The sequence below is a fragment of the Heptranchias perlo genome, chromosome 4, assembly GCF_035084215.1.
Source record: "Heptranchias perlo isolate sHepPer1 chromosome 4, sHepPer1.hap1, whole genome shotgun sequence".
NCBI lineage: Eukaryota > Metazoa > Chordata > Chondrichthyes > Hexanchiformes > Hexanchidae > Heptranchias > Heptranchias perlo.
The window spans coordinates 6,630,800-6,702,888 of NC_090328.1; the positions used below are offsets into that span (position 1 = coordinate 6,630,800).

A 72,089-nucleotide genomic window follows, 5' to 3' on the forward strand; every position below is an offset into this window, starting at 1 on the left:
TCCTGTCACTTAGCCAATTTCGTATCCATGCTGCCACTGCCCCTTTTATTCTACAGGCTTCAATTTTGCTGACAAGCCTATTATGTGGCACTTTATCAAATGCCTTTTGAAAGTCCATATACACAACATCAACCGTGTTGCCCTCATCAACCCTCTCTGTTACCTCATCAAAAAACTCAATCAAGTTAGTTAAACACGATTTGCCTTTAACAAATCTGTGCTTGCTTTCCTTAATTAATCCACACTTGTCCAAGTGACTATTCATTTTGTCCCGGATTATCGTATTTAAAAGCTTCTCCACCACCAAGATTAAACTGACTGGCCTGTAGTTGCTGGGTTTATCCTTACACCCTTTTTTGAACAAGGATGTAACATTTGCAATTCTCCAGTCCTCTGGCACCATCCCTGTATCTAACCAGGATTGGAAGATTATGCCCAGCACCTCTGCAATTTTCAGCCTTACTTCCCTCAGCAACCGAGGATGAGAGACTTCAGTCATGCGGAGACACTAGAGAAACTTAGAGCAGTGAAGGTTAAGGGGAGATGCTCAAAATTATGAAGGGTTTTGGAAGAGTAAATAAGGAGAAACTGTTTCCACTGGCAGGTCGGTCAGTAACTAGAGGAAACAGATTTAAGATAATTGGCAAAAGAATCAAGGGGGAGATGAGGAGAATTTTTTTTTACGCAGCGAGTTGTTAGGATCTGAAATGCACTGTCTGAGAGGGTGGTGGAAGCAGATTCAATGGTAACTTTCAAAAGGGAATTGGATATATACCTGAAAAGAAAACAATTTGCAGGGCTATAGGGAAGAGCAGGGGAGTGGGACTAATTGGATAGCTCTTTCAAAGAAAATAAAAACAGGTGCAGTGGAGATTGAGAACGGGCCAAAAAATAGATTTAAGATTTCCCTGGCTTGCTTACCTTTACCAAGATGGCTGACATACTGGAGTTTCAGAAATCAAACAATATGCTCTTTAGAGTCACTCAGTGACCACAGCGTGGAACTGCATGCGGGCTCAAAGCAAGCTTTTTAATAGGGAAATGTTACCAAGTTACAGGCTTTTGTGACTGATAAATATGGCAATGGGCTGAGTACTCCAAATGGGAATACCTTTTTACAGTGCCTCCTACAGGCATCATAGCCAATTACAAAAACAACAGGGGCGTGAACACAATTAACATGTAAATCTCCATAAGGAATGTTTCAGGCTGGCAGCACATACCAATTTCAATATATATGGATGCTGCAGTCACATTGGGCTCGATTTCCAAATCGAAGTGCTTTGGGGGCGGGGGGGGGGCGCTGGGAAAAGCGGAAAATCCCAAGCGGGTAAGGAAGCCGGAGGGCTGATATTTGAAGAACTTATTAAGGCCCTTGAACTTGTTGAAGTTGTTCATTTCATGGTGATTGAGGCAGGGGAGCGATTTTCATTCAGCTTCAGCGTGTTTCCCATGCTGTGGGAAACACGCCATGTTGTAGGAGATGTGTTTCAGGCAGCAGTCATTTGGTCAATTAAATGCCTGTTTGGCAGATGGGGATAAAAGGTAAGTTATTGCAGCAGGGCACTCAGTTCCCTCAGACAAACTTTTGGCTAGGAGATCTTTGCGTTTAGACTGAAAATTCTTGGTTTCCACTCAGAATTCTTCTGTTTAAGCATATTTACCAACTTTTCGGACCCCCACAAACTGACACTATCAGGTTGGGGGGTGTGATGGCTGCATTCACTACTACATCCTAGGATGAGCAACATCACCATCCTCGCCAGGCACGGTGTGCACTTACGCCACTTGGAGCTCCACAACACAGTGCTGCACCACCGGCACCTGCACTAGAGCAGAGAGGGCAACAACAGAGTGAGTGACATCGCAGGAGGCACTACCCTCGTCAGAGGGTCTACAGACCGAGGGTCAGCTTCCTGGTCCTCTCTGAGGAGCAGTGCATACGGAGGCTGAGAGTGAGTCGCCAGGTGATCACAGACATCTGTAGCCTCCTTCATGCCGCGCTGCTCTCAGCTGGGCCTGGCAGAATCTTATTACCCAACGCTGTTAAAGTCACCGCTGCCCTCAACTTCTTTGCCTTCGAATCGTTCCAGGGTGCCACCGGTGACATCGCCAGGGTCGCTCAGTGGTCTGCACACAAATGCATAAGGCTTGTTTCGCAGGGCCTCGCAATACGTCAACTTCTCTATGGACAACCTCAGCCACATGGAGAGGGCAGTGGGATTCCACTCTATGGCTGGCTTCACATGGATACAGGGTGTAATCGATTGCATCCATATAGCAATCCGAGCACCACCACACGAGCCAGGGCTGTTCATTAACAGAAAGGGGTATCACTCCATCAACACTCAATTCGTTTGTGACCACTGCAAAAGATTCCTTCACGTGCGCCAGATTCCCTGTCAGCTGCCATGATTCCTTCATTCTGAGGGAATCCAATATCTCGGGTCTCTTCCATGCACCAAACACCCTTAAGGGCTGGCTCCTTGGGGACAAGGGATACCTCCTGCACACATGGCTCATGATACCTCTGAGGAACCCCATTAGCGAGCAACAGTGTCAATACAATGACAACCACATCGCCACTAGACCTATAACTGAACATATGATAGTTGAAGATGCAATTTTGATGCCTCGATCATTCTGGGGGAGCTCTTCAATACTCACCAGCGAGAGTGGGTAGGATTATAGTAGTGTGTTGTGTCCTGCACAACATGGTGCTACAGAGAGGGGTACTCATTGAGGAGGCCCCATCCCCTCACCCACCATCCACATCTGCCATCCACACTGAGGAACAGCAGGAGCAGGAGGAGGAGAAGCAGGAGAAGGAGGAGGAGGAGGAGGACGAAACCATGGGCAGAGCAGCGGCTCACCTGGCTTCTCGTGAGGCCAGGGAGTCACTCATATGTGAATGGTTCTCATAAGATCAGAAAGTGTGAAGAGTCCAGTCCTCATACAACCTGGAAAGACCAGCGCCAACACCAGCTCCCCACTGCACAAAACAGTCCTGCAACTACACATACACTCACTGTAAAGTGACCCACTGGGTGGCATCAAGTATCGCCGTTCATGGTGAAGCTCATGAAAGGGCGCAATCACAAAAGCAGGTCAAGAATGGGCAAGACATGGCAGTAGTGGTGAGAATGATAACATTTAATGTGACTAACAAAAAGCAAATATGAATTAAAAACATGACAGTCTGTCAGACACCCTTGTGCATACCCTTCGTGATCACAAAACCTTAGCCTTTCTCTTCCAACACTTCTACGGGGTGCATCCCCTGTGGCTGCAGCAGAGGTAGTGGCAGGTTGCTCATGTTCATGCCCTGACTGCTTAAATACTTTGGGCCTATGCCCTCTAGGTTTTGGAGCCCATGAGGGCCCCTCCAAAGACTGCTCCACCTGCACCTGTGCAGGGGCAGACTTGGCCACCTGGAGAGGAGGAGCATTGCGGGTACTGGTTAGAGGGGAGCAGCAGGTGAGACGTGGGAGCGCTTTGAGTGGCGGCCCCACTTCCATGTCCCCTTTCGCCATCATCCCTCCCCTGGGCCAGGGCCACATCACTCCTACCACCCTCCTGGACAACAATTTGGAGGACACGTGTGATGCCTTGTAAGGCCAGTGCTAGTGTATCTATCTGCCTGTCTAAGGCGGCAGAATATTGTTCACCCTGAGTCCGAACGGCCGTTGTCAGGGCCTGAATGGGCTCATTTGTGAGCCATGCTTGAAGCTCAACTCTCCATCACAGACAATCCCGCACTCACCTACGACACTATCTCAGAGCTTCCCTCACGTCCCTGCGACACTATCTCAGAGCTTCCCTCACGTCCCTGCGACACTATCTCAGAGCTTCCCTCACGTACCTGTGACACTATCTCAGAGATTCCCTCACGTACTTGTGCCACCGTTCCATTAATGCAGGAGTTGGACTCCTCCATCCTCTGTGCTATTGTGGAGAGTGTGCCTGGCACCTGTTCCAGTACCTTGCAAATGTGCTGCTGTCCCTCGATCATTCTCCTTTTAAAGGCCCCCAGGGTTCAGCATCTGCATCCAGCTGAGCAGAACCTGGAGAGGAGTGCGCCCACTGACACGGACTCTCCACAGCTGCCCCTACCACCTCTACTTGTGGTCACTTGTATGTGGTGATTCACCAGGTGCCAACCCAACTAACTGACTGCTAGGACCCACCGAGGTGTGAGTATCTGCGCTGGTGGATGGCTCGCTAAGATGTGACGGTGCACCCTCAGAGGCCGACAGGTCCTCTGAGGAATCGCCCTCTGCTGTCACAGCGGTTGCTGAAGGCCCTGTAAGAGAACAGAAGGCGATATTTAGCATCATCACAGATGTGTCATGTTGCGATGAGCATACTGAGGTGTTCAACATGCCAATCATTGTTAACATCAATTCATGTTATGTGTGATGAATGTTAAAGTTGTGTCACCAGATGCTTGTGGGTTGCCAGTCTCGGCGTCCCCAACAGACAGTCACTCGAGGGTGTGACTGATTTGCAGGGCCTCCTCCTCCACGCCTGTGAGGACCACTGTTTGTGGAGGCCCCCTCCAATCCTCGCCCTCTTGCGTGCATTTTGCACTCTCTTCTCCTAGAAGGGGAGAAAGTACAGACCTGTGAATGAGTGATGGTGAAGTGGCCAACCGATGAATGCATTGCTTTGGGAGAGGCTGACCGTGCTAGAGATGCATCAGAGGATGAGTATGAGACAGAGCCATCACATTGGATGAGGATTGGGGTTGAGTGGTAGTGGTGGGGTCACAAATGGGAGGTGAAGAAGTGCTCAGGAAGTGCAGGTAAGTTGAGGAGGAGCCTTAAATGGGTGTGAGGAGTGATGTGATGGAGTAGTTTTGGCAGTGCAGAATGAGTTGTGGAGGGGGGGGGGGGGTGGGCGTGGTGTTGATGTGGAACACGGAATGCAGGAGAATCAATAAGTGACTTTGCTGACCTAGTTAGGTCATTGAAATGCTTCCTGCACTGGACCCAAGTGCGGGATATGTTGCGGCTGCTGGTGAGCCCCTCTGCCACCTCGAGCTGGGCCTTCTTGGTGGCAGAGGCTGGGCACTTCCTCCTATCAGCCAGGTAAAACAGTTCCTTCCTTCTCCTCACCCTGGCCAGTAACAGCTGAAGTGAGACATCACTGAATCCTGGAGCAGCCTTGCCACACTATGCTCCATATTCTGTGTTGTTGGTCTTGACTCCAGCAAAAGCCATTGGAGTAATGGCCTTTTAAATAGAGCCGCTCCAGCTGACAGCCTGTCATGGGACTAATTGGATAGTTCTTTCAAAGAGCTGGCACAGGCACGATGGGCCGAATGGCTCCTTCAGTGCTGTAAGATTCTATGATTCGAAGCAGCAGAATAACATGCAAACTAAAGAAAAAATGGGGATCATGAAAGTAATGCTCCCATATTAATTGTTGTCATTTTTTTTAAGCCACAAAAAGCTTTAAAAGCATGCAGTGCTTGGCATAACCTGCTCCTTGCACTAACCTTTACTGCAGTAAGCTGAGAAGATCCATCTTGATACACCATAGTTAAAATGATGGCTGACGCATGTGCCACCTCTTCCAGCACCGTAGACCTTTGTTCAGTGTCCAGAGTGAAGAGATCACAAATCTGTAGCCTTGGTCCTGACTTTGCAGAATCCACCCCTTCGTTGCCACGACCCTGGTGATCCGTCGACACGCTGTCCACCGCAGGTTGCTTCGGCGTGACCACGTCTCCTAGCTGCTTCGCACTACGTTCTAACACTTCCCACTTTCTTTTGGGATGGTTATCCTTCGTCCCAACTGTCTTATCCTGGACTGAACTGAGTCTTTTCTCTGACAACGCCAATGCCTTAGCTGGCCGTGGGAATCCACGGTGCTGGTTAACTGAGGAGCTCTGTTGCACCACAGTCCGATCTCTCCGTGCAGAACCTGGATGGTCCCAACAGGCGGCCACGCCATGATCCCTCGTGTCTAACTGAAAGGAGGTGTGTACTTCTGGGTATTCCTCACCACCTACGTCAATCATACCGTCGCCAACATGTTGAGCAGAAGTGCCTTCCATCACTCGACCGGAGTCAATCTTCTGCTAAGACATAAAAATTTGCAGTTGCTTCATTTATATATACAATAAAAATAAATTCACCAAGAAGTGCATTTAAGGGGAAGCTAGATGAGTACTTAAGGGAGAAAGGAATATGTTAATCGGTTGAGATGAAGTAAGGGGGGAGGAGGCTCGTGTGGAGCATAAACACCGGTATAGACCACTTGAGCTGAATGGCCTGTTTCTGTGCTGTAAATTCTATGTAAATCTATGTAAAGTGCAATGATGTCAATTAAATTACAGGGGCAAATTTACGAATTCACCCTCCTGACGTGAGGCTCTGCCTACCAGGATCGCATATTGGAAGTTCAGGTTTGTGCTCCCAATGATTTAACAGATGGAAAATCGGAGGGAGTGCGCGACCAAATTCCTGATCCGCAATCCCGTCCCAGGAGCATGAATTTGTAAAGTTATCTCCTAAATTGGGCACTTTCTTCCACAGCCACGATTATTTTTAATAAGGCAAGTTCCTACACGGAGAGTCAAATGGGTGGGTTAGAACTGTGAATGCAACTGGCAAAATGTTTCATTTGATACAGGTTTATATGGCAACGCTGATCAAAATTACATTGTACAGAAATGTTACTGCTGGTTGTCATGCTATACCAGGTCTATAAGATATTTAGTAAAATTACAGTTACTCGCCAAGGCTTCTTCGACAGCATCTCCCAAACCCGCGACCTCCACCACCTAGGACAAGGGCAGCAAGTGCGTGGGAACACCATCGCCTCCAAGTTCCCCTCCAAGTCACACACCATCCCGACTTGGACATATATCGGCCGTTCCTTCATCGTCGCTGGGTCAAAATCCTGGAACTCCCTACCTAACAGCACTGTGGGAGAACCTTTACCACACAAACTGCAGCAGTTCAAGAAGGTGGCTCACCACCGCCTTCTCAAGGGCAACTAGGGATGGGCAATAAATGCCAGCCTTGCCAGTGACGCCCACATCCCAAGAATTAATTTTTTAAAAATTACTGCTCACCATTATAATCCTGTGAAAAAATATTTTAAATGAGTAGGTAATTATTAGGGAGGTGAGATACAGAAAATATAAAGGCCTCAGAAAACCCCCAATCCCGGCAGTTCTGTCTGGATTGCACCTGTCGATCCCCTGCAGCACTGACCCCACCTTGAGTTTGCGAGGTCCGTGGGAGGGCACCTCAATTGCATGGGGCTGATGGGCACCTATGCCAATACATGTGTATTGTGGGTGCCCACACCAGCTATCTAAAGGAGGGTGGGGGCGGGGGGGTGCCCAGGTTTCCCCTTCCCCAGAGACCCCATGTGGTACCCACCCCTCCCCAGCCCCTTTAACGACATTTGGAAAGTGAAGTGAGCTTCCTTTTCAATCCTCAATCATCCATATTTGTTCCATTCTCTGCTAACAGGGGAGACCTGAGGTGTATTCAAAGTCAGTCAGTCGTTTAAAATAAAAACCTGTACATTCAATCACCCTTCCAACTAGTCCAAGATACTAACACATTCTTACAATAGACTTATTGGTATTAAAAAGAATGATTCACATACAAATTCAAATTTAACTACAAAATTATCTTTTCCAAAGCTGCTGTGTCATCACAAAGCCTTCTAGGCAGGCTCATTTAACCCAATTTTCTTTTTATTTAGCATTTGAATGTTTCAATGTTTGATCTTTCTAATATGAATTATTAAAAACTTCAATATACTGAGAACTTTAAAGAAGCAAACATTTGGCGGTTCCCTCATACATACTGGGGGTGATTTTAAATCACCATTGAACTGACATTAGTTCTGCTTTTAGCCCTGTACATCTCTGCAGTGTTGGAGTGAGCCCTTAGCTCAGTGGTAGCATTCCCGCCTCTGAGTCAGAAGGTCATGGGTTCATGCCCCACTTCAAACAGCCCTAGCGAAGCAGAGACCAGAGTTCCAGATTACTGGGTTGGCATCCAGCAGGATACTTGTGTCCGGTGAGGGTAGAGTGTCAAACCCCCCCCCCCACGTCGTACCTCATTGGTCCTCTTGGTAGGTCAGACTAACAACCTGTCCACATTAAAAAGAAAAGGGTCTTTGTTGTGGAAACAACCCAGAGCATGATCTTCTAGATGTAAAAAAAGACAGTGGAAGAAATGAGTTGCCTCATGTGCTGCTAGGCACATAAGATGAAGAAGAAGATATCAGTCCAGCAAGATGCCATCATCAGCAGTCAGTATCTAAACACCAACAGTCAAATAATCAGCAGGAAAAGCCAGAAAAAGTGAAAGGTGTTAAAGGTAGGTGACAGTCCCAGCTGTAGCTCAGTGCTGTACTAAGGGAGTTAATGGCCAAGTGAATCTGCTTCTCATGATGTAATATAATCTGATGCTGACGATTACCTGTGTTTCAGACGCAAGGGCCTCCTTTATGCTGAAGAGAGCTTTGTGTGGAATCCTCACAATTCTATTTCCTTTAACAAACAGAGAAGGAACATCATTTAACCTCGGATCATGTATATTTGCCATATTTTTATTCAGGCATTTCATGCAGTAAAGAAACCTCCAGAAAACTACACATCACACACCATCATGTGGCCGTTTGTATTCATTACAAAAGGTCCAGAGCATGCTTGACAGAATTTTCCATTTTCTTTTATTATTTCAAGTAACGTCTACATTTTCGCAGCCACGTTAAACACTGAAATGGAAAGGGAATCGAAAATCTCTGGTGAACAGATAACTGAGAAACCAGAAGCTTTTGTCAGAAGTCAAAGGTTGAATATAAACAATCGAGTAACTGATGAAAGATACGGAAAGACTTCGAAAAAAAAATGAATGCACTATTTATTATAGATGAGAATCAAGAACTATACAATTAAAAGGCTTGCGTATTTCTTGATTTGCATTTCAAAAAGGGTCAAACCACCACACCATTCTCAGGGCAACCAGGGATGGCAACCCGAGGCTTGCTCTGAGACCAGCGGCAGAGTTCGAGGTGACGTCACCAGTCAGAAAGTGACGCGGCACAGGGGAGGCAGCTGATTGGTGAGTAGGTTCAGGTGAGTATTTCTACCATTTTACTGTAAGTAAAGTAATAAGAAAGGGAAGGTCTGCATGTTTTATAGCAGGTAGTGTTTTGTTTTTTAGTGAACCTAGGTCCCTAGTATAGTTCACATTTTCTAATTTCAACATAATTTAAAAGGGGTAACTAAGCTAAGGCAAGTCATGGCAGCAGACCTCGCACCCGTGATATGCCCCTCCTGCAAGATGTGGGAAGTCATGGACACTACCAGTGTCCCTGCCGACCATGTGTGCAGGAAGTGTGTCCACCTGCAGCTACTGACCGATCGTATCTCGGAGCTGGAGCTGCGGGTGGACTCACTGTGGAGCATCCGCGATGCAGAGAAACTCGTGGATAGCACGTTTAGCGAGTTGGTCACACCGCAGGTAAAGGGAGTACAGGCAGGAAGTGAATGGGTGTCCACCAGGCAGAGTAAGAGGTGCAGGCAGGTAGTGCAGGGGTCCCCTGTGGCCATCCCCCTCTCAAACAGGTATACCGTTTTGGATACTGTTGGGGGTGATGGCTCACCAGGGGAAGGTGGCAGCGGCCAGGTTCATGGCACCGTGGCTGGCTCTGCTGCACAGGAGGGCAGGAAAAAGAGTGGCAGAGCGATAGTGATAGGGGACTCGATTGTAAGGGGAATAGACAGGCGTTCCTGCGGACGCAACCGAGACTCCAGGATGGTATGTTGCCTCCCTGGTGCAAGGGTCAGGGATGTCTCGGAGCGGCTGCAGAATATTCTGGAGGGGGAGGGTGAACAGCCAGATGTCGTGGTGCATATAGGTACCAACGATATAGGTAAAAAACAGGATAAGGTCCTACAAGCTGAATTTAGGGAGTTAGGAGTTAAACTAAAAAGTAGGACCTCAAAGGTAGTAATCTCAGGATTGCTACCAGTGCCACGGGCTAGTCAGAGTAGGAATGACAGGATAGCTAGGATGAATAAGTGGCTTGAGAGATGGTAAAAGAGGGAGGGATTCAAATTCCTGGGACATTGGAACCGGTTCTGGGGAAGGTGGGACCAGTACAAATTGGACGGTCTGCATCTGGGCAGGACTGGAACCAATGTCCTAGGGGGAGTGTTTGCTAGTGCTGTTGGGGAGGGTTTAAACTAATGTGGCAGGGGGATGGGAACCAATGCAGGAAGTCAGTGGGAAGTCAAGTGGTGACAGAAACAAAAGGCAGTAAGGGAGAGTGTACAAAACATGACCGGACAGATGGTCTGAGAAAGCAGGGCAAAGACCAAGGGAAGTCTAGATTAAACTGCATTTATTTCAATGCAAGAAGTCTGATGGGCAAGGCAGATGAACTCAGGGCATGGATGGGCACATGGGACTGGGATGTTATAGCTATTACTGAAACATGGCTAAGGGAGGGGCAGGACTGGCAGCTCAATGTTCCAGGGTACAGATGCTATAGGAAAGATAGAGCAGGAGGTAAGAGAGGAGGAGGAGTTGCGTTCTTGATTAGGGAGAACATCACGGCAGTAGTGAGAGAGGATATATCCGAGGGTTCGCCCACGGAGTCTATATGGGTAGAACTGAAAAATAAGAAGGGAGAGATCACGTTGATAGGATTGTACTACAGACCCCCAAATAGTCAACGGGAAATTGAGGAGCAAATATGTAAGGAGATTACAGACAGCTGCAAGAAAAATAGGGTGGTAATAGTCGGGGACTTTAACTTTCCCAACATTGACTGGGACAGCCATAGCATTAGGGGCTTGGATGGAGAGAAATTTGTTGAGTGTATTCAGGAGGAATTTCTCATTCAGTATGTGGATGGCCCGACTAGAGAGGGGGCAAAACTTGACCTCCTCTTGGGAAATAAGGAAGGGCAGGTGACAGAAGTGTTAGTGAGGGATCACTTTGGGACCAGTGATCATAATTCCATTAGTTTTAAGATAGCTATGGAGAAGGATAGGTCTGGCCCAAAAGTTAAAATTCTAAATTGGGGAAAGGCCAATTTTGATGGTATTAGACAGGAACTTTCAGAAGTTGATTGGGAGAGTCTATTGGCAGGCAAAGAGATGTCTGGTAATTGGGAGGCCTTCAAAAGTGTGTTAACCAGGGTTCAGGGTAAGCACATTCCTTATAAAGTGAAGGGCAAGGCTGGTAGAAGTAGGGAACCTTGGATGACTTGGGAGATTGAGGCCCTAGTCAGAAAGAAGAAGGAGGCATATGACATGCATAGGCAGCTGGGATCAAGTGGATCCCTTGAAGAGTATAGAGATTGCCGGAGTAGAGTTAAGAGAGAAATCAGGAGGGCAAAAAGGGGATATGAGATTGCTTTGGCAGATAAGGCAAAGGTGAATCCAAAGAGCTTCTACAAATACATAAAGGGCAAAAGAGTAACTAGGGAGAGAGTAGGGCCACTTAAGGATCAACAAGGTCATCTATGTACGGAACCACTAGAGATGGGTGAGATCCTAAATGACTATTTCGCATCGGTATTTACGGTTGAGAAAGGCATGGATGTTAGGGAACTTGGGGAAATAAATAGTGATGTCTTGAGGAGTGTACATATTACAGAGAGGGAGGTGCTGGAAGTCTTAACGCGCATCAAGGTAGATAAATCTCCGGGGCCTGATGAAATGTATCCCAGGATGTTATGGGAGGTTAGGGAGGAAATTGCGGGTCCCCTAGCAGAGATATTTGAATCATCGACAGCTACAGGTGAGGTGCCTGAAGATTGGAGGGTAGCAAATGTTGCGCCTTTGTTTAAGAAGGGCGGCAGGGAAAAGCCTGGGAACTACAGACCGGTGAGCCTGACATCTGTAGTGGGTAAGTTGTTAGAGGGTATTCTGAGAGACAGGATCTACGGGCATTTGGAGAGGCAGGGACTGATTAGGAACAGTCAGCATGGTTTTGTGAGAGGAAAATCATGTCTCACAAATTTGATTGAGTTTTTTGAAGGGGTAACCAAGAAGATAGATGAGGGCTGTGCAGTAGACGTGGTCTACATGGACTTTAGCAAAGCCTTTGATAAGGTACCGCATGGTAGGTTGTTACATAAGGTTAGATCTCACGGGATCCAAGGTGAGGTAGCCAATTGGATACAAAATTGGATTGACGGCAGAAGACAGAGGGTGGTTGTAGAGGGTTGTTTTTCAAACTGGAGGCCTGTGACCAGCGGTGTGCCTCAGGGATCGGTGCTGGGTCCGCTGTTATTTGTTATTTATATTAATCATCAACACTCAATTCCCTGTAATCCTTGATGATTTCGCCCCCTTTTTGATTCTTTTCTAACACAATAGAATAGTGAAACAAATCAATGATTACACTCGCTATTGTATATAGATGTATACAAATATTAAACAAGATATGAAGGAATATTTTTTAAGACCTGAATAGATTTTAGTCATAACATTTTTCCTAAAGGTATTTATATACTGTCTATTTGTAGAATTTACAAAGAACAGTCCACAGAGTTTTGGGTGGGCCCATCATTCAAAAAATGCTTCAGAGGGTCACACTCTGGATCAGGCTGCACTATCATAACGTCAGTGTGTACCTCAGCGCTACCTACTGCATTGTTTCATTTACTTAATTGTGTACGGTATCATGCCAATGACTCCTTCCAACATGTTTTGGGTGAGGAATGATTTGCACCCGTCCACTGTGACTAAAGTGTTACTGTGTCTGTTTTAATAGGCGATTACTGTCCACATCCCTTATCTAGAGGCTGTCGTGGGTTCTTCATCAACAGTCATCTTACCATCACCATCGTCACCATCGTCACCTTCCCTTTCCTTCCTGTAAAATGACAGTGGCGTCTTAATGAGGACAATTAAGTGGAAGAATCAGCCGTGAAGAAAATGTTTTATGAATTCATTTTGAATTGTCTGTGAACTGGAGGCATTTTTACAATAGACCTCTCCAGGAGACAGATTGAAGTATAAATAACTAATTTATTTGCTTCATACATACTAAACGACTGGCAAACCAAAGAGGGCCAACAATAACCAAAGGCGCACTGAAGCGCATTGGGTGGTGATTCCCCATGTTATTGGGCACGGAGCTTAGACCTGGTTCATATCGCTGCACCTAGCATGCCACAAATCCAGTCGGCCAGCCAGCGTGTAGCATGCTTGACAGCCTGCGCACAAACTGTATGCAAGGTCACTAAGGTCTCAAAGATTAGAAAAATTAGGGCCCCCTCATAATGGGACTGGAGCGCCTGAGCAATTCTCCAGTTACCGAGCACCCATTCACAACAGGCGCCTCAGGGGAAACAGATGGGGATTTGAAACGTTTTTGATCCCACATGGCCCTTTCCCGGATTCACAGCCACTCTTACTCGATCCCCTCTAGGCCTTCACTCTCTAAATCCTGCCTGGCCTTAAATCTCCGGTGGGAGGAAATTCAGATAGACTCCATGACAGGCATGTAATTCCCCCACCTCCACCCACACCCCAGCCCCCTGCCACCCCCGCCGCCTGATCTTCCTCCCTGCATTCCGCCCAGTCAAGGCTTAATGGCTCCCTGCAATCCGCCCAGTCAAGGCTTCGGTCCCCGCACACTCGATTCCCTCCCTGAGTTAAAATCAGGCCTCAAAAGAAAGGACTACATCAGGAAGCAGCAAGAACACTTAATGAAGTTTATGGATCCGATACCAGTAAACTGGTCAACATAGGTGTATAACTTGCATTTATGTAGTGCCTTTCACAACATCAGGACATCCCAAAGCCAGTCCGGCAAGGCCTCGATTTCAAAATTCTCATCCTCATGTTCAAATCCTTCCATGGCCTCGCCCCTTCCTATCTCTGTAACCTCCTCCAATCCTACAACCCTCCGAGATCTCTGCACTCCTCCAATTCTGGCCACTTGCGCGTCCCCGATTTTAATCACTCCACCGTTGGTGGGCGTGGCTTCAGCTGCCTGGGCCCTAAGCTCTGGAATTCCCTCCCTAAACCTCTCCACCTTGTTACCTCTCTCTCCTCCTTTAAAACCTACCTCTGTTGACCAAACTTTTGCTCACCTGTCCTAATATCTCCTTATGTGGCTCAGTGTCAAATTTTGTTTGATCCTTGGAACACTTCACTATGTTAAATGCAAGTTGCTATTGTTTACAGCTAATGAATTCCTTTGAAGTCTAGTCACAGTTGTAATGTAGGGAAATGCAACAACAATTTGAGCAAAGTAAGGTACCACTCACAGCAACGGGATAATGACCAGATAATCTATTTTTAGTGATAATGGTTGAGGGATAAATATTGGCTAAGACACCAGAGACAACTGCTCTGCGCTGGAAGTCTCTGGAGTGGTTCTTGAACTCACAACCTTCTAACCTCAGAGGCGAGAGTGCTACTACTAAGCCACGGCTGACACACATAAAAGATCTGTAAATCCAATAGTGGAAGACACGATTAATATAGAAATCAGTTCGTGAATTATTTAAATTGTACACAGTGGCTCAGCTTGCCTCAGCTAGTGGATTGAAATCAGCCTCTTCTTACAAGAGAAAATAGCTGCAACAAAACATTACAAAGTAGCTGCGGCAATAATCTAGCTCCCCGTCTCTGGATATGCAAAATTATCCACTTTGGTAGGAAGAACAGAAAAGCAGAATATTTTTTATAAGGTGAGAGACTAAGAAATATTGGTGTTCAGAGGAATTTGGGTGTCCTTGTACATGAATCACAGAAAGTTAACATGCAGGTATAGCAAGCAATTAGGAAGGCAAATGGTATGTTAGCCTTTATTGCAAGGGGGTTGGAGTATAAGAGTAAGGAAATCTTGCTGCTATTATATAGGGTTCTGGTGCGACGGCACTGGAATACTGTGTACAGTTTTGGTCTCCTTACATAAGGAAGGATATACTTGCCTTAGAGGGGGTGCAACGAAGGTTCAATAGATTCCTGGGATGAGAGGGTTGTTCTATGAGGAGGCATTGAGTAGAGTGGGCCTATATTCTCTGGAGTTTAGAAGAATGAGAGGTGATCTCATTGAAACGTATAAAATTCTTCAAAGGGCTTGGCAGGGTAGATGCTGAGAGGCTGTTTCCCCTGGCTGGAGAGTCTAGAACCAGGGATCATAGTCTCAAAATAAGGAATCAGCTATTTAGGGTACAGTAGCATAGTGGTTATGTTACTGAACGAGTAATCCAGCAGCCTGGACTAATAATCCGGAGTCATAAGTTCAAATCCAACTACAGCAGCTGGGGAATTTAAATTCAAATAATTAAATAAAAATCTGGAATTAAAACACTAGTATCAATAATGGTGGCCATGAAACTACCAGATTGACGTAAAAACCCATCAGGTTCACTAATCCCCTTTAGGGGAGGAAACCTGCCGTCCTTACCCGGTCTGGCCGACATGTGACTCCAGAACCACAGCAATGTGGTTGATTCTTAATTGCCCTCTGAAATGGCCCAGCAAGCCACACCGTTGTAAAATTTTGCTAAAAAAAGTCACAAGAATAAAACCGGAAGGACCACTAGGCACCGGACACGACAACGGCAAACCAAGCCCTAGTCGATCCTGCAAAGTCCTCCTCACTAACATCTGGGGACTTGCGCCACAATTGAGAGAGCTGTCCCACAGACTAGTCAAGCAACAGTCTGACATAGCCATACAAAATCATACCTTTCAGCCAACGTCGCAGGGTCTTCCATCACCATCCCTGGGTATGTCCTGTCCCACCGGCAGGACAGACCCACCAGAGGTGGCAGTACAGTGATATACAGTCAGAAGGGAGTGGCCCTGGGAGTCCTCAACATTGACTCCGGACACCATGAAATCTCATGGCATCAGGTCAAACATGGGCAAGGAAACCTCCTGCTGATTACCACCTACCGTCCTCCCTCAGCTGATGAATCAGTCCTCCTCCATGTTGAGCACCATTTGGAGGAAGCACTGAGGGTAGCAAGGACACAAAATGTGGGGGACTGCAATGTCCATCACCAAGAGTGGCTCGGTAGCACCACTATTGACTGAGCTGGCCTGAGACCTGAAGGACATAGCTGCCAGACTGGGCCTGCAGCAGGTGGTGAGCGAACCAACACAAGGGAAAAACTTACTTGACCTCGTCCTCACCAATCTACCTGTCGCAAATGCATCTATCCATGACAGTATTGGTAGGAGTGACCACCGCACAGTCCTCATGGAGATGAAGTCCCGTCTTTGCACTGAGAACACGATCCAACGTGTTGTGTGGCACTACCACCGTGCTAAATGAGATAGATTCAGAACAGATCTAGCAGCTCAAAACTGGGCATCTATGAGGCGCTGTGGGCCATCAGCAGCAGCAGAATTGTATTCCAGCACAATCTGTAACCTCATGGCCCGGCATATTCCTCACTCTACCATTACAAACAAGCCAGGGGATCAACCCTGGTTCAATGAGGAGTGTAGAAAAGCATGCCAGGAGCAGCACCAGGCGTACCGAAAAATGAGGTGCCAACCTGGTGAAGCGACAACTCAGGACGACATGCATGCTAAACAGCGGAAGCAACATGCTATAGACCGAGCTAAGCGATTCCACAACCAACGGATCAGATCAAAGCTCTGCAGTCCTGTCACATCCAGTCGTGAATGGTGGTGGACAATTAAACAACTAACGGGAGGAGGAGGCTCTGCAAACATCCCCATCCTCAATGATGGTGGAGTCCAGCACGTGAGTGCAAAAGACAAGGCTGAAGCGTTTGCAACCCTCTTCAGCCCGAAGTGTTGAGTGGATGATCCACCTCGGCCTCCTCCCGGTATCCCCACCATCACAGAAGCCAGTCTTCAGCCAATTCGATTCACTCCACGTGATATCAAGAAACGGCTGAGTGCACTGGATACAGCAAAGGCTATGGGCCCTGACAACATCCCAGCTGTAGTGCTGAAGAATTGTGCTCTAGAACGAGCTGCGCCTCTAGCCAAGCTGTTCCGGAACAGCTACAACACTGGCATCTAAACGACAATGTGGAAAATTGCCCAAGTATGTCCTGTCCACAAAAAGCAGGACAAATCTAATCCGGCCAATTACCGCCCCATCGGTCTACTCTCAATCAACAGCAAAGTGATGGAAGGTGTCGTCGACAGTGCTATCAAGCGGCACTTACTCACCAATAACCTGCTCACCGATGCTCAGTTTGGGTTCAGCCAGGACCACTCGGCTTCAGACCTCATTACAGCCTTGGACCTAACATGGACAAAACAGCTGAATTCCAGAGGTGAGGTGAGGCAGCATTTGACCGAGTGTGGCACCAAAGAGCCCTAGTAAAATTGAAGTCAATGGGAATCAGGGGAAAAACTCTCCAGTGGCTGGAGTCATACCTAGCACAAAGGAAGATGGTAGTGGTTGTTGGAGGCCAATCATCTCAGTCCCAGGGCATTGCTGCGGGAGTTCCTCAGGGCAGTGTCCTAGGCCCAACCATCTTCAGCTGCTTCATCGATGACCTTCCCTCCATCATAAGGTCAGAAATGAGGATGTTCGCTGATGATTGCACAGTGTTCAGTTCCATTCGCAACCCCTCAAATAATGAAGCAGTCTGAGCCCGCATGCAGCAAGACCTGGACAACATCCAGGCTTGGGCTCATAAGTGGCAAGTAACATTCGCGCCAGACAAGTGCCAGGCAATGACCATCTCCAACAAGAGAGAGTCTAACCACCTCCCCTTGACGTTCAGCGGCATTACCATCGCCAAATCCCCCACCATCAACATCCTGGGGGTCACCATTGACCAGAAACTTAACTGGACCAGCCATATAAATACTTTGGCAACAAGAGCAGATCAGGGCTGGGTATTCTGCGGCGAGTGACACACCTCCTGACTCCCCAAAGCCTTTCCACCATCTACAAGGCACAAGTCAGGAGTGTGATGGAATACTCTCCACTTGTTTGGATGAATGCAGCTCCAACAATACTCAAGAAGCTTGACACCATCCAGGACAAAGCAGCCCGCTTGATTGGCACCCCATCCACCACCCTAAACATTCACTCACTTCACCACCGGCGCACTGTGGCTGCAATGTGTACCATCCACAGGATGCACTGCAGCAACTCGCCAAGACGTCTTTGACAGCACCTCCCAAACCCGCGACCTCTACCACCTAGAAGGACAGGGGCAGCAGGCACATGGGAACAATACCACCTGCACGTTCCCCTCCAAGTCACACACCATCCCGACTTGGAAATATATTGTGGTTCCTTCATCGTCGCTGGGTCAAAATCCTGAAACTCCCTTCCTAACAGCACTGTGGGAGAACCATCACCACACGGACTGCAGCGGTTCAAGAAGGCAGCTCACCACCACCTTCTCAAGGGCAATTAGGGATGGGCAATAAATGCCGGCCTCGCCAGCGACGCCCACATCCCATGAATGAATAAAAAAACAATGAGGAAAAATTTCTTCACTCTTTGGAATTCTCTATCTGTGGTTGCTGAGTCATCGAGTATGTTCAAAACTGAGATTGATAGATTTTTGGACACTAAGGGAATCAAGGGATATGGGGATAGGGTGGGAAAGTGGAGTTGAGGTAGATGATCAACCATGATCTTATTGAATGGCGGACCAGGCTCGAGGGGCCGTATGGCCTACTCCAGCTCCTAATTCTTATGTTCTTATATTCTTATGGATAGGATGGCACAGGCAAAAACTTTGAAACTATCTAAGAAACGGTTGGATATTGTGATTAGGAACTGTAGGGTTTTTTTCGATGGTTGAGGTAAGATGGACTGAATGGCCTTCTTCATCCACAGGTATATTTTTTTCTATTCTGGGGATGTGGGCGTCATTGGCAAGGCCGGCAGTTATTGCCCATCCATAGATGCCCCTTGAGAAGGTTGGTGGTGGGTCTTCTTCTTGAACCACTGTAGTTTGTGTGGTGAAGGTGCTCTCACAGTGCTGTTAGTTAGGGAGTCCCCGGATTTTGACCCAATGACAATGACTATGCTGATATATGTCTGTCAGGATGGTGTCTGACTTGGAGGGGAACTTGGAGGTGATGATGTTCCCATGCACCCGCTGCCCTTGCCCTTCTAGGTGGTAGAAGTCGCGGGTGTGGGAGGTGCTGTTGATAAAGCCTTGGCGAGTTGCTGCAGTGCATCCAGTAGATAAGTACACACTGCAGTAACGATACACCAGCGGTGGAGAGGATGGATATTTGGGCTTGTGGATGAGGTGTTCATCAGACGGACTGCTTTGTCCTGGATAATGTCGAGCTTCTTGAGTATTGTTGCAGCTGCCCCCATCCAAGCTAGTGGAGTGTATTCCATCACACTCCTAACTTGTATCTTGTAGGTGGAGGAGAGGCTTTAGGGAGTCAGGAGGTGAGCCACTTGCTGCAGGATACCCAGCCTCTAACCTGCTCTGGTAGCCACAGTATTTATGTGGCTGGTCCAGTTGAGTTTCTGGTCAATGGTTCTTCAGTTTTCATTTGCTGCTGTTGAACTTTGAACCAATCAACAAAGTGTGATGGGGAACATGTGGGAGTGAAATATGATGATACCGGAAGTGAGTGTTACACAACAGGAAGTATACACAAATGCAAGACTTTTAACATAATAACTGAAAGATGACACTTGCCAGTAGTTTTGCGTCCCCTTCAATTTACACAATTCAAATGATATCCAGACTTTTCCTCCTCAAATAAATCAACTAAAGCTTCCTCATAGTAACCAGAAAAAGCTGATTATATTTATGGTCAGCGGTGGCCCAGTCAGTAGCACTCTTACCCTGAGTCAGAAGGTTGTGGGTTTAAGACCCACTCCCGAGACATCAGCCTGTAATCTAGGCGGACACTTGCAGTACTGAAGGAGTGCTACACTGTCAGAGTTGCCGTCTTTCAGATGAGACGTTAAACCGAGACCTTGTTTGTCCTCTCAGGTGGATGTAAACGATCCCATGGCACTATTGCAAAGAAGAGCAGGAGAGTTCTCCCCTGGTGTTCTGGCCAATATTTATTCCTTAACCAACACCCAAAAAACGGATTATCGGGTCATTATCACATTGATGTTTGTGGGACCTTGCTGTGTGCAAATGGGCTGCTGCATTTCATAAATTACAACAGTGGCTACACGTCAAAAAGTAGTTAATTGGCAGTAAAGTGCTTTGGGATGTTCTGAGATCATGAAAGGCGCTATATAAATGCAAGTCTTTCTTTCTATATATGAAAATAGGTCCACCACCTGTTCTACACTTTGCCCTGGTGTCATGTGTGAGTTTTGCCTTTAAACATAATGAGTGGGGATGGAAACAGGGGGATTTAGCCCATGAAGCACATTCTCCTTCCTGCAGTACATTCTCATTGCCATCATGGAATATATAATGTAATCCACCGAATTCTACTACTTCTTACTTCTAATATCTTAATTGCTACATCCTTACTAACTCTGACCTACATTGGCCTCCGGTCCGACAACACCTCAATTTAAAAATTCTCATCCTTGTTTTCAGATCCCTCTGTGGCCTCACCCCTCCCTTTCTCTGTAACCTTCTCCAGCCCCTACAACCCTCCAAGATCTCTGCGCTCCTCCGATTCTGGCCTCTTGCACATCCCCGATTTTAATCGCCCCACCATTGGCAGCTGTGCCTTCAGCTGCCTAGGCCCTAAGCTCTGGAATTCCCTCCCTAAACCTCTCCTCCTTTAAGACGCTCCTTAAAACCTATCATTTGACCAAGCTTTCGGTCACCTGTCCTAATAGCTCATGATGTGGCTCGGTGTCAATTTTTGTCTGATTACGCTCCTGTTAAGCGCCTTGGGACATTTTACTACGTTAAAGGCACTATATAAATGCAAGTTGTTGTCGTACAGTGCTTTTTGCATATAACTTCAATAATTGCTATTTTCTTTTTATGTCCATGTGCCCCTTTGCTGCTACTTTGCGGTAACACTCGTATCTTTCTGCTCTAATTTATTTAGTTTTGTAGCTTCTTCAGGTCCAGGTCCTCCAAGCAGTTGACAGGGCATTGAGTCTTTCAGTGACTTACTACCACACTTGGCACCTCCTTTGCCTATTTTAGGACCGTCTTCCCCCGCTAAAAGGCAGCTTGGGCTTCACCACAGCCGAGGTAATCGGTATACGCAGGACCTCAGTGGCAAATTAGGCCAATAAGCTATCATCCACAAAAAATGAGCTCTGAGGAGGCAAAGATACGGGAAGGAAAACTGGCACAGATAACATTAAAAAAAACTGCAAATGCAGAAAAACAGAAATAAAAACAGAACATGCTGAAAACACACAGCAAACCAATCAGTATTCAAAGAGAGAAAGGACAAGCCAACCCACAAGATGCAGAGCCCCACCAGAACTCTGTTCAGACAAAAGCCCCGTGACACCAACCCACCTTCCCTCCCCAAGATGTTGGTAGATCTCCAGGTGTCACCAGCAGCCCCTGCCTTTAAGAAACGTGGAGATAGCTAAGGACTGAAGTTGCTAATGTTCAAACCAGAGGGCCCCAGCGTTCCCAGAAGGAAGATCAGATAAGTCCGTGAAGCTTGCGTTGAGTTTGGCTAATACAGTGTAGGAGGCCAAGGACAGAGAGATCAGAGTGGCAATGGGAGGGGATTTTCTAGCATGCTATTTTTTATTCTAAATTTCCAGCATTGCAATTTTTTTCTTTTCATGTGTTCCAGGAAAAGCATAAATGTTTTAAACTTCAGAATTCATTGAAACTTTTGTAAAATTATTCAAGTGGACAGGAATCAATGTTGACATTTGTGCCTTTGGATATACAATAAAATTGTGGTTTTCTAGACAACCTGACATGCCAAAATACACTAGCAATTGATTTAAACCTCCGCCTGCATTAATCTCTATATCTCTTTTTCCCCTTACCTCTTTAGTGTTTGTTTACACCCCAGCACTGCGCCAATCAACCCATTAGTCAATATTTCTTCTCACAAACAAACTGAGCCATGTTTACTCACAACCCTAATATTCGTTCACAACTTTATATAGAATGCCAGCTCTCATCCTAAACAACAAAATATAGTTTCACTGCCTACTGAAAGACCACTTCAAGCCATCAGCCACTATTTTTTTTATTCATTCATGGGATGTGGGCGTCGCTGGCGAGGCCAGCATTTATTGCCCATCCCTAATTGCCCTTGGGAAGGTGGTAGTGGGCCGCCTTCTTGAACTGCTACAGTCCGTGTGGTGAAGGTTCTCCCACTGTTAGGAAGGGAATTCCAGGATTTTGAACCAGCGACGATGAAGGAACGGCGATATATTTCCCAAGTCGGGATGGTGTGTGACTTGGAGGGTAACATGCAGGTGGTGTCGTTCCCATGTGCCTGCTGCCCTTGTCCTTCTAGGTGGTACAGGTCGCGGGTTTGGGAGGTGCTGTCGAAGAAGCCTTGGTGAGTTGCTGCAGTGCATCCTGTGGATGGTACACGCTGCAGCCACAGTGCGCCGGTGGTGAAGGGAGTGAATGTTTAGGGTGGTGGATGGGGTGCCAATCAAGCGGGCTGCTTTGTCCACTAACCTATTAACTCTTGCTACATCAATCCCTCCAGCAAACAGAATTCAGGAACTCTCAAAGCTTCAACTTTGGTACAATACAACTAAAAACTACTTTGCATATTTACAAATTGTCTGGAGACCTAACTTATAGAAAGAAAAAGTAAACAGAAAATATATCCATCTTATTCCAGGAACACAATAACATGCCGCCGGTTCAATTGTGGTTGTTCATTATCATGTCGGTTTAAGGCCATTAAATCCATAGCCAAATGTTTACTATTACAATCTAGTTCTTGTATAAACTGTACATCAGAGAGAAAAGAAACTAATCCTTGGAGCTAGAAGGATAAGCTGTGAGGAATCACTTGATAAGCTAGGGCTCTTGAGCCTCGAAATGAGATGTCTCAGAGGAGACATTTTAGAGGTACTTAATGGGATAGAAAAATTAAATACAAAATAATACTTTCAGACACTTCAAGGCAGCAAGACATGAGGACACAGGTTCAGGCATCTGAAGCTCAAGTTTAGGATGGACATCAGGAGGTGCTTTTTTACACAGCGGGTGGTCAGCAGTTTGGAATGGGTTGCCAGAAAGGGTAGTTGACGTCAGGACACTGAACTCATTTCAGAAGCAGCCAGAAACTGTAATGAGAAGAAGTTGGTATTCTGGAAAGATGAGTTTGAATAAGTCGAAGGGCCTTCTTCATCCAAACCAATCTCATGATCTTCTGAACAGCTGTATTTTTTTGACAATGCATCCAATTCTATTAATGTTATTGCTGACAGATATGCTCAGTTAATCATTTCTTATTCACAACTCATGCATTTTCATTTCTTCTTATAATGCTCAGTAGTCAATACTGTCAAGCTCCTTCTACACAGCAAAAGTGAAAAAAATCCTGGTCCAGTCATAAATTTTTAAAGGATAGGCTACAAAATAGCAAGAGACTAAAGGGTACACTGATAAAATACTCAGACTCTCTAGGGAACACATCGAGAATTATTTGATCCTTTGAATATTACATTTGCCTTTTGCTTTGTATTCCTAAAGCAAACTTGTGAATGATATTCTATAAAACGACACTGCTGAAAATCGTAAAGGGATGAACAATGCATAGTAAGTTCAAACCATGCACGTGTACAGGTAATGAGCAACAGCACTGGAGACCTGCTAGTAGAAATGTTAAAAACAGCTCTTGTGACTCATCTTCGCAGATGCTCTCCCATGCTGTTTAATTGGCGGCATTGCACGCTTGTCTTGGTAATTCATATTCATGCTCAGACGGAGTTCCATAAATACATGAGCAAGATGAGTGCAAGCTAAATGTATTAAGGATGACTTTAGTCCTTTGCAAACAGTACAGCTATGCCTACGAGCGGTGTCTGCTTATCACTTCAGTCTGGTGCACCCGTAACATTAATTATGTACTAAACCTAAAGGGAAGAGGATCTTTCTGACATGAACACTGTTAAACCAGATTGCTCTTTTTTGATGTTGAAATCTCATAAATGTCAGAGATTTAACATCATAGCCTGCTCATAGCCATTTTTAATCACAGTTGCTGTGATATATCCCTCTGTTGGCCTAGCACTCTGCCAGCACTCTGTCAGAGTTCTGTAAGTCACTGGAGCTCAACACCTACTCTAAAAATCTCTGTTGTCACTTCACAATGTTCAACACTATACAACGCTTGTAGTCTAAAATTAAAGATTGTTCCATCTACTTGACGACGTCAGCACGGCGACTATCTTCTAAGCGTTTCCAAGTAATTTTCACACCAACTCAGCAACAATTTGAAACAGCAGATTTGGTTTAAAGGTGTTTCTGTATTTCGGCAACAATGAGTCGTATTTTCCAACATAGGCTTAACACATGCTTTGTATTAAATGAGCCAATTTTTAACAAGTAGATCAAACCAGTGCAAGTATACACATTGTTATATTATTACTAAGCTTTTACACGTGCTCAGCTGCAAGCCACTATCGGGCCAGGCTAAAACCCTCTGAGTTTATTCATCTGGCACTAGGGTTGCCAACCCTCCAGGATTCTCCTGGAGTCTCCAGGAATTAAAGATTAATCTCCCAGACACTGCTGTAAACAAACCGGGAGAAAAATCATAGGGGCACTCCTCCAATTATGGCCTCTTGCGCATCCCCGATTCATTTTCTTTGAACAGTTTAATTTATTAGTTATAAAAATATTGGAGATGGGGAAAGGCTGTTTGACCGGGCGAGGTGGTTGGAGGTGGGAGGTCATGTGATGAAACCTCCAAGAATACATCCAACCGGAATTGATAACCCTATCTGGCACAAAATGATTGCCACATTTGCCTACATAATTTGGGTAAGTCCTGAGGAATTCTTCCATAGGATTGAGTACTAGAAGAATCCAAACTCTGTGGGGTGAACTGCAAATTCACTCCCTCTACATACAAGTGCGCCGTGAAAGACTGTGAAGGACTGTCCACTAGTCCTGCTGCTTATCAGACTCTTTAAGGACCATGCTCTGGAAATTAACCCCTTATGGGCTGATTCTAATTCTATTGTTTTATCGATTTAAAAATTCTCATCCTTGTTTTCAAATCCCTCCATGGCCTCGCCCCTCCCTATTTCTGTAACCTCCTCCAGCCCTACAACCCTCCAAGAACTCTGCACTCCTCCAATTATGGCCTCTTGCGCATCCCCGATTTTAATCGCTCCACCATTGGTGGCCGTGCCTTCACCTGCCTGGCCCTAAGCTCTGGAATTCCCTCCCTAAACTTCTCCACCTCTCTACCTCTTTCTCCTCCTTTAAGATTCTCCTTAAAACTTACCTCTCTGACCAAGCTTTTGGTCACCTGAACAAGTATCTCCTTATGTGGCTCGGTGTCAAATTTTGTTTGATGACGCTCCTCTGAAGCACCTTGGGACGTTTTACTACATTAAGGGTGCAATATAAATGCAAGTTGTTGTTGTTAGGTATTCACCAGGGTGAAGAGGCAGCTGTCATTTGCTCTGTGCCTCACCAAAAATCCTGCCTCCGATTAGAAACTCACCATTTGCAAAAGGAGAGCCTGTATGCGCAATGCATTAATAAACCTTGACGCACAGTATATCAATAAACCAAACTGCCGTGTCACTGGTTTACTGCTCACTGTTAGAATGCAAATGAAATGGGGGTGGGGGAAATTCTATGGCGCTGACAGGCACAGCAATTATCCATACCATTTTTTTTAACCTCAAAATTCAATGCTGAACAAACCCAAATAAAAACTTGACAGAATCTGTTTACTGGAACATAGGGGAGGCTACTAATTAAGGTCTTGACATTTATCCAGCTGTACAATTTCCTTTCCTGTTGAAAGAATGCAAGGCAAGAAAAAGAAGAATAAGCAAGAACGAGATGGGATACACACCGACCGGCAGCTGACGGCTGATCACTTGTGAGCTCCGTGCTGCACAGTCACGTGATTGAAATGTGCTGTCAAATCCATCTTTGTAGCTTCTCCCGGTCTGATTCTCACTGTAAACTTCTGTGTGAAATATGTTACTCTTCTTCCTTGTCAAATTACAAGGCTGGAACTGAACACAGTTTGCACCTTTCCTGAAAAACACAACACTGCCTAAGTGTGACATTTTTTTTGTCTTAAGTCAACTCATGAATTTAAATATTAAGCTCTTCTAATTTTTTTTCTAATTTGAAAAAAGATATTGGCTTTTAATCTTACTCAATTTCACATATTTAACATAGCCCAGAGTATATCATTATCAGCAAATCCTACATGTATTTATGTATTTTATAAATATATATATATATATATATATATATATATACACACACACAAAAGTCATAGATGTGTGTCTGAAAATGGTTATATATCTGAGCTGGAATTTAGATTTCACAGTTTATGTTCTCTCCTGGATCCCCAAGACATGTCACAGCTTTGTAATGCACTCCTGTGTATCAGTGAGCCAGTGGGTTGAAATTGCATGCGCAATGTTGGTAAGAAATTCATTAATACATTTATATTATAGAATCATACAGCACAGAAGGAGCCATTCGGCCCATCATGCATGTGCCAGCTCTTTGAAAGAGCTATCCAATTAGTCCCACTCCTCCCGCTCTTTCCTCGTAGCCCTGCAAATTTCTCCTTTTCAGTTATATATCCAATTCCCTTTTGAAAGTTACTATTGAAGGTGCCTCAGGCAGAGCATTCCAGATCATAACAATATGAAATCAACCACATAATGTGAGACAGGAGTCACGTGTAGGCTGGGCCTTCCCTGAAGCTCCTCTGTCCACTATTTTAACAAAGGTGTTAAACCCATTTCATTCAAACCTTGTTGTTACAATGATAAAGAGAAGAATTTGATCTGAATGAGTTGGTGTGCTCATTGTCAATATTGCAAAGCAGGGTTTCACCCAGATTCTTAGTTCTCGACAAGCACCTGGGCTTGTTGGATACACCCGAGCAACCTCAAAGATATGAAAGAGGAAATAAGTGAATTTTTTGAGATCCACCAACACAGGTGAATTTTGAGGATTTTTGTCCAAACAAAAAAGTAATTGAAACCATCAACCCAAGAAAAAAAGTTGCAGTAAGAGAAGCGCTGGGTTATATTAGGAGATGGACAGAAAATAAATTAAAAGTTGTGACGTTGTTACTCTACAGGTAACTGGTTAGACCATCTCTGGAATACTGTGTGAAGCAGTGGTCACCTGATCATAGGATATTATTGCCCCAATGAAGTGAACAGGCTCGATATAAATGCAAGTCTGTTTTTCTTTAAGGAATCTTACAACACCAGGTTATAGTCCAACAAATTTATTTTAAAATCACAAGCTTTCGGAGATTATCTCCTTCGTCAGATGAATGAATGAAAAGGTTCTCAAATTGCATATCTTATACTATGTTGGGACAGCATCACACCAATCAAAAGGTGTCGTTGTTATTCAAACAGGCCAGTCACGGAGAACAGCACGTCCCAGTACACTGGATATACATTGTGTCTATTACACAGGCAGGCAGAAAGAAACTCAAAATGGCAGAGAGAGAGAGAGAGAGAGAGAGAGAGAGAATTTTAAAAAACATGTAATTTTTTTCCCCCTTTTTGCTGGTGGGGTTACGTGTAGCGTGACATGAACCCAAGATCCCGGTTGAGGCCGTCCTCATGGGTGCGGAACTTGGCTATCAACTTCTGCTCGACGATTTTGCGTTGTCGTGTGTCTCGAAGGCCGCCTTGGAGAACGCTTACCCGAAGATCGGTGGCTGAATGTCCTTGACTGCTAAAGTGTTCCCCGACTGGGAGGGAACCCTCCTGTTTGGCGATTGTTGCGCGGTGTCCGTTCATCCGTTGTCGCAGCGTCTGCATGGTCTCGCCAATGTACCATGCTCCGGGGCATCCTTTCCTGCAACGTATGAGGTAAACAACGTTGGCCGAGTCACAGGAGTATGAACCATGTACCTGGTGGGTGGTGTCCTCTCGTGTGATGGTGGTATCCGTGTCGATGATCTGGCATGTCTTGCAGAGGTTGCCGTGGCAGGGTTGTGTGGTGTCGTGGACGCTGTTCTCCTGAAAATTGGGTAACTTGCTGCGAACGATGGTCTGTTTGAGGTTGGGTGGCTGTTTAAAGGCGAGCAGTGGAGGCGTGGGGATGGCCTTACAGGGTTCCGTTGCTTGATACGATAGGACGTCCGGGTGTGTTGGCTTTGTGTATCTTTGGGAGGCAGTAGAAGTCTCCCACGCGGGGAGTACGTGGGATGAGAGTGCGTAGGATGCTTTGAAGGTCTGGATCGAAGGTCTTGATCAGTTTGTTGAGCTGGCGGGTGTGTTCTTTGGTCGGATCTGCGGGTAACCGTCTGTAGGAACACTATCAGGCAACGGAACCCTGTGTGAGAACCTCTCTGGATACGTCGAGGGCATCCTGAAACCCATCGTACAGGGAACCCCCAGCTTCTGTCGCGACACTACAGACTTCCTACAAAAACTCAGCACCCACGGACCAGTTGAACCAGGAACACTTCTCACCACGATGGACGTCTCGGCACTCTACACCAGTATCCCCCACGATGACGGCATCGCTGCAACAGCCTCAGTACTCAACACCAACAACAGCCAATCTCCAGACGCCATCCTACAACTCATCCGCTTCATCCTGGATCACAATGTCTTCACCTTCGATAACCAGTTCTTTACCCAAACACACGGAACAGCCATGGGGACCAAATTCGCACCCCAATACGCCAACATTTTCATGCACAAGTTCGAGCACGACTTCTTCACTGCACAGGACCACCAACCAACACTATACACCAGATACATCGACGACATTTTCTTCCTATGGACCCACGGCGAAGAATCACTGAAGAGACTACACGATAACATCAACAAGTTCCATCCCACCATCAAACTCACCATGGACTACTCCTCAGAATCGGTTTCTTTCTTGGACACACAAATCTCCATCAAAGACGGGCACCTCAGCACCTCACTCTACCGCAAGCCCACGGACAACCTCACGATGCTCCACTTTTCCAGCTTCCACCCCAACCACGTCAAAGAGGCCATCCCCTATGGACAGGCCCTACGAATACACAGGATCTGCTCAGACGAGGAGGAACGCGATGGACACCTACAGACGCTGAAAGACGCCCTCGTAAGAACGGGATATGACGCTCGACTTGTCGATCGACAGTTCCGACGGGCCACAGCGAAGAATCGCATAGACCTCCTCAGAAGACAAACACGGGACGCAACCAACAGAGTACCCTTCGTCGTCCAGTACTTCCCTGGAGCGGAGAAACTACACCATGTTCTCCGCAGCCTTCAACATGTCATCGATGACGACGAACACCTCGCTAAGGCCATCCCCACGCCTCCACTGCTCGCCTTTAAACAGCCACCCAACCTCAAACAGACCATCGTTCGCAGCAAGTTACCCAGTTTTCAGGAGAACAGCGTCCACGACACCACACAACCCTGCCACGGCAACCTCTGCAAGACAGGCCAGATCATCGACACGGATACCACCATCACACGAGAGGACACCACCCACCAGGTACATGGTTCATACTCCTGTGACTCGGCCAACGTTGTTTACCTCATACGTTGCAGGAAAGGATGCCCCGGAGCATGGTACATTGGCGAGACCATGCAGACGCTGCGACAACGGATGAACGGACACCGCGCAACAATCGCCAAACAGGAGGGTTCCCTCCCAGTCGGGGAACACTTTAGCAGTCAAGGACATTCAGCCACCGATCTTCGGGTAAGCGTTCTCCAAGGCGGCCTTCGAGACACACGACAACGCAAAATCGTCGAGCAGAAGTTGATAGCCAAGTTCCGCACCCATGAGGACGGCCTCAACCGGGATCTTGGGTTCATGTCACGCTACACGTAACCCCACCAGCAAAAAGGGGGAAAAAAATTACATGTTTTTTAAAATTCTCTCTCTCTCTCTCTGCCATTTTGAGTTTCTTTCTGCCTGCCTGTGTAATAGACACAATGTATATCCAGTGTACTGGGACGTGCTGTTCTCTGTGACTGGCCTGTTTGAATAACAACGACACCTTTTGATTGGTGTGATGCTGTCCCAACATAGTATAAGATATGCAATTTGAGAACCTTTTCATTCATTCATCTGACGAAGGAGATAATCTCCGAAAGCTTGTGATTTTAAAATAAATTTGTTGGACTATAACCTGGTGTTGTAAGATTCCTTACATTTGTCCACCCCAGTCCATCACCGGCATCTCCACATCATGTTTTTCTTTAGGTAGGGGACACATCTTATAAAACTGAAATATATCAAGTTGCAAAGTCAAACTTGGTATATACTAATCAACAAAAATATTAATTTACCCACAAAAGTGGTAATAAATCCAGGAAGCAGATTTGTATTAATAAGTTTCAGGTGGTTACATCGCAGCATTCAGCACCTATGCCCCAAGTAAAATGTCCCCAGGACGCTTCACCGAGGGATAATCAGACAATAATGGACACTGAGCCAGAGAAGGATATTAGGAGGGGTGATCAAAAGCTCGGCCAAAGAGGATGTTTTAAGGAGGGTTTTAAAGGAGGAGAGGGAGGTAGAGAGGCAGATGGGTTTAGGTAGACTTTATCACTGAAATATTTTCACTCATCTCCATCTTCAGCGATGGAACTTCAGTTGCCTTCACAATCCCATAAGACTGAAGTGTCGAACAATTGCTCTCAACTGTTCAAAGCAACATAGACATCATTGCATAGAATTCTCTCCCTAAACCCATCTGCCTCTCTACCTCCCTCTCCTCCTTTAAAACCCTCCTTAAAACATCCTCTTTGGCCGAACTTTTGATCACCCCTCCTAATATCCTTCTCTGGCTCAGTGTCCATTATTGTCTGATTATCCCTCGGTGAAGCGTCCTGGGGACATTTTACTACGTTAAAGGTCCTCTCCTCCCGAGAAAAAAACTGCCCCCCCAGACCTACCTTTTTCTAGGCCCAGAGGCCGGCCAGACTGCCTGATATCACAGCAGCTCGGAGCCGGTGGGCTGTCCTTGGTGGGGGGGGTCCGTTTTCTGCCCGCAGCCCGCCAGCCATGTGTTAATGAGGCCAGATCCTCAAAATGGACTGGGCCAATCACCGGCATTATCGGTCGGCCAGCCCATTTTCAAAATCTTCCCCATTGGTTCGATCTACCCCATTACCACGTCAATCCCATTATCTATTTTGAGACCTTTCAATGATCATCTCCTCAGTGGGTACCACTCTTGCCTCTGAGTCAGAAGGTCGTGGGTTCAAGTCCCGCGCCAGAGACTTCAGCACAAAATCTAGGCTGACACTCCAGTTCAGTACCGAAGGAGTGCTGCATTGTCGGAGGTGCCATCTTTCAGATGGGATGTCAAACTGAGGCCCCATCTGCCCTCTCAGGTGGATGTAAAAGATCCCATGGCACTATTTTGAAGAAGAGCAGGGGAATTCTCCCTGGTGTCCTGGCCAATATTTATCCCTCAACCAACACCTAAAAAACAGATTATCTGGTCATTATCACACTGCTGTTTGTGGTGCAGTGCTATTACCCTTGCTGTGCACGAATTGGCTGCCACATTTCCTACCTTACAACAGTGGCTACATTTCCAATGTACAATTGGCTGTAAAACAGTTTGGGATGTCCTGAGGTCATGAATGGCACTATATAAATGCAAGTCTTTCTTTTTCTTTTCCTCATAAACTATAACTGAATACATTCTCACTAGGTAACCCTTATCTCAGAAATTACACAGTTGAACAATAGTTCAAATTTATATTTTAATTGAGAATTTTAATGCAAATTTAACAAATTCAATAATTCCTTACCACTTCTAGAATCCAACGTTCAGGATTAAGAGGTCCATGGATCTAAGAAATCAAGTTTATTGCGCATGTGATACAGGGATGCTTTATTGTGTGTGTGTAGATTCTACTCAAGGTAATGGATATTAATTCTGAAAAATTGAACATTTCCCATTTCAGGCTCACAGTATCATAGTACCGTAGTAGGTATAGCACAGGAGGCGGCCATTTGGCCCATCGTGCCTGTGCCGGCTCTTTGAAAGAGATATCCAATTCGTCACATTCCCTTGCTCTTTCCCCATAGCCCTGTAAATGTTTTTGCTTCAAGTATTTATCCAATTCCCTTTTGAAAGTTACTACTGAATCTGCTTCCTCCACCCTTATAGGCAGTGCATTCCAGATCATTACAACTCGCTGTGTAAAGAAAGGTCTCCTCATGTCGCCTCTGGCTCTTTTGCCGATCACCTTAAATCTGTGTCCTCTGGTTACCGACCCCTCTGCCACTGGAGACAGTTTCTCCTTACTTACTCTATCAAAACCGTTCATGATTTTGAACACTTCTATCAAATCCCCCCTTAACTTTCTCTGTTCTAAGAAGAACAACCCCAGCTTCTCCAATCTCGCCACATAACTGAAGTCCCTCGTCCCTGGTACCATTCTAGTAAATCTCTTCTGCGCCCTCTCTAAGACCTTCCCATCCTTCCTAAAGTGTGGTGCCAGAATTGAACACAATACTCCAGCTGAGGCCTAACCAGTGTCTTATAAAGATTTAGCATAACTTCCTTGCTTTTGTACTCTTATGCCTCTATTAATAAAGCCCAGAAGAAAATAATAGCACTAAACAGTGACAAATCCCCAGGACAAGATGGTTTCCATCCCAGGGTTTTAAAGGAAGTAGGTGAGCAGATTGTAGATGCCCGAACTATAATCTTTCAAAGTTCTCTGGATTCAGGAACTGTCCCTCTAGATTGGAAAATTGCACATGTCACTCTGCTTTTTAAGAAAGGAGAGAGAAGGAAACCGGGGAATTAGAGACCAGTTAGCCTAACATCTGTTGTGGGGAAATTGCTGGAGTCTATAATTAAGGATAGGGTGACTGAACACCTCGAGAATTTTCAGTTCATCAGGGAGAGCCAGCATGGATTTCTGAAAGGTAGGTCGTGCCTGACAAACCTGATTGAATTTTTTGAAGAGGTGACTAAAGTAGTGGACAGGGGAATGTCAATGGATGTTATTTATATGGACTTCCAGAAGGCATTTGATAAGGTCCCACATAAGAGACTGTTAGCTAAGTTAGAAGCCCATGGAATCGAGGGAAAAGTACGGACTTGGTTAGGAAATTGGCTGAGTGAAAGGCGACAGAGAGTAGGGATAATGGGTAAGTATTCACATTGGCAGGATGTGACTAGTGGAGTCCCGCAGGGATCTGTCTTGGGGCTTCAATTATTCACAATATTTATTAACGACTTAGATGAAGGCATAGAAAGTCTCATATCTAAATTTGCCGATGACACAAAGATTGGTGGATTGGTGGCATTGTAACCAGTTTAGATGAAAACATAAAATTACAAAGGGATATTGATAGATTAGGTGAATGGGCAAAACTGTGGCAAATGGAATTCAATGTAGACAAATGTGAGGTCATCCACTTTGGATCAAAAAAGGATAGAACAGGGTACTTTCTAAATAGTAAAAAGTTAAAAACTGTGGATGTCCAAAGGGACTTAGGGGTTCAGGTACATAGATCATTGAAGTGTCATGAACAGGTGCAGAAAATAATCAAGAAGGCTAATAGAATGCTGGCCTTTATATCTAGAGGACTAGAGTACAAGGGGGCAGAAGTTATGCTACAGCTATACAAAACCCTGGTTAGACCGCACCTGGAGTACTGTGAGCAGTTCTGGGCACCGCACCTTCGGAAGGATATATTGGCCTTGGAGGGAGTGCAGCATAGGTTTACTAGAATGATACCCGGACTTCAAGGGTTAAGTTACGAGGAGAGATTACACAAATTGGGGTTGTATTCTCTAGAGTTTAGAAGGTTAAGGGGTGATCTGATTGAAGTTTATAAGATATGAAGGGGAACAGATAGGGTGGATAGGGAGAAACTATTTCTGCTGGTTGGGGATTCTAGGAGTAGGGGGCACAGTCTAAAAATTAGAGCCAGACCTTTCAGGAGTGAGATTAGAAAACACTTCTACACACAAAGGGTGGTAGAAGTTTGGAACTCTCTTCCGCAAACAGCAATTGATACTAGCTCAATTGCTAAATTTAAATCTGAGATAGATAGCTTTTTGGCAACCAAAGGTATTAAGGGACATGGGCCAAAGGCAGGTATATGGAGCTAGATCACGGATCAGCCATGATCTTATCAAATGGCGGAGCAGGCACGAGGGGCTGAATGGCCTACTCCTGTTCCTATGTTCCTATGATCCCATATGCTTTTTTAACAGTCTTCTCAACTTGTCCTGCCACCTTCAAAGATTTGTGTATGTGCACCCCAGGTCTCTCTGTTCCTGCACCCCCTTTAAAATTGTACCATTTCGTTTATATTGTCTCTCCTCATTCTTCCTACCAAAATATAGGAAGCCAGAATTTTTTTTGGTTAGCCGGTGCCTGGTACACATAGAAACCTATTACCATGGTTAAGAGTCTCCAAACCAAACAACCAAGATATCCGTGCAGGTAGAGTTGCTGTTTGCAGTCTCTCCCCATAAGAACAAGCACCACTTTCCTAAGTCCAGAGTTTGGCAGCAACAAGGCTTGGGTGCCCCTCAGTGTTTAAGCAGCTAAAATTTTACATCTCAGAACCGTGATAAGCTTTCCATTGCAGCCAGGACCACCTACCCTTTAGGGAATTGGGTTGCATAGTTATTTAGCACTGAGTGGGAAGAATCCCAGACCCCATTGACAGGTGTACCCTCTTCTCCAGTCCCATTACTGAGCTAGGTTGGCTGAAGAATGCTCTGTAGTACTGTGTACTTGCTTGGCTCAGGTATCAGATCACTGAGTCTGCCACAGAAAGGTGACTTAGTTTCAAGTGAAAGGCTGGTCACCTTGGAGTCACCTCAACACCAAGCAGACCCTGCTTACCTCCCCTCAAGCTCTCCCAGGTCAGGCATTACATGGTTCGCGCAGAGTAAAGCTCCTTCCATTCTGCCCCTCAATATGCCTCACTGCACCAATGTGATACTTTTCCATTTTGCCCATCACCTATCCTGTGTCCTCTCTGGGTGAGATTGCCAATTAGTGCCCAATTAGAGAGGTTTTGAGCTGTGGGCCAGTGCTTACTAGGAACTAGAGTGAGATTTCCCAAACATATTTCAAGTAGGACCCTTACAGCCAGCAGACAGAGGAAACTTTCCTTTCATCCTATTAGTCCAGCCTCAATTCGAACCCAAGTTCCAGTGCACCACTTTGCATAAAGTTGGTTTGCTATACGGTTCATTAGCATGTTAAAAACAGGGGGAATGTTTTACTTGCAAACAAAAATTAAAGCTTACAATCCTCCCTTAAATTCTTTTCAGTTAAAAAGTGGTTAAAATCTCAATGTACCTTTCCTCATTATGCCAATATTCTACCTCCTGAAGTTCTGCGTCTGTTCCTGCCTTCCTCTTGTTACATCCATCTGTAGCTATTTCTTCCATTTCATGGTTCCACTCATCTGCAAAAAAAAATTAATGGGTCACATTCAATTAGTGTTAATTCAATATATTGTTTAAATAACACAACTTTCTCATGGGCAACTATAGCCATAAAGAAACCTGAAATTCAAAAACATATCAGCTGCATGAGCAAGCAAGACAAAAACATTTTGCCAAATAATTTTGAACATAGCAAAAGACCAAGAGAGAAACCATTATAATATTTTACAGCTCATTAGAAAGTGACCAATTGTAAATCCACACAGCAGTCATTCATACCATTAAAAGGAGCTCTACATCAGCCAAGCAACAGCATAGGAAGTAACTTGGAGGACTTGCCAGATGGTCAGCTTGGCTGTGATCTCTGAGGTAAAAGTTTGTGGGTTCGAGCCCGGCTCCTGGATGTTAGTGCATAATATAAACTGCCACTTCAGTGCAGTATTGAGGGATTGTTGAAGGTGATGTCTTTCAGATAACACCTTAAACTGAGGTCTGGGCGCAAATTTTAACTCGGAGCCTGGGTGGGGGGGGGGGGGGGTATTCCTGACGGGAAACCCGGAAGTACAAATTTCGCAGACGTCCTTACGATTTTAACATAAGGACGTCTCTTAATTTTTTTTTGTCGGTTTCCTGCCCGACAGGCCAGCCAGATTTTCAGGAGAAGAGCCAGGAAGCAGTTGGGAGCAGGTGAGTCTTAGATGGAGGGGAGGGGGGGTCGGTCATGGGGGAGTAAGGGTCGGGGGTCATCGGGTGAGTCGGTCATCAGGGAGGTTGGGGTCATCGGGGGGGGGGGGTCGGTCATCGGGGGAGTCATCGGGGGGGTCAGGGATCATTAGTGAGGTCAGTCATTGAGGGGGGGGTCGGTCATCGGGGATCACCATGTGGGGGGAGGGTGGGATATCTTGGGGGGGGTGGAGATTGTGGGGAGGGGGTTGGAGATCGTTGGGGGGGGGAGAGGAGTTGGGGGGTGGTCAGTCGATCGAGTAGGTGGAATCACTGCAGGTAGGCTTGTTGGGCTTGGGGGAAGCACTCCTGCTCCTCCTGGCCCATAAGCTGTGCAATAAAGGCACTTACCTGCTAAGCCGGGTAGTCTCGCCTCCTCTCACGCGGCGTGAAGCAGAAGGCCCGGGAATCCCGGTCTCTGGGAGTTAAGAATAAAAAAACTGTCATAATGGAGGCCTGAACCCCCCTTAAAAGCTTTCACTGACTGACCCGCCTCCTGAGAGTGGGTTGGTCACCCGCCCCTCAACCCGCCTCCATTAAAACGGGCGGGTTGGAGGCAAGTTGGGGTCGGGTTTTAGTTTTTTACAATTTTTACCTTCCCACCTGCCCCCAACCCACCTGTTCGTGAAATTAAAATTTAGGCCCTGGTTTGTCTACTCCAGTGGTTCAAGTGGATGTTAAAATCCTACAGCACTATTCAAACAGCAAGAAGCTCTCTTGAGTATTTGAGCCAACAGTCCTTCCTCAACCAGAAACAGATTAATTGGTCATTTATCTCATTGTTTATGGGATCTTGCCGAGTGTGAAATGGCTACCAAGTTTGCCTACATAACAACAGTCACTGCACTTCAAAATAAATCACTGTGCATGGAAAAACTTTGAGAATTGACAATGCAAGTCTTTCCTTTTTGTTAACTTTATTGTTAGAATTACATAAAATTTTACAGCACAGACACAGGCCATTCAGCCCAACAGGTCTAAGTTTATGCTCCACACACTCGTATCCTCCCCCCTTACTTCACCTCATCCTTTTCCCTCATGAGTTTATCCAGCTTCCCCTTAAATGCATCTACGCTATTCGCCTCAACCACTCCACGTGGTGGAGAGTTCCACATTCTCACCACTCTCTGAGTAAAGAAGGTTCTCCTGAACTCCTTATTGGATTTATTGGTGACTGTCTTGGATTTATAGCCCCTAGTTTCGGGGCCCGAGTACTCTAAGTGTGGTCTAACCAAAGTTATATATAACTTTAGCATAACTTACAGGTACAGTCCAGGCACATTCCTATGAGGCAGAAAGGTAGGACAACTAAAGCCAGAGCTCCCTGGATGACAAAAGAGGTAGTGAGTAAGATGAAACAGAAAAAATGGGCGTATGACAGATATCAGGTTGATTACACAAGTGAGAACCAGGCTGAATATAGAAAGTTCAGAGGGGAAGTGAAAAAGGAAATAAAAGGGGCAAAGAGAGAGTATGAGAATAGACTGGCGGCCAACATAAAAGGGAATCCAGAAGTCTTCTACAGGCCTGTAAACAGTAAACAGGTAGTAAGAGGAGGGGTGGGGCCGATTAGGGACCTTAAAGGAGATCTACTCATGGAAGTAGAGGGGATGGCCGAGGTACTAAATGAGTACTTTGCATCTGTCTTTACCAATGAAGAAGTTTCTGCCAGAGTCTCAGTAAAGGAAGGTATAGTTGAGATACTGGATGGGCTAAAAATTGATAAAATAAATAAGTCATCCGGTCCGGATGTGATGCATCCTAGGTTGCTGAGGGAAGTAAGGGTGGAAATTGCAGAGGTACTTCCAATTATCCTTAGATACAGGGGTGGTGCCAGAGGACTGGAGAATTGCAAATGTTACACCCTTGTTCAAAAAAGGGTGCAAGGATAAACCCAGCAACTACAGGCCAGTCAGTTTAACCTCAGTGGTGGGGAAACTTTTAGAAATGATAATCCGGGACAGAATTAACAGTCACTTGGACGAGTGTGGATTGATTAGGGAAAACCAGCACAGATTTGTTAAAGGCAAATCGTGTTTAACTAACCTGATGGAGTTTTTTGATGAGGTAACAGAGAGGGTAGATGAGGGCAATGCAGTTGATGTGGTGTATACGGACTTTTAAAAGTCGTTTGATAAAGTGCCGCAGGGTAGGCTTATCATCAAGATTGCGGCCCATGGAATAAAGAGGGCAACATGGATACAGAATTGACTGAGTGACAGGAAACAGAGTAGTGGTGAACGGTTGTTTTTCGGACTGGAGGGAGGTGTACAGTGGTGTTCCCCAGGGGTCGGTGCTGAGACCACTGCTTTTCTTGATATATATTAATGATTTGGGTGTACAGGGCACAATTTCAAAATTTGCAGATGACACAAAACTTGGAAGGGTAATAAACAGTGAGGAGGATAGTGATAGACAGGCTGGTGGAATGGGCGGACACGTGGCAGATGAAATTTAACGCAGAAAAATGTGATGTGATACATTTCGGTAGGAAGAACGAGGAGAGGCAATATAAACAAGAGGGCACAATTCTAAAAGGGGGTGCAAGTACAGAGAGACCTGGGGGTATATGTGCACAAATCGTTGAAGATGGTAGGGCAGAATGAGAAAGCAGTTAAAAAAGCATATTGGTTTCTGGGCTTTATAAATAGAGGCATAGAGTACAAAAGTATGGGGCATGATTTTAACCCCCAAGAACGGGTGGGTCGGGGGCGAGTGGGAGTTGAAAATAGTTTTTTTTTGGGTCACTTTCGGACTTTGCATTCCCAGTGGGAAGCCTGTACTTTTACGCGCCTACATTAAACCCGGAAATAAAGCCGGGTTGCGGTCGCGATCCAAAAAACAACTATTTTCAACTCACACCCGCCCCCAACCCACCCGTTCTTGGGGGTTAAAATCACTCCCATGGAAGTCGTCATGAACCTTTATAAAACACTGCTTCGGCCACAACTGGAGTATTGTGTCCAGTTCTGGCCACTGCACTTTAGGAAAGATGCGAAGGCCTTAGAGAGGGTGCAGAAGAGATTTACTAGAATGATTCCAGGGATGAGGGACTTCAGTTACGTGGATAGACTGGAGAAGCTGGGGTTGTTCTCCTTGGAACAGAGACGGGGTTGCGAGGAGATTTGATAGAGGTATTCAAAATGATGAAGGGTCTAGACAGAGTAGATAGAGAGAAACTGTTCCCATTGGCGGAAGGGTCAAGAACCAGAGGACATAGATTTAAGGTGATTGGCGAAAGAACCAAAGGTGACATGAGGAAAAGCTTTTTTACACAGCGAGTGGTTATGATCTGGAATGCACTGCCCAAGGGGATGGTGCAGACAGATTCAATCATGGCCTTCAAAAGGGAACAGGATAAGCACTTGAAAGGAAAAATTTGCAGGGCTACGGGAATAGGGTGGAGGAGTGGGACTAGCTGGATTCTCGGACTCGATGGGCCGATTGGCCTCCTTTTGTGCTGTAACCTTTCAATGATTCTATGATTCTATAACTTCTCTGCTTTTGAATTCTATTCCTCTAGAAACATAGAAACATAGAAAATAGGAGCAAGAGTAGGCCATTCGGCTCTTCGGGCCTGCTCCGCCATTCAAAATGATCTTGGCTGATCGTCTAACTCAGTACCCTGTTCCCGCTTTTTCCCCATATCCCTTGATCCCTTTAGCATTAAGAAATGGACCCCAGTACTTTGCACTTTTTATGGCTTTGTTAAGTTGCATTGTTATTTTTAATCATTTAGCTGATCTCAAACCATACTCTTAGAAGCCTCCATTAACAAAGTTTGTGCAAAATTTAGTTGTTAAATCAAATTTTCCAAATACAGTGTCAAACCAACAGCTGAGAACAGCTGAGAGGAGCCGAGCCGAGCGGAGGGAGCGTCCGATAAAAGGCGGGATTTCAGAGCGCTGAGAGGAGCCGAGCCGAGCGGAGGGAGCGTCCGATAAAAGGCGGGATTTCAGAGCGCTGAGAACAGCTGAGAGGAGCCGAGCCGAGCGGAGGGAGCGTCCGATAAAAGGCGGGATTTCAGAGCGCTGAGAACAGCTGAGAGGAGCCGAGCGGAGCGGAGGGAGCGTCCGATAAAAGGCGGGATTTCAGAGCGCTGAGAACAGCTGAGAGGAGCCGAGCCGAGCGGAGGGAGCGTCCGATAAAAGGCGGGATTTCAGAGCGCTGAGAACAGCTGAGAGGAGCCGAGCCGAGCGGAGCTGCGACCGAGTTCGAAGTGACGTCAGGAATCAGATCAGGGGAGGCACCTGATTGGTGAGTAGGTTCAGGTGAGTATTTCTACTTATCTACAGTAACTGAAGTAAAAGGAAAGGGAAGGTCTGCAGGTCTTATAGGAAGTAGCGTTTATTTTTTAGTGAATCAAGGTCTAGTGTAGTTAACATTCTCTAAATTGAGAACAATTTAAAGGAGTAAACTCCTTAAAGGGAGTGGTAAGTAGTTTTTCTTTCCTTTTTTTTTCTCTTGACATTGTAGTTGTTCTTAAGCTAATTTAAGGGTTAAGTCATGGCAGGAGATCCCAGCGCCGTGTCATGTTCCTCTTGTGGGATGTGGGAATTCAGGGCTCCTTCCTGTATCCCTGATTCCTTCACCTGCGGGAAGTGTGTCCAGCTGCAGCTATTGTTTGACCGCTTGACGGCTCTGGAGCTGCGGATGGATTCACTTTGGAGCATCCGCGATGCTGAGAAAGTCGTGGATAGCACGTTCAGTGAGTTGGTCACACCGCAGATAAAAATTACTGAGGGAGATAGTGAATGGGTGACCAACAGACAGAGGAAGAGTAGGAAGGCAGTGCAGGGGTCCCCTGCGGTCATCTCCCTCCAAAACAGGTATACCGTTTTGGATACTGTTGGGGGAGATGGCTCACCAGGGGAAGGTGGCAGTGGCCAGGTTCATGGCACCGTGGCTGGCTCTGCTGCACAGGAGGGCAGGAAAAAGAGTGGCAGAGCGATAGTGATAGGGGACTCGATTGTAAGGGGAATAGACAGGCGTTTCTGCGGACGCAACCGAGACTCCAGGATGGTATGTTGCCTCCCTGGTGCAAGGGTCAAGGATGTCTCGGAGCGGCTGCAGGACATTCTGGAGGGGGAGGGTGAACAGCCAGTTGTCGTGGTGCATATAGGCACCAACGATATAGGTAAAAAAACAGGATGAGGTCCTACAAGCTGAATTTAGTGAGTTAGGAGTTAAACTAAAGAGTCGGACCTCAAAGGTAGTAATCTCAGGATTGCTACCAGTGCCACGGGTTAGTCAGAGTAGGAATGACAGGATAGCTAAGATGAATACGTGGCTTGAGAGATGGTGCAAGCTGGAGGGATTCAAATTCCTGGGCCATTGGAACCGGTTCTGGGGGAGGTGGGACCAGTACAAATTGGACGGTCTGCATCTGGGCAGGACTGGAACCAATGTCCTAGGGGGAGTGTTTGCCAGTGCTGTTGAGGAGGGTTTAAACTAATGTGGCAGGGGGATGGGAACCGATGCAGGAAGTCAGTGGGAAATAAAGTGGTGACAGAAACAAAACGCAGTAAGGGAGAGTGTACAGAACATGACCGGACAGATGGTCTGAGAAAGCAGGGCAAAGACCAAGGGAAGTCGAGATTAAACTGCATTTATTTCAATGCAAGAAGTCTGATGGGCAAGGCAGATGAACTCAGGGCATGGATGGGTACATGGGACTGGGATGTTATAGCTATTACTGAAACATGGCTAAGGGAGGGGCAGGACTGGCAGCTCAATGTTCCAGGGTACAGATGCTATAGGAAAGACAGAGCAGGAGGTAAGAGAGGAGGGGGAGTTGCGTTCTTGATTAGGGAGAACATCACGGCAGTAGTGAGAGGGGATATATCCGAGGGTTCGCCCACTGAGTCCATATGGGTAGAACTGAAAAATAAGAAGGGAGAGATCACTTTGATAGGATTGTACTACAGACCCCCAAATAGTCAACGGGAAATTGAGGAGCAAATATGTAAGGAGATTACAGACAGCTGCAAGAAAAATAGGGTGGTAATAGTAGGGGACTTTAACTTTCCCAACATTGACTGGGACAGCCATAGCATTAGGGGCTTGGATGGAGAGAAATTTGTTGAGTGTATTCAGGAGGAATTTCTCATTCAGTATGTGGATGGCCCGACTAGAGAGGGGGCAAAACTTGACCTCCTCTTGGGAAATAAGGAAGGGCAGGTGACAGAAGTGTTAGTGAGGGATCACTTTGGGACCAGTGATCATAATTCCATTGGTTTTAAGATAGCTATGGAGAAGGATAGGTCTGGCCCAAAAGTTAAAATTCTAAATTGGGGAAAGGCCAATTTTGATGGTATTAGACAGGAACTTTCAGAAGTTGATTGGGAGAGTCTGTTGGCAGGCAAAGGGACGTCTGGTAAGTGGGAGGCTTTCAAAAGTGTGTTAACCAGGGTTCAGGGTAAGCACATTCCTTATAAAGTGAAGGGCAAGGCTGGTAGAAGTAGGGAACCTTGGATGACTCGGGAGATTGAGGCACTCGTCAAAAAGAAGAAGGAGGCATATGACATGCATAGGCAGCTGGGATCAAGTGGATCCCTTGAAGAGTATAGAGATTGCCGGAGTAGAGTTAAGAGAGAAATCAGGAGGGCAAAAAGGGGATATGAGATTGCTTTGGCAGATCAGGCAAAGGTGAATCCAAAGAGCTTCTACAAATACATAAATGGCAAAAGGGTAACTAGGGAGAGAGTAGGGCCTCTTAAGGATCAACAAGGTCATCTATGTGCGGAACCACAAGATATGGGTGAGATCCTGAATGAATATTTCACATCGGTATTTACGGTTGAGAAAGGCATGGATGTTAGGGAACTTGGGGAAATAAATAGTGATGTCTTGAGGAGTGTACATATTACAGAGAGGGAGGTGCTGGAAGTCTTAACGCGCATCAAGGTAGATAAATCTCCGGGACCTGATGAAATGTATCCCAGGACGTTAAGGGAGGTTAGGGAGGAAATTGCGGGTCCCCTAGCAGAGATATTTGAATCATCCACCGCTACAGGTGAGGTGCCTGAAGATTGGAGGGTAGCAAATGTTGTGCCTTTGTTTAAGAAGGGCGGCAGGGAAAAGCCTGGGAACTACAGACCAGTGAGCCTGACATCTGTAGTGGGTAAGTTGTTAGAGGGTATTCTGAGGGACAGGATCTACAGGCATTTGGAGAGGCAGGGACTAATTAGGAACAGTCAGCATGGTTTTGTGAGAGGAAAATCATGTCTCACGAATTTGATTGAGTTTTTTGAAGGGGTAACCAAGAAGATAGATGAGGGCTGTGCAGTAGACGTGGTCTACATGGACTTCAGCAAAGCATTTGACAAGGTACCGCATGGTAGGTTGTTACATAAGGTTAAATCTCATGGGATCCAAGGTGAGGTAGCCAATTGGATACAAAATTGGCTTGACGACAGAAGACAGAGGGTGGTTGTCGAGGGTTGTTTTTCAAACTGGATGCCTGTGTCCAGCGGTGTGCCTCAGGGATCGGTGCTGGGTCCGCTGTTATTTGTTATTTATATTAATGATTTGGATGAGAATTTAGGAGGCATGGTTAGTAAGTTTGCAGATGACACCAAGATTGGTGGCATTGTGGACAGTGAAGAAGGTTATCTAGGATTGCAACGGGATCTTGATAAATTGGGCCAGTGGGCCGATGAATGGCAGATGGAGTTTAATTTAGATAAATGTGAGGTGATGCATTTTGGTAGATCGAATCGGGCCAGGACCTACTCCGTTAATGGTAGGGCGTTGGGGAGAGTTATAGAACAAAGAGATCTAGGAGTACAGATTCATAGCTCCTTGAAAGTGGAGTCACAGGTGGATAGGGTGGTGAAGAAGGCATTCAGCATGCTTGGTTTCATTGGTCAGAACATTGAATGCAGGAGTTGGGATGTCTTGTTGAAGTTGTACAGGGCATTGGTGAGGCCACACTTGGAGTACTGTGTACAGTTCTGGTCACCCTATTATAGAAAGGATATTATTAAACTAGAAAGAGTGCAGAAAAGATTTACTAGGATGCTACCGGGACTTGATGGTTTGACTTACAGGGAGAGGTTAGACAGACTGGGACTTTTTTCCCTGGAGAGTAGGAGGTTAAGGGGTGATCTTATAGAAGTCTATAAAATAATGAGGGGCATAGATAAGGTCGATAGTCAAAATCTTTTCCCAAAGGTAGGGGAGTCTATAACGAGGGGGCACAGATTTAAGGTGAGAGGGGAGAGATACAAAAGGATCCAGAGGGGCAATTTTTTCACTCAAAGGGTGGTGAGTGTCTGGAACGAGCTGCCAGAGGCAGTAGTCGAGGCGGGTACAATTTTGTCTTTTAAAAAGCATTTGGACAGTTACATGGGGAAGATGGGTATCGAGGGATATGGGCCAAGTGCAGGCAATTGGGACTAGCTTAGTGGTATAAACTGGGCGACATGGACATGTTGGGCCGAAGGGCCTGTTTCCATGTTGTAACTTCTATGATTCTATGATTCTATGAAATTAGTGTTAAATCTGTATATCCTGAATTTGTGAATCAAGAATTTTGAAATCAAGAAGCAAAAAAAGCCTGAGACGTTTTATGTACTGCCCCATCATTGCCTCCACTTCAGGGAGCAGTAAAAACAAACACAGAAATTGGAAGACTTTAAAAATTGAATTGCTTCTCTCCTGAACTGCATAATTTACACATTTACACACATAAAATGTATACTCAAAAAACAAAGCAGGTAATGCATATTTGAACAGCACACAATACTAAATGATTTGAAATATAAAGTACAAAACACAAAATTCATTTTACACTTTCTCTAGTATGGGTATGGGTCCTAGCTTTGCCTGCCTCTTTGTGGGATACGTGGAACACTCTTTGTTCCAGTCCTACTCAGGTCCCCTCCCTCAACTCTTTTTACAGTACATTGATGACTGTATCGGTGCTGTTTCCTGCTCTCGCCCAGAACTGAAAATTTCATCAACTTTGCTTCCAATTTCCACCCTTCCCTCACGTTCACATGGTCCATCTCCGACTCCACCCTTCCCTTCCTCGACTTCTCTAACTCCATTTCTGGGGATAGGCTGTCAACCAATATCGACTATAAGCCCACCAACTCCCACAGCTACCTTGATTACACTTCCTCCTACCCCATTTCCTGTAAGGATTCTATTCCATTCTCCCAGTTTCTCCGTCTCCATCGCAACTGTTCTGACAATGTCACCTTCCACACCAGGACTTCCAATATGTCTTCCTTTTTCCTCAACCGAGGATTTCCCTCCACTGTAGTTGACAGGGCCCTCGACCGTGTCCGTCCAATTTCCCGCACTTCTGCCTTCACCCCTTCCCCTCCCTCCCAGAACCACGATAGGGTCCCCCTTATCCTCACCTTCCACCCCACCAGCCTCCATATTCAACGAATCATGCTCCACCATTACCGCCACATCCAGCGCGATGCCACCATTAAACACATCGTCCCCTCCCCTCCACTTTCAGCATTGCGAAGGGACCGCTCCCTCCGCGACACCCTGGTCCACTCCTCCATCACCCTCAACACCCACTCCCCTTCCCACAGCACCTTCCCGTGCGAGCGCAGGTGATGCAACACCTGGCCTTTCACCTCCTCCCTTCCCACTATCCAGGGCCCCAAACATTCCTTTCAGGTGAAACAGCAATTTACTTGTACTTCTATCCTTCTATCAATTTGGTATACTGTATTCACAAGTCACGATGCGGTCTCCTCTACATTGGGGAGACCAAACGCCCTAGATTGGGTGATCGCTTTGCTGAACACCTCTGTTCAATCCGCAAGCATGACCCTGACCTTCCGGTCGCTTGTCATTTTAATTTTCTGTCCCACTCCTGCTCTGACCTCTCTGTCCTCAGCCTCCTATGTTCCACTGTTCCAATGAAGCTCAATGGACGATCGAGGAACAGCACCTCATCTTTCATTTAGGGACTTTACAACCTTCCAGACTCAACACTGATTTCAATAACTTCAGATCATAACCACTGCTCCCATTTTTTCAGACAGCAGGTGCTGGTAATGGTTCTGCTGTTGCCATTTACAGCTCCTCTAGTCCCATCTTTTGTTTCTTTACTTGTCCCATTACCACCCTCCTTGCCTTGCATCATCACCCCTTTTGTCATTTAATCACTCCACCCTATCAGAGACCTTCCCTTTTGTTCTTTCCTCTCCTCCCCATCGCCCCCCTTGCCTGGCTCTGTACTTGCTTAAAAACTGTTAAATCTTTAAGTTCTGACGAAAGGCCTTCAATCTGAAACGTTAACTGTTTCTCTCTCCACAGATGCTGCCTGACTTGCTGAGTATTTCCAGCATTTTCTGTTTTTATTACAAAATTCATCAAAGCAGTTTGTTGAGTGTTCTATATCTGCAGAGATCTTTATCCAGTATATTGTTCAAACAACTCAGTAGCTTTTTCCATAATTGCTTCTATAATTTTGCAGATTCTCAGATGCATTTGATCCTTTGCTACTATTCCAATTTGATTACTCTAACCCCAGTATCTTGTTCAATGATTGCTCTCTTCCCTAGTTTCACAACTGTCCTGCAATCTCTTATTGCTGTGTTGTTTTTATGTGTATATTGTTCCGGGTTAGATTTCTACCTACTCGTATTCATCTGGCAGAAAATGTAGTCCTAATAATTCAGCATCGAATAACAAAGGAATAAATGTATTAGATTATCAATTTAGATTCTATATTGCTGGCCACAGTGCACACAAGATAGATATTAGTTTTGATTGTCTGTTCTTGCAAATTACAGGAATATATATTACTATAACAACAACTTGCATTTCTTCAACGATTTAAACACAAGGTGAGAATTTTTAAATTTGAGGCATCGGGGGAACTGGGAACCAAGGACACAGGTGATGGGCAAGTGGGCCTTGATGCAGGATAAGATATGGTCTCAACTGTAGAAATACAGGGGCCTGTCAGTGCGAACTGCACGGTGTGCGGATACACAGTGTGCTGCTGAGAGTTTGGTAAGTGTGGGAGTTCGGTGAAGTGGGGGAAGGAGGTGCTGCTTTGCCTTGCTTTTCCGAACTTTTCCCGCAGAGCGGCAGTGGACCTGAGAGTAGAAGACTGAGATTGTGGAATAAAAGCAGCAGCAGACCTGCAACAAGAGACAACTACTGTGCGACATCACAGGTGAGGCAGGAAAGTCCGAGAGGTGAGCAGAGTATAAAAGGGGAGACCTAGAGCGGGAAGAGAGTCTAAGAGTCTAAGGCAAGTCATGGCAGCACAGCTCGCACCCGTGATATGCTCCTCCTGCACTATGTGGGAAGTCATGGACACTACCAGTGTCCCTGGCGACCATGTGTGCAGGAAGTGTGTCCAGCTGCAGCTACTGGCAAACCGTCTTTCGGAGCTGGAGCTGCGGGTGGATTCACTGTGGAGCATCCACGATGCTGAGACTATCGTGGATAGCACGTTCAGTGAGGTGGTCACACCGCAGGTAAAGAATACGCAGGCAGAAAGGAAATGGGTGACCGCGAGGCAGAGTAGAAGGACTAGGCAGGTAGAGCAGGAGTCCCCTGGGGCCATCTCCCTCTCAAACAGATATTCTGCTTTGGATGCTGTTGGGGGAGATGGCTTATCAGGGGAAAGCAGCAAGAGCCAGGTTCGGGGCACCACGGGTGGCTCTGCTGCACAGGAGGGGAGGAAGAAGAGTGGCAGGGCTATAGTGATAGGGGATTCAATTGTAAGGGGAACAGATAGGCGTTTCTGCGGCCGCAAACGTGACTCCAGGATGGTATGTTGCCTCCCTGGTGCTAGGGTCAAGGATGTCACGGAGCGGCTGCAGGGCATTCTGGAGGGGGAGGGTGAACAGCCAGTAGTCGTGGTCCATATTGGTACCAACGACATAGGTAAAAAAAGGGATGAGGTCCTGCAAGGTGAATTTAAGGAGTTAGGAGATAAATTAAAAAGCAGGACTTCAAAGGTAGTGATCTCAGGATTACTACCGGTGCCACGTGCTAGTGAGTATAGGAACAGGAGAATAGACAGGATGAATGCGTGGCTGCAGGGATGGTGTAGGAGGGAGGGATTTAGATTCCTGGGACATTGGGACCGGTTCTGGGGAAGGTGGGAAACCCGAGCAGGACCGGGACAAATGTCCTCGCGGGGGTGTTTGCTAGTGCTGTTGGGGAAGGTTTCAACTAGAGTGGCAGGGGGATGGGAACCTGAGCGGGGAGTCAGAAGGGAATAAAGTTGAGAGCAGCAAGAGAGGGGAAGACCCAGGGGAAATCTACAATACAAATAGTACAAACAGTTGTTCAAGAACAAGTGAAAGGGAAAAGCATAGAGCAGCGGAAAGTGTACTTTAGGCACTTTAGGCACGACAGATAAAATGAAAACTAGAAGGCGTAAGGCGATTAACCCAGCATCAAAGCTGTGGCAGGGGGTTGGGAACCTGAGCAGGGAGACAGAGGAAAGCGTGTCAGGGAGGGACAGAAGGTATGGAGTAAAAGGTAAAGTGTTAAAAAAGGAAAAAGCAGGAACTAAGTGTCACAAAACATATTTGAAAGTTCTTTATCTGAATGCACGTAGCATTCGTAACAAAATGGACGAGTTAACAGCACAAATAACGACATATGGGTATGATCTTGTGGCCATTACAGAAACATGGCTGCAGGGTGACAACGACTGGGAATTAAATATGCCAGGGTATTTAACAATCAGGAAGGACAGGCAGGAAGGAAGGGGAGGTGGGGTGGCTATGTTAATAAGGGAAGGAATCACTGTAATACAGAGAAAAGATATTGGGACAAAGGATCAGGATAATGAAACAGTTTGGGTAGAGATAAGGAATAATAAGGGGCAAAAAACACTCGTGGGCGTAGTATATAGGCCTCCTAATAGTTGCAACTCTGCTGGAAGAAGTATTAATCAGGAAATAGTCGGGGCATGTAATAAGGGAACAGCTATAATTATGGGGGATTTTAACTATCATATTAACTGGACAAATCAAATTGGGCAGGGTAGCCTTGAGGAAGAGTTTATTGAGTGTATTAGGGATGGATTTCTTGAGCAGTATGTAACTGAACCTACAAAGGGGCAAGCAATCTTGGACCTGGTCCTGTGTAATGAGCCAGGATTATTTAATAATGTCCTAGTTAAGGATCCCCTTGGAATGAGTGACCATAACATGGTTACATTCCATATCCAATTAGAGGGTGAGAAGGTTGGTTCTCAAACAAGCGTACTGAGCTTGAATAAAGGAGACTATGATGGTATGAGAGCGAAACTGATTAAAGTGGACTGGGAAAATAGTTTAAAGGATAAGACGGTACATGAACAGTGGTGTTCATTTAAGGAGTTATTTTACAACTTTCAAAAAATATATATTCCACTAAGGAAAAAAGGGTGTAAAAGAAATGACAGCCATCCGTGGCTAAGTAAAGAAATTAAGGATAGTATCCGACTAAAAACAAGGACATATAAGGTAGCCAAGCTTAGTGGGAGGATAGAAGATTGGGAAGTCTTCAAAAGACAGCAAAAAGTAACGAAAGGATTGATTAAGAAAGGGAAGATAGATTATGAAAATAAATTAGCAAAAAATATAAAAACAGATAGCAAGAGTTTCTACAGTTATATAAAAAGAAAAAGGGTGGCTAAGGCAAACGTAGGTCCTTTACAGGATGAGACCGGGAAATTAATGGTGGGAAACATGGAGATGGCAAAAATGCTGAACAAATATTTTGTTTCAGTCTTTACGGTAGAGGATACTAAGAATATCCCAACACTGGACAAACAGGGGGCTCTGGGGGGGAGGAGCTAAATACGATTAAAATCACTAAGGAATTGGTACTCAGTAAATTAATGGGACTCAAGGCGGATAAATCCCCTGGACCTGATGGCTTACATCCTAGGGTCTTGAGGGAAGTGGCAGTAGGGATTGTGGATGCTTTGGTAATAATTTTCCAAAATTCTCTGGACTCGGCAAAGGTCCCGGCAGATTGGAAAACTGCTAATGTAACACCCTTATTTAAAAAGGGTAGTAGGCAGAAGGCTGGAAATTATAGACCAGTTAGCCTAACATCTGTGGTGGGTAAAATTTTGGAGTCTATTATTAAGGAGACAGTAGCGGAACATTTGGATAAACATAACTTAATAGGACAAAGTCAGCATGGCTTTACGAAGGGGAAGTCATGTCTGACAAATTTGCTTGAGTTCTTTGAGGATATAACGTACAGGGTGGATAAAGGGGAACCAGTGGACGTAGTGTATTTGGACTTCCAGAAGGCATTCGACAAGGTGCCACATAAAAGATTATTGCTCAAGATAAAGAATCACTGGATTGGGGGTAATATTCTGGCATGGGTGGAGGATTGGTTATCTAACAGGAAGCAGAGAGTTGGGATAAATGGTACATTCTCGGACTGGCAACCTGTAGCCAGTGGTGTTCCGCAGGGGTCGGTGCTGGGTCCCCAACTCTTTACAATCTATATTAACGATTTGGAGGAGGGGACCGAGTGTAACATATCAAAGTTTGCAGATGATACAAAGATGGGAGGGAAAGTGTAGAGTGAGGAGGACATAAGAAACCTACAAGGGGATATAGACAGGCTGGGTGAGTGGGCGGAGATTTGGCAGATGCAATACAATATTGGAAAATGTGAGGTTATGCACTTTGGCAGGAAAAATCGGAGAGCAAGTTATTATCTTAATGGCGAGAAACTGGAAAGTACTGCAGTACAAAGGGATCTGGGGGTCCTAGTGCAAGAAAATCAAAAAGTTAGTTTGCAGGTGCAGCAGGTGATCAAGAAGGCCAACGGAATGTTGGCTTTTATTGCTAGGGGGATAGAATATAAAAACAGGGAGGTATTGCTGCAGTTATATAAGGTATTGGTGAGACCGCACCTGGAATACTGCATACAGTTTTGGTGTCCATACTTAAGAAAAGACATACTTGCTCTCGAGGCAGTACAAAGAAGGTTCACTCGGTTAATCCCGGGGATGAGGGGGTGGACATATGAGGAGAGGTTGAGTAGATTGGCACTCTACTCATTGGAGTTCAGAAGAATGAGAGGCGATCTTATTGAAACATATAAGATTGTGAAGGGGCTTGATCGGGTGGATGCGGTAAGGATGTTCCCAAGGATGGGTGAAACTAGAACTAGGGGGCATAATCTTGGAATAAGGGGCTGCTCTTTCAAAACTGAGATGAGGAGAAACTTCTTCACTCAGAGGGTAGTTGGTCTGTGGAATTTGCTGCCCCAGGAAGCTGTGGAAGCTACATCATTAAATAAATTTAAAACAGAAATAGACAGTTTCCTAGAAGTAAAGGGAATTAGGGGTTACGGGGAGCGGGCAGGAAATTGGACATGAATTTAAATTTGAGGTTAGGATCAGATCAGCCATGATCTTATTGAATGGCGGAGCAGGCTCGAGGGGCCGATTGGCCTACTCCTGCTCCTATTTCTTATGTTCTTATGTTCTAAGAATTTTGGATGCTGAAGTTAATGGAAGGTGAAGTATGGGAGTCCGATCAAGAGAGCATTGGAACAGTCAGATGACAAAAGCATGGCTGAGGGTTTCAGTGGAAAATGAGCTGAGGTAGAGGCAGAAACGGGTGATGTAATGACGGTTGAAGTATATGGTCTTTGTGATGGGAAAGACATGTGGATGGAAGCTCATTTGGGCTTGAATCGGACATCAAGGTTGCCAACAGTTTGATTGGGCCTAAGACAGAGGCGGGGAGGGGTGGATGGAATTGGTGGAAGGGTAGGGAGTTTGTGGTTAGGGGCTGAAAACAATGACTTCACTCACATAGTTTAACTGGAGGAACTTGTGGCTCGTTCAAGACTGGATGTCGGTCAAGCAGTCTGACAACACAGAGACTGTGGAAGGGTTGAGAAAAGTGCTGGAGAGGTAGAGCTGGGTGCTATCAGCCTACATGTGGAAGCTGACCCCAAGGTTTTTTAAAATTCATTCTTAGGATATGGGCATCGCTGGTTGCCCTGAGAATTATATAGAATTTACAGCACAGAAACAGACCCTGGCACCTTATGGGTGGTGACGAGATTCCTTATTGAGGTGATCAAACCAAGCACAAATGAAGACAATTACAATGTTCAAGCGATAGTTATCAGAACAGAACGATATTACCCCATTCCCTTCTTGAGTAGAGTTGTAATCTGACCAGTGTTCTCTTCTCTTCTAAAGCTTTACCTCTACTACTGACCTCTTAAAATCACCTGTACTTGTCTTGTAATCAGTACCAGCCTAACCCGTGCACATGGAGCCTTGAAATGTGACGTTATTTTTCTAACAGAACAAGGTCAGGGAAGATGAGGTTGATTGGTTATTGTCAGCTTGATGAGTTCAGACTGGAGGGGGACAAGGCCGATCAGCCAAGAGCAGCTTGTCTCAACAGGCTAAATTTTTTAAGAGACAGGACACTGTCAAGAGCTACAGTGACTAAGATAAGGCTGGTCGACCATGAAAAGCTTATCTCAACTAAGCATTCATACTAAATTATTTTAAATACATTATCTAGGACTATAGCAGCTAAGCTAAGCACAGGCTATTTCAGCATTTTAGTTTCAACTGTTTCATTGCCAGGCAACATAACTAAAGTTATATGTACACCTTATCTTCATGGGCTCTTGCTCGAATCTTCCTTAATCTGTCCATTCTTACACAGGCCATTCGGCCCAACTGGTCTAAGCCGGTGTTTATGCTCCACACGAAACTCCTCCCACCCTACTTTATCTAACCCTATCAACATATCCTTCTATTCCTTTCTCCCTCATGTGTTTATCTAGCTTCTCCTTAAAGGCAACTACTCCAAGTGGTAGCGAGTTCCACATTCTAACCACTCTCTAAGTAAAGAAGTTTCTCCTGAATTCCTTATTGGATTTATTAGTGACTATCTTATATTTATGACCCTTAATTTTGGATTCCCCCACAAGTGGAAATATCTTCTCTACGTCTATCCTGTCAACCCCTTCATAATTTTAAAGACCTCTATTAGGCCACTCCTCAACCTTCTCTTTTCTAGAGAAGAGGCCCAGTCTGTTCAGTCTTACCCAATAGTTTTAACCTCTCAGTTCTGGTATCATCCTTGTAAACCTTTTTTGCACTCTCTTCAGTGCTTCTATATCCTTTTTGTAATATGGAGACAGTTTGAATGGCTTGCTAGGCCACTTCAGAGAGCAGTTAAGAGTCAACCGCACTGGAATCATATATAGGCCAGACCAGGTAAGGACAGCAGATTTCCTTCCAGTTGGGTTTTTACAACAATCTGGCAGCTTCATGGTCACTTTTACTGATGCCAGCTTTTTATTTCCAGAATTTTTTAAACTAAACTCAAATTCTCAAACTGCTATGATGGGAGTTGAGCTTACGTTCTGTGTGTTATTAGTCCAGGCCTCTGGATTACTATCCAATAACATATCCACAACACTGTCTTACTCTACATATCATCATCTGCGAATGATGTTGCTAAAGAGCAGTATGTACGTAAGGAAGAGGAAGGGGCCAAAGACAGATCCTGGGGGACTCTAGAGGTAATGGTGTGGGGACTGGAAGAGAAGCCATTGGTTAAGTATGCTTTGGCTACTATCAGATAGGGAAGATTAGAACAAAGCGAGGGCAGTCCCACTGAGCAAGACATTGGGGGATAGGTGTTGGACGAGGATGGCATGATCGATTGTGTCAAAGGCCGCTGAGAGGTCGAGGAAGGATAAAGCATCATGGTCACAATCACAGAGGATGTCATTCGTTACTTTGGTTAGGGCTGTTTTGGTCTGGCAGGCCAAAGGCAATTAATATGCATCTGAGTATTGGTTCCTATCAAACATTAATATCCTAATATCACCTGAATACAGAATTACTGCTGTTAATCTGTTGAATATCATTTTTGATACTTGTTTGTTAAACGCCAGCCATTGCAGGTAGTTGTTTAAGTGAGTGGGTAAAACTGTGGCAGATGGTGTTTAATGCGGGGAAGTGTGAGGTCATCCATTTTATAACTAATAAAGATTGATCAGAGTACTGCAGTTACTGGCTAACCGCGTTTCAGAGCTGGAGCTGCGGGTGGATTCACTGTGGAGCATCCGCGATGCTGAGATTATCGTCGATAGCACGTTCAGTGAGGTAGTCATACCGCAGGTAAAGATTACGCAGGCAGAAAGGAAATGGGTGACCACCAGGCAGAGTAAAAGGACTAGGCAGGTAGAGCAGGAGTCCCGTGGGGCCATCTCCCTCTCAAACAGATATCCCGCTTTCGATATTGTTGGGGGAGACAGCTTATCAGGGGAATGCAGCAAGAGCCAAGACCGTGGCACCACGAGTGTCTCAGCTGCACAGGAGGGGAGGAAAAAGAATGGGAGAGCAATAGTGATAGCGGATTCTATCGTAAGGGGAAAAGATAGGCGTTCCTGCGTCCGCGGATGTGACTCTAGGATGGTTTGTTGCCTCCCTGGTGCTAAGGTCAAGGATGTCACGGAGCGGCTGCAGGACATTCTGAAGGGGGAGGGTGAACAGCCAGAGGTCATGGTCCATATCGGTAACAACGACATCGGTAAAAAAAGGGATGAGGTCGTGAAAGCAGAATATAGGGAGTTAGGAAATAAATTAAAAAGAAGGACCTCTAAGGTAGTAATCTCAGGATGCAAGCGAGAGCAGAAATAGGAGAACAGACCAGATGAATGCGTGGCTTGAGAGATGGTGTTGGGGTGGGGGGGGGTCTAAATTCCTGAGGCATTGGGACCGATTCTGGGAAAGGCAGGGCCTGTAGAAGCTGGACGGGTTGCACCCAAGCAGAACCGGGACCAATATCCTCGCGGGGGCATTTGCAAGTTCTGTTGGGGAGGGTTTAAACTAGTATGGAAGGGGGATGGGAACCAAAGGGCAGGTACAGATAGGACAAATTCAGACCAGGAAACGGGAAGTAGAAAAGCATTTAGTGACGTAGTTAGCGACTCAGAAAGGCAAAAGAAGCAAAGGTTAAAGAGTGTTCAGCACAGGAATTTGACGGGGTTAAAGGGTATATACTTCAATGTAAGGAGCATTACAAACAAAGCAGATGAGCTAAGGGCACAGATAGACACATGGCAGCATGATATCATTGCTATAACAGAAACCTGGCTTAAAGAGGGGGATAATTGGCAGCTCAATATCCCTGGATATAGAGTTTTCAGGCAGGATAGAGTGGGTGATAAAAAAGGAGGGGGGGTAGCATTACTGGTTAAAGAATCAATTACAGTTGTGAGAAGGGATGATATGCTAAATGGATCATCAATCAAGGCCATATGGGTTGAGCTGAGAAATAAAAAAGGGGCAGTCACACTACTAGGAGTGTACTACAGACTCCCGAATAGCGAAAGGGATATAGAAGAACAAATATGTAGGCAAATTTCTGAGTGCAAAAATAAGAGGGCAATAATAGTAGGGGACTTCAACTACCCTAACATCAACTGGGATTCAAACAGTGTGAGGGGCACAGAGGGCGCAAAATTCTTGATCGGTGTCCAGGAGAACCTTTTTAGCCAGTACGTGACAAGCCCAACAAGAGGGGATGCAATTCCAGATTTAGTCCTGGGAAATGAAGATGGGCAAGTGGGTGAAGTGACAGTGGGTGACCATATTGGGGATAGTGACCACAATTCAGTTAGTTTTAGCATTATTATGGAAAAGGACAGAGTTAATTCAGGAGTAAATGTTTTAAATTGGGGGAAGGCAAATTTTACAAAACTAAGAGGTGATTTGGCAGAAGTGGACTGGACACAACTACTTGAGGAGAAATCAGTGGCAAGCCAGTGGGAGGCACTAAAAAGTGAACTCTACGGGTACAATGCAGACACGTCCCCTCAAAGAAAAAGGGTGGCACTGCCAAACTTAGAGCCCCCTGGTTGTCTAGAAGTATACGGGGCAAAATAAAGCAGAAAAAGAAAGCTTATGACTGTCACAGAAAACTAAATACTGCAGAAAGCCTAGAGGAGTATAGAAAGTACAGGGAAGACGTAAAAAAAGGATATAAGGAAAGCAAAGAGAGGGCATGAAGAAATATTAGCTAGTAAGATTAAAGAAAACCCAAAGATGTTTTATCAGTACATTAAGAACAAGAGGATAGCTAAGGAAAAGGTGGGACCTATCAGGGATGATAAGGGTAACTTGTGTGTAGAAGCAGAGGATGTGGGTAGGGTTTTAAACGAATATTTTGTCTCTGTATTCACAAAGGAAAGGGATGATCCGGACGTAGTAGTTAAAGAGGAGAGGTGTGAAATATTGGATAAGGTAAACATAACGAGAGAGGAAGTACGAGGGGGACTGGAATCCTTGAAAGTTGATAAGTCACCAGAGCCGGATAGATTGTTTCCCAGACTATTGAAGGAAGCCAGGGAGGAAATAGCAGATGCTCTGAGGATCATTTTCCAATCCTCACTAGATACAGGGGAGGTACCGGAGGACTGGAAGACTGCAAACATAGTACCATTGTTTAAAAAGGGTACGAGGGAAAGGCCGAACAATTATAGGCCGGTCAGTCTTACCTCAGTGGTGGGAAAACTATTAGAATCAATACTGAGAGATAGGATAAACTGTCACTTGGAAAGGCATGGTTTAATCAGAGCTAGTCAGCATGGATTTGTTCAGGGAAGGTCATGCCTTACAAATCTGATTGAATTCTTTGAGGAAGTGACAAGGAGGAATGATGAGGGTAGTGCAGTGGATGTTGTCTACATGATTTTAGTAAAGCATCTGACAAGGTCCCATGTGGCAGACTGGTCAGAAAGGTAAAAAGCCCATGGGATGGATCCAAAATTGGCTCACTAACAGGAAACAAAGGGTAAAAGTTGATGGATGTCTTTGCGAATGGAAATCCATTTCCAGTGGTGTGCCACAGGGCTCAGTGTTGGGTCCCTTGCTGTTTGTGGATATATTAATGATTTGGACTTGAACGTAGGGGGCATGATTGGCAAAATTGCAGACGACACAAAAATTGGCCGTGTAGTTGATAGTAAAGAAGATAGCTGTAAACTCCAAGAAGATATCAATGGGTTGGTGGAGTGGGCGGAAAAGTGGCAAATGGAGTTCAACCCGGAGAAGTGTGAGGTAAAGCACTTAGGGAGGGCAGTGAAAGGGAATACGCAGTAAACGGGAATATATTGAGGGGTAGAGGAAGTGAGAGACCTTGGAGTGCATGTGCACAGGTCCCTGAAGGTGGCAGTACAGGTAGATAAGGTTGTGAAGAAGGCATACGGAATGCTCTCCATTATTAGGGTGGTAGAGGTTTGGAACTCTCTTCCGCAAACGGCAATTGATACTAGCTCAATCGCTAAGTTTAAATCTGAGATAGATAGCTTTTTGGCAATCAAAGGTATTAAGGGATATGGGCCAAAGGCAGATATATGGAGTTAGATTACAGATCAGCCATGATCTTATCAAATGGCGGAGCAGGCACGAGGGGCTGAATGGCCTACTCCTGTTCCTATGTTCCTAAGTTCCTATTAGCCGAGGTATAGAATACAAAAGCAGGGATGTAATGATGGAACTGTATAAAACGCTGGTAAGGCCACAGCTGGAGTACTGTGCGCAGTTCTGGTCACCACATTACAGGAAGGATGTAATTGCTCTGGAGAGAGTGCAGAGAAGATTTACAAGAATGTTGCCAGGGCTTGAAAATTGCAGCTACAAGGAGAGTTTGGATAGGCTGGGGTTGTTTTCCTTGGAGCAGAGAAGGCTGAGGTGAGACTTGATTGAGGTGTACAAAATTATGAGGGGCCTAGATAGAGTAGACAGGAAGTACCTGTTTCCCCTAGCGGAGAGTTCAAGAACTAGAGGACACAGATTTAAGCTGATTGGCGGAAGGATTAGAGGGGACATGAGGAAAAACTTTTTTACCCAGAGGGTGGTGGGTGTATGGAATTCGCTGCCCGAATTGGTGGTAGAGGCAAGGACCCTCAACTCTTTTAAAAAGTACCTGGACCTGCACCTAAAGTGCTGTAGGCTGCAGGGCTACGGACCGGGTGCTGGAAGGTGGGATTAGAATGGGCACCTGGTTGTTCTTCGAGCGGGCGCGGACACGATGGGCCGAATGGCCCCTTTCTGTGCTGTATCTTTTCTATGGGTCTATGGTTCTACTTTCTAAATGGCGAGAAGCTAGGAACTGTGAAGGAGCTGAGAGATTATGGGGTGCAAGTAGAGAAATCACTAAAAACCAGTGGACAGGTACAAAAAATAACTTAAAAAGCTAATGAAATGTTGGCCTTTATCTTAAGGGGGCAGGGATACAAAGGGGTGGAAGTTATGTTACAGTTATATAAAGCTCTGGTTAGAGCCCATTTAGAGTACTGCGTTCAGTTCTGGGCACCGCACCTGAGGAAGGATATACTGTCCTTGGAGGGGGTGCAGCGCTGATTCACCAAAATGATACTAAGGCTAAAAGGGTTAAATTATGAGGCTTGTATTCCCTTGAAGATAGAAGGTTAAGGGATGATCTAATTGAGTTATTTAAGATGATTAAAGGCTTTGATAGGGTAGATAGAGAGAAACTATTTCCTCTGGTGGGGGAATCCAGAACAAGGGGGCATAGAGGGTGAACAACCAGAGGTTGTGGTCCACATCGGTACCAATGACATAGGTAGAAAGAGGGATGAGGTCCTGCAGGCAGATTTTAGGGAGCTAGGAAAAAGATTAAAGAACAGGATCTCAAGGGTAGTAAACCAAGGGTGGCACACGTTAGTGAGTATGGAAATAGGAGGATAGAGCAGATGAATGCGTGGCTGGAGGGATGGTGTAGGAGGGAGAGCTTTAGATTCCTGGGGCATTGGGACCAGTTCTGGGGGAGGTGGGACCTGTATACAAGCCGGGCGGGTTGCACCTCAACAGAGCTGGAACCAATGTCGTCGCAGGGAGGTTCTAAGTAGTGCTGTGGGGGAGGGTTTAAACTAATTTGGCAGGGGGGTGGGCACCAGGATGCAGCATTAGAAAGGAGAAACAAGGTGCACAAAGGATTGGGAGAGACAGATAGCACTAGAGTAAGGATTAGTACAGTATTAGGTGGGGTTAGACTAAGGGAGAATATGAGAAGGTCTAAGATAGGCTTACAATGCATGTGTGTAAACACACTAAGAGTGGTAAATAAAGCTGCAGGCGCAAATAGCCACATGGCAATATGATGTTGTGGCAATAACAGAGACCTGGATTAAAAAAGGGCAGGATTGGGTACTAAATATCCCTGGATAAGGTGTTCAGGAAAGATAGGGAAGGAAAGAAAGGAGGGGGAGTGGCAGTATTGATTAAGGAGAATATTACAGTGCTGGAGAGAGAATGCCTTTGAGGGGGTCAAGGACAGAATCTATTTGGTTAGAGTTAAGAAACAATAGCGGTGCTGTTACACTACTGGGTGTATTCTATAGACCACCAACTAGTGGGAAGCATATAGAGGAGCAAATTTGCAAGGGAATTATAGAGAGGTGCAAGAACCATAGAGTAGTGATAACAGGGGACTTCAATTATCCTAATATAGACTGGGACAGTAATAGTGTAAAGGGCAGAGAGGGGGGAAGAATTTCTGAAGTGCGTTCAGGAGAACATTCTTGATCAGTATGTTTCCCACCCAACGAGGAAGGTTTAGTCTGACCCCATTTAATACTGTACTATTGCTGGATCTGGTTCTGGGGAATGAGGTGGGTCAAGTGGGGGAACATTTAGGGAACAGTGATCATAGTATCATACGGTTTAGATTAGCTATGGAAAAGGACACAGAGCAATGTAGAGTAAAAATACCTCATTGGAGGAGGGCCAATTACAGTGGGTTGAGAACAGATATGGCCCGGGTAAATTGGATTCAAAGATTGGCAGGCAAAACTGTAACTGAACAATGGGTGGCCTTTAAAGAGGAGAAGATTCGGGTACAGTCTAGATACATTCCCACAAGGGGGAAAGGTAGGAAAAGCAAAGCCAGACCTCCCTGGATGACAGAAGAGGTAGGGAGCAAGATGAAGCAGAAAAAGGGGCATATGACAGATGTCAGGCTGTTAATACAAGGGAGAACTAGGCTGAGTATAGAAAGTTCAGAGGGGAGGTAAAAAAGGAAATAAGTGGGGCAAAGAGAGAGTATGAGAATAGATTGGTGGCTAACATAAAAGGAAATCCAAAAGTCTTCTATAGGCATATAAATAGTAAAAGGGTAGTAAGAGTAGGGGTGGGGCCGATTACGGACCAAAAAAGGGATATACGCATGGAGGCAGAGGGCATGGCTGAGGTACTGAATGAGTACTTTGCATCTGTCTTTACCAAGGAAGAAGATACAGCCAAAGCCACAGTAAAAGAAGAGGTAGTTGAGATACAGTATGGGATAAAAATTGATAAAGAGGAGGTACTAGAAAGGCTGGCTGTACTTAAAATAGATAAGTTACCAGGTTCCTAGGTTGCTGACAGAAGTAAGGGTGGAAATTGCGGAGGTGCTGGCCATAATCTTCCAATCCTCCTTAGACACAGGGGTGGTGCCAGAGGACTGAAGAATTGCAAATGTTACATCCTTGTTCAAAAAAGGATGTAATGATAAACCCAGCAACTACAGGCCAGTCAGTTTAACCTCGGTGGTGGGGAAGCTTTTAGAAACAATAATCCGGGACAAAATTAATAATCACTTGGACAAGTGTGGATTAAGAAGGGAAAGCCAGTACGGATTTGTTAAAGACAAATCGCGTTTGATTAGCTTGATTGAATTTTTTGATGAGGTAACAGAGACGGTTGATGAGGGCAATGCGGTTGATGTTGTGTATATCGACTTTCAAAATGCATTTGATAAAGTGCCACATAATAGGCTTGTCAATAAAATTGAAGCCCACAAATAAAAGGGGCAGTGTCAACATGGATACGAAATTAGCTAAGTAATAGGAAACAGAGAGTAGTGGTGAATGGCTGTTTTTCAGAATAGAGGGAGGTGTACAGTGGTGCTCCCCAGGGGTCGGTACTGGGACCACTGCTTTTCTTGATATATATTAATGACTTGGACTTGAGTGTACAGGGCACAATTTCAAAATTTGCAGATGACACAAAACTTGGAAGTGTAGTAAATAGTGAGAAGGATAGTGATAGACTTCAAGAGGACATAGTCAGACTGGTGGAGCGGGCAGACATGTGGCAGATGAAATTTAACGCTGAGAAGTGTGAGGTGATACATTTTAGTAGGAAGAACGAGGCGAGGCAGTAGAAACTAAAGGGTACAACTCTAAAGGAGATGCAGGAACAGACAGACATGGAGACATATGTACACGTCTTGCAGAGGTTACCGTGGCAGGGTTGTGTGGTGTCGTGGACGCTGTTCTCTTGAAAGCTAGGTAATTTGCTGCGAACGATGGTCTGTTTGAGGTTGGGTGGCTGTTTAAAGGCGAGTAGTGGAGGTGTGGGGATGGCCATAGCGAGGTGTTTGTCCTCATTGATGACATGTTGAAGGCTGCGGAGAACATGGCGTAGTTTCTCCGCTCCGGGGAAGTACTGGACGACAAAGGGTACTCTGTTGGTTGCGTCCCGTGTTAGTCTCCTGAGGAGGTCTATGCGATTTTTTGCTGTGGCCCGTCGGAACTGTCGATCGATGAGTCGAGCGTCGTATCCCGTTCTTACTAGGGCGTCTTTCAGCGTCTGTAGGTGTCCATCGCGTTCCTCCTCGTCTGAGCAGACCCTGTGTATTCGTAGGGCCTGTCCATAGGGGATGGCCTCTTTGACGTGGTTAGGGTGGAAGCTGGAAAAGTGGAGCATCGTGAGGTTGTCCGTGGGCTTGCGGTAGAGTGAGGTGCTGAGGTGCCCGTCTTTGATGGAGATTCGTGTGTCCAAGAAAGAAACTGATTCTGAGGAGTAGTCCATGGTGAGTTTGATGGTGGGATGGAACTTGTTGATGTTATCGTGTAGTCTCTTTAGTGATTCCTTGCCGTGGGTCCATAGAAAGAAAATGTCGTCGATGTATCTGGTGTATAGTGTTGGTTGGAGGTCTTGTGCAGTGAAGAAGTCCCGCTCGAACTTGTGCATGAAAATGTTGGCGTATTGGGGTGCGAATTTGGTCCCCATGGCTGTTCCGTGTGTTTGGGTAAAGAACTGGTTATCGAAGGTGAAGACATTGTGATCCAGGATGAAGCGGATGAGTTGTTGGATGGCGTCCGGAGATTGGCTGTTGTTGGTGTTGAGTATTGATGCTGTCGCAGCTCAGGTCCACATAAAACTCGGATTACGCTGAGAGACTCTGCCGCCGTACCTCTCGCACACTCCGCAACCATCTCATACACCAACTCTACAGCAGACGCCACAACCTCGAAACCAAGATAGAGTCCATACCCTCAACCTGTACTCAGGACACAGCAGATTGTGGCCAAGTTCACAAAATCATACCTAAAATTAGCTGGACATCCTTGGCACCACTACAAATGACAACTTGCATTTTGCCGTCCTTATGGAAGTCTGCTAGCAACATCTTCCTTTTACGGTATGTCTGGTCCATCACTTTTAGCTTAGCTTCTGGAAACTTAAGTTTTTTCTGTATTCTTATAATCTGACTTGGATATGATATTGAAATGATATGACTGCTTCACTCATTCCTAATAACAATATCCAATCTTTTATTTGCTTGACTCGCTGCTGTTACATTTGTGAGTCTTTTCTACCCTCCTTATTCTAAATTTTTCAGCTTCCATATTTCTGACTACTCTCAAAGGTGAACCCCAATTCCCTATCGCCTTCAGATTATTTTAATTAGCCCTGATATTAGATAAGCTTTCGGTAATGAGCCCAGGATTGTGTGCAGAAAAACATTTAAATTACTTTAGTTACTGGAATTATCCTCTACCTTCACAGCATTTTTCTCCTGTCTATTTAATAATAAAGGGATAAGTGAATAGATAACAATAATATAACAGATGCAGATTTACAGTAGGAATTATAGTGTGTAGCTCCTCAAAAGGAAAAGGACAAATGTTCATAAACTCTATATTTAATTACTATTTTTTGAATTAACATTTTATATCTACTGAGTTTCTTATATTTCCTGCCACTGCAGGAATTACAGCTGCCTGATATAACTTTTAAAAGTTCCAAAGCAATTCGCTCAGATTTTAACAATTCAATTTACTTAAATACCTCTGAAACAATTGCTGGGGCTCCTGGATTTTAATAACTGACAACTCAATTCAAAAAGGAGCTATCGGCCATTCAGAAAACTGAACCAATCACAACGCAGTGCTTTTTGCGTGAATTATATGGCTTTGTTCCTCTTTCAAGCTGTATCTTCGAGACAACCAATCAAACCTCACAACATTTGAATGGATGTAGGCTGGGGAGTGGAATTGAACTGTAGCTGGCTTTTAAATGCCTCATGTATAGCGACTGGATTTAAAGGGACAGTCACCGACCTGGTGTTCGCCCACATAAAAAAGTGCAGTTGATTTTGCCTCTTCTATAATTTGCAACATCATGCATGGTGAGGGTTTTTTTTGCATACATTGTGCACTCTTTTCAAAGGGCTGGGCAGCTTTCTCCTGTCCATTAGCTTTGAAAGGGGAAAATCTGAAATGCTATCTCACGTGATGGAAGGAGTCATCAATAGTACCACCAAGAAGCAGCACTCACCAATAACCTGCTCACGAATGCTCAGTTCAAGTTCTGCCAGAATCACTCCACTCCAGACCTCATCACAGACTTGATCCAGATATGGATGCAAGAGCTGACTGCCAGAGTAGCTGCCCTTGACATCAAAGTAGCATTCGAAAAAATATGGTACCAAGGAGCCCGAGCGAAATTGAGGTGAATTGAAGTCAAGGGGAAACCCCCCAGTGACCAGAGTCATATCAGAAACACAGGAAGACAATTGTGGTTGTCCTCTGACCTTCAACATTGCCACCATCACCAAGTCCCCCACCATCACTGTGGCTACAAGGGCAGTGGTAAAGATGGGGTAATCTGTGACAAGTGGCTCATCTCCATCATCTACAAGGCTCAAATCAGAAGTGTAACGGATGGGTGCATCACAATATTCAAGCAGCCTGACATCATCCAGGACAAACTAGCCTGTTCGATCAGCACCCCTAACAACTGGACTCAATCCCCATCTCCTCCACCATCAACACATTGTGGCTTCAGTATTCACTATCTATAGGATACATTGCAGCAACTCACCAAGATTACTTCAGCAGCATCTCCCCGCCCTGCAAACACCACCTCCAAGAAGGACAAGAACAGCTGCAATTTCCCATCCAAGTCAAACACCATCCTTGGATATATATCGTCAATCCTTGATTGTTGCGAGGTCAAAATTCTGGAATTCCCTACCTAACACCATTGTGGGAGCACCATCACCAAAAGGACTGCAGCTGTTAAGAAGAAAGGCAACTAGGGATAGGCAATAAATTCAGCCTTGCCGGCATCACCCACATCACATCCCTTAAACAATTTTTTTTTAATTGGCTGTTTCTTAATCCCTTTCCTAACTACTACCTGAATGATTCCCTTTTCCTCACTGCAGAACTCGTTGGCCTATTTTTTTGCTATTTCTGGTGCCCTACTTATCTGTGCAGCTTTATCTAGTCAGATCTTGCCCTCTCTGCAGCCTTTCTCTCTGAAAATTATCTGGCATTCCACAAATAGTTCTGTCCTTTATTAACGATTCTGTTAGTTCACCCAATTCACAGGTCTTACGTTACTTCTTAATCCAGCTACAAACTGACCAATGGCTTCTACTGTTTCATACACATGAAAATTGTTGTCATTCATGGGTCACATTTCAGTTAGGATGATCTATGAAACACATTCTTTATTATATCCAGTATCAGTCTCTCTCCTTCCACAAATTTCAATTTTTTTTAATAAACATCTCATACTTCTTCTCAAATAACATGTAGGAGAATGCAAAATTTCCAGTCATCTGACGATTAGATGGAGGTTGCATTTTAGTAGCACCTTTACTTTACTCCATGGGGCTCTCTCAGTTACTGTGATTCTTCACTTCCACTTTCATTATTTCCTTCATTGAGCATTTCAAGTACGTGCTTACTGGTTGCCCTCTTGACCCACAGCTTGTCACTAACAATGACCCTGGTCACCGCAAGATCCGTGACCAATCAGCAAGTCATCATTAGCCAAGGTAAGAGCAATTAGTATGAAACACAATTATACATTGGGACACAGCAGGACTGTTAGTGACAGATCGTGGGATGGCACCTGTCAATCTGATTTCATTAGTAAGAAGCCGAGAGACAAAAGCAAGACTGCTAATAATAACAAAGTGCTGGATATGTCCAGTGAATCAAATCATTGTTTGCAAGAACTGCATGAAAGAAGTGATCAGCTTCGAACCATTCGTAAAGAACTGAGAGAGGAGTAATCAAGAGTAAGGCCATCAACAATAAACTGAACAAAGATAATCAGTTTAGGACCAACAGCAAGTAAATTAATATTAACGAGACTAAGTGGAATAAGGGAAATACCATAATCAAAAAAGTCACAGAGAACAGCTAACAGTATTGTGCCAATAGCTAGAAATTACAAGAGAACACAAATCAATGAAAAATCAAAATACAAGAGCAATCAGTTTGAGCTTGGGCAAATAACCTGCTGGACAAATGATTAGCATTCGCAATTGTGCCTGCACTTACTTCTGCTCACTTGTGCTCTGCACTTCACTAGGTCCTTCCCTCGTACAACTCACTAACTGACAACCACCCCCAAGAAGATGCATCTGTGAAAGTGCTTGCCAATATAGAAGTGGGTGATGTAGGGTGCTGTGAGGCTCTTGGTTGAGGCGGCTCACTGGGCTTAATGACCTTCTCCTGTTAAGCACTTAGAAGAGTAGAAGAAGATATTTTAGAATGCTCTGCTTCAAATACTTACCCAATTTTCCCTTAAAAAATGAAATGGTCTCTGCCTCAAACTGTTACAAAGCATTCTATGCTACAACAACCCACTGTGCAAAGAAATGTCTCCTAATCTCTCTCCTTACTCTCAGTGATAATTTTGAAACAGCTTTACATGGCAAGACATTGTTAATGTGTAGGCATTGTTATGCTTTAGTGCTACAATGTATGTGTATGATCATGTGAATGATTGAGTGAATAAGGAAATGATGATTGAAAAGCAAAGAATGGGGAAGTCCATTTCATCCTCCACCATTCCCCCCTGTTGTCTCCTTGCATAGAATCTGGCAAGAAGGTGGCAGATGGGAGTATAATGTGGGGAAATGTGAGGTTACTCACTTTGGTAGGAAGAATAGAAAAGCAGAATATTTTTTAAATGGTGAGAAACTATTAAATGTTGGTGTTCAGAGGGATTTGGGTGTCCTCGTACAGAAAAACAAAAAGTTAGCATGCAGGTAAAACAAGCAATTAGGAAGGCAAATGGCATATTGGCCTTTATTGCAAGGGCATATAAGAGTAAGGCAGTCTTACTACAATTGTACAGGACTTTGGTGAGGCCTCACCTGGAGTACCGTGTATAGTTTTGGTCTCCTTTTCTAAGGAAGGATATACTTACCTTTGGGGTGGTGCAACAAAGGTTCACTAGGTTGATTCCTGGGATGAGAGGGTTGTCCTGTGAGTAGAATGGGCCTATACTCTCTGGAGTTTAGAAGAATGAGAGGTGATCTCATTGAAACATACAAGATGCTGAGAGGTTGTTTCCCCTAGCTGGAGAGTCTAGAACTAGGGGGCATAATCTCAGGATAAGGGGTCAGCCATTTCAGACTACTTTGGCCAACCTGCAATATAAAGTGCCCGAGGACAGATGTAAATGCCTGTGTAATTGGAAATTCTACGAGCAGTTAGCTGAGTGCTGTGCATTTTCTCTCTGTGATGCAGCAACAAGCTTACAGGGAAGTAATGTTAAGGTGCATTGTATGGTAACATTTTGAAAAGGAACATGTGAGCAGCACTTACCTTGACAACCTACCTGAGACCAGAAAATGTCTTCCTTACCTCTTAGATTACGTGACTAGATGACACTGCCGTCACAATTCTATCCACACAGCTTTTGCCTTCACTGGAAGGTGGCACGCAGCTCTAAAAGGAAGCACCCTTCTTTACTGAGCGTCTTGCATCATTACCTCCAAAGCTGCATTATTAAGTGGAACTGTTGGACCTGTTTGCTTTCTTGCAGCCATTTCTCCACATGCTCACTAGACAGAATGAGTAACAGCTCTTTAAAAGCTGTTGCTTAGGGCATGTCCCCCTTTGACCCTTGTGTGCTCACGGCACATCATCCACCATGGGTACGGGAGTGTAGTGGTTATGCTACTGGACTAGTAATCCAGAGTCCAGTAATCCATTGCATAGAACCACATTAGGGCCCCATAAGTCGTTTCAAGATCCACATCCAGTCCACCAAGACTGCATATTCCTTATCTGAAATATTGCCTCTCTCGGTTCTTTCCTCATCCCCGCCCCAACTAAAATGCTTATCTACACCTTTATCAGCTCCAGGCTCAACTTTTCCAATGTCCCCCTAGCCAGCATCCCAAGTTTCACCTTACATCAACTCAACCAGAACTCTGTCACCTGCATCCTATCCCAATGCAAAGTCCCTCACCCATCATCCCAGTGCTCACCAACATCCACTAGCGCTCCACCCCTGAGCGTACAGATTTCAAATTCCTCATCCTTGTTTATAAATCCCTTCATGTCCTCACTGCACCCTGCCTCTGCAACATCTTCCAGCCTTTTGTCCAAGCTTGCACCCTCCACTCTTCTGAGTCTGTGTTGAGTTGTGTCCCTCAGTCCCCTCCATTGCACCACCGGTGAAGCCTTCAGTCATTACAATCCTGCACTCTGAAATTTTCTTCCTTAACCCTTCCCTCTTGCTCCACCTCTCCCCACTTTCAAAAGTTACCTCTTTGACTGTGCCTTTGATTATCCCCACCCACCCACCCACCCCCCAACCATCTCCCTATTCCTACTCAATCTCTGATCTGCTCCTTTGTGAAGCATCTTGGAATGGTCTGTTACATTAAAGGTATCAAATAAGTGTTATCGTTATTGATTCAATTCAATTTGATTTTGAATTCACTGAACTATTTGGAATAGCATGTGATGTTTGTGATTCCGCATTCACAGAAACTGTCGAGGAATTTCAGCCCGCTGCAAAAATAAACCCTGCCATTCTTTTTATATATTGTTTTTACCCAGTTTTCCTCATTGTAATTTTATTGGAACCACACCTGATATACCAATATACAACAACTTGCATTTATATAGCGCCTTTAACATAGTAAAACGTCCCAAGGCACGTCACAGGAGTGTTATCAGACAAAATGTAACACAGAGCCACATAAGGAGATATTAGGACAGATGACCAAAAGCTTGGTCAAAAAAGTAGGTTTTAAGGAGCATCTTAAAGGAGGAGAGGTAGAAAGGCGAAGAGGTTTACGGAGGGAATTCTAGTGCTTAGGGCCGAGGCAGCCTGAAGGCTCGGCCATCAATGGTGGAGTGATGAAAATTGAGGATGCGCAAAAAGCAAGAATTGGAGGAGAGCAGAGGGCTGTAGGGCTAGAGGAGATTACTGCTGGAAGTTCCTTTGGACTTCTTGTGCTCCACTGCTGTAATTTCAGCAGAAGTTACGGTGATGGAGTGGGAGAAGCCTTCAGGAAATTCGCCCCCCACCCCGATGTTCTGAGTCTGAACAACGTCAACTGACATCTGCAGATTCAGAACACCGTGCATTGGTATAATATATCTAACTCCATTGCTCTTGACTCCTTAAAATACATTGTTGTGAATACTGGCACCATAATCAAAAAAGTTTATCAATTTGTCAGCAACTTAATGCCTAGTTATTTCACCTCACTAGATAAAAAGTCAGATGAGGCAGCTAGGTGTTAAGAGCAGTTAATGCTGCGAACAGCTGAACACCGCATGGTTGACTCAGAGGCTGAGCGCAGTTAACTGCTTTTAAACACTTCAGAATGTGTGATTTTTCTAAACAAAAGTCATCAATTTAGTAGTTTTTATGCAACAACTTGTATTTGTATTGTGCCCTTAAAGTAATAAAACATCCCAAAATACTTCACATAGGAGAGAACAGACTAAACTGTATTAGATAAGTTAGTTGTAAACAATTTTACAACACCAAGTTATAGTCCAGCAATTTTATTTTAAATTCACAAGCTTTCGGAGGCTTCCTCCTTCCTCAGGTGAATGTTGTGGAAATGAAATCCTCGAAATGAAATCGCATTTATAATTCACAGAACAATGCTTGGTGATTACAAACAGTCTTTTCAACTGCCCGTTGCCAAGGCAATCAGTGTGCAGACAGACAGGTGTTACCTACAAGGTCTCCGAATATACAAATCACCAAACAAAACCACAGAGATAGAGAGGTAGAAACATAGAAAAGACAGCAACTGACCCGTTATATTAAAAACAGATAACATTTGTTCGCTGGTGGGGTAACGTTGTAAAATTGTTTACAATTGTCAACCCCAGTCCATCACCGGCATCTCCACATCATTAGATAAGTTAGGAGAGTTGACCAAAAGCAGTTGCCAGGGAGAAGGCTTTTAAAAAGAAGTGGCTAGGCAAAGAGGCTCAAGGAGTTCCAGAGAGTACGTCCTACACAACTGAAAGCTTTGTTCCTAAATGAGGAATGGTGGGAGGTGGCAATGTAAAGGAGGCCAGAGTTGGATGATCAAAGGGCTGAGATGTAGAGCTAGAGGAGGCAGCAGAGGAAAGGTGGGGAAAGGCAATGGAGGCATTCGTAACCTCTGTAATGGCTTTTTTTAAATTCACTGTGCTTGCAGACATAAAAGAGCCGGTGGAGGTCGGAGAGGACAGGGGTGATAGACGAGCAGGAATTGGTGAGCGGCAGGATGCAGGCAGCAGGCAGCAAAGCTTTGGACAAGTTGGAATTTGTGTAGGGAGGAGCTCGGGAGGCCAGCAAAGAGGATGGTCAAGAAGTCAAGTAATGCAGTATTTTTAAAAAGATTTATTATATTGAGATTGTGATGTCTTCAAATCCTTGACAAATTTGCAACATTCTCATGTGCAGGAATTGTCCCTGAGGTACTGCAAAAATCTCAGGGCCCTGAGAATGCTGTGTATCAATGGTGTGGTCAGGAAATGGTAGCAGTACACTCACACATTCTATGAGTTTTGCCGCTCATCATCCCACTCGATGAGAGTTCTTGATACATGCTATCATGCAAGGGTTCAAAGTCATGCATGTTATTTGTTTAATAATCCATCTTGGGGATGAGGCAGAGGGTAAAAGTTAAGCAATGTCTCTTTGGGTTCGAGTTTGCTCCAAGCTGACACATCTGGCAATGAAAAGTTGAACTGAGTTGATGCTGATTCAGAAATCCAATACTCAAGTTAGGCAGGTCCATAGTAAACCCGGGTGCTGTTGTTGATTCACTATTCGAATCTGCTTCATTGATGCTATCGGGGGGAGGGGGGGGCGGGGGAGGGGGGGCAGAGAGGAGCAGGGAAAGGTAGATCAGTCACTGAATTGGGATTCTTGCCTATCAGCTCCAGATAATCCTGCAAGGAAATGCCTTAATGGGTAAAGTGGGTCTAGCTGAACAAGCAGCAGAAAACCTATTTATGAGTGCCCTGTGCCGGTAAACTGCAGTTTTGGCTGGTTTAATTCCAGCAGTACTTTTGTGCATACGGGACAGTCCCTTAATTGACGGCCCGTGCCTAGGTTTTCCAGGCTTAGGTATGTGGGGTGAGTCCCTACCAGATAGAGTGTGCACTCCATATCAGGAAAACTGAAATTCTACTTAATTTCTGTAATTAAGCATAACAATCCAGCTGAACAAATAAGAAAGAGCATTAGTTTATCTCATTTCAGGAAGGAATGTTTTATATGCACTATATGAAGTTTATTCTGAATATCTCAACATTAAGATTAGAGTCAATTTCTGAATAGTGTTTGTCACAATATTTTATTATTCTAGGATTGCTAACTGAAATTTACAGTAAATGTTGGATGTTTCATGAAAAAATTTCCTTTTTTTAGGAAAAAATGAATCAGTTCCACAAGATATTATACAGGATAAGGTTATGAGGAACTTGAAATGTGCAACAGACATGTTTCCTATTAATTATTTTGCTCCCTTTATTATTGCTTTAATTATCCATCTTCCCAATTAAAATAATAAATGGTACACGTTCCATTAATCAGTAATGGAAAAGAAATTAATTAGAGAAAATAAGTTTTGACTGTTATTGAATAAATTGAGAAAGATTTACATTTATATAGCACTTTAGCACATATCTGAGAAACATTCTAAAGGTCTATGACGTGCAATACTGGCAGTCAATTTGCACGCAGCAAAATTTCACAAGCGATAATGAGATAAATGGCAAATTAATCTTTTTTTTGGGTGGTGATGCTTAACTGAGGAATGCTGGCTCAGGACACTAGGCTCCCTGCTTTTCTTCAAATTGTACCACAGAACCTTTAAATCCACCTAAATAGGGCCTCAGTTTAACAGCTCATCTGAAGGATGGCACTTTCAACAGTTCAGTACTGCACTGAGGTGTCAGCCTAGATTACGCGCTCCAGTCCTTCGGGGCCGGCCAGGTAGATCAAAATGGTCTTTTCCGATCCTGCATATCGCTACATTCCTAAGTACAGGAATGGGCTTGAGCTCGCAAGCTCACGACGCAGAGGTAACCGAGCCAAATTAACAAGCTGACCCAAAACCAATGCATATGCAGTCCTTATAAATTCAAAATAATGCACTTGTGTAAAAATGATTTTGGTTATTATGTGGTAGCTCACGTATTTAAATTTAAATGATTTTATAGGATATTTATGCTGGTGTGTGGGTGGCTGCAAATATCTAATTTGGAATGGTCATGATGACCCCTTGTGACAACTCACAGCATTTGTTGTCTCCTGAGTTTTGCATTCTCCATGTATGCTCATATCGAATGGCTTTGATAATCTGCTGAGCATGTGTAGATAATTGTTTGCGGT

At 45.1% G+C, this 72,089-nt stretch overlaps 1 protein-coding gene and 1 long non-coding RNA gene across 2 annotated transcripts; both read right to left on the minus strand.

Annotated features, from left to right (window-relative positions):
• Window positions 1-2,033: 2,033 nt before the first annotated feature.
• Window positions 2,034-25,975, minus strand: LOC137320392 (uncharacterized). Its single transcript, XM_067982093.1, has 4 exons — window positions 25,907-25,975; window positions 8,454-8,524; window positions 5,501-6,085; window positions 2,034-2,240 (listed from the first exon to the last, which is right to left on the minus strand). Exons 3-4 carry the CDS (start codon window positions 6,059-6,061, stop codon window positions 2,034-2,036), a joined length of 768 nt encoding a protein of 255 aa, XP_067838194.1. The 5' UTR covers window positions 6,062-6,085; window positions 8,454-8,524; window positions 25,907-25,975.
• Window positions 25,976-26,026: 51 nt separating this feature from the next.
• LOC137320710 (uncharacterized) lies at window positions 26,027-36,589 on the minus strand. The gene is made up of 3 exons (XR_010962628.1): window positions 36,524-36,589; window positions 35,361-35,469; window positions 26,027-26,094 (listed from the first exon to the last, which is right to left on the minus strand). It is a non-coding gene; the product is annotated as an uncharacterized lncRNA (long non-coding RNA).
• Window positions 36,590-72,089: the final 35,500 nt, after the last annotated feature.

Excerpts from the sequence above, each read along its gene's own strand:
- LOC137320392 (XM_067982093.1), bottom strand. The coding sequence starts at position 6,061 with ATGGAAGGCACTTCTGCTCAACATGTTGGCGACGGTATGATTGACGTA. Across the intron at positions 2,241-5,500 it reads CTCAGCTTACTGCAGTAAAG|CCAGCCATAGAGTGGAATCC; the intron begins GTTAGTGCAAGG and ends ATCCATGTGAAG.